This window comes from Oryctolagus cuniculus, chromosome 1 (assembly GCF_964237555.1).
Source record: "Oryctolagus cuniculus chromosome 1, mOryCun1.1, whole genome shotgun sequence".
Classification (NCBI taxonomy): domain Eukaryota; kingdom Metazoa; phylum Chordata; class Mammalia; order Lagomorpha; family Leporidae; genus Oryctolagus; species Oryctolagus cuniculus.
In genome coordinates, this window is record NC_091432.1 from 139092023 (window position 1) to 139163667 (window position 71645).

At 48.1% G+C, this 71645-nt stretch overlaps 1 protein-coding gene across 3 annotated transcripts; it reads right to left on the reverse strand.

The window, feature by feature from the left end:
• Positions 1–19991: 19991 nt before the first annotated feature.
• On the reverse strand, positions 19992–56787 carry DIRAS2 (DIRAS family GTPase 2). 3 transcript variants are annotated; one of them, XM_070065827.1, is made up of 2 exons: positions 56767–56787; positions 19992–23892 (listed from the first exon to the last, which is right to left on the reverse strand). In XM_070065827.1, the coding sequence occupies exon 2, from the start codon at positions 23854–23856 to the stop codon at positions 23257–23259; it is 600 nt and encodes a 199-aa protein (XP_069921928.1). In that variant the 5' UTR covers positions 23857–23892; positions 56767–56787; the 3' UTR covers positions 19992–23256. The 3 variants fall into 3 exon arrangements, with proteins under 3 accessions (XP_069921928.1, XP_008256227.1, XP_069921921.1); XM_008258005.4 differs by lacking the exon at positions 56767–56787 and adding an exon at positions 56316–56562; XM_070065820.1 differs by lacking the exon at positions 56767–56787 and adding an exon at positions 55916–56120.
• Positions 56788–71645: the final 14858 nt, after the last annotated feature.

Consider the following 71645-nt stretch of genomic DNA (forward strand, 5'->3'; position numbering starts at 1 on the left):
ACTACAGTGGAGAGGGGACAGTTACCATTGAAGGGTACAGTAATGGCGATTCCACCACACAGTCTTGCTTTGACTTGTGTACAATTTGCTTGGTTGAAACTATAAATTTGTTGATCATTCTCATATATATGACAACACAAATGTCTGAACCTGGAAGTCTTCTAATAATTACAGAGAATAATTCAAAATAGCCAGAGTTGATTGACAGCCAACTCTATGTCAAGAAAGTTGCAAGTATTACCTTAGATCCTCTGAATCCTGCTGCTCAAGATTTGATGTGCTAGCGAATTGCCTGGGGATCTTATTAAAGTACAGATTCTAATTAGGAGGTCTGGCATGGGGCCTGGGAAGGTTTTGAGGGGGTGGAACCGGTTTGTACCCTGGCTGTTGGGATTACAGGAGTGTTCGAATTCAGACAACTGTTACTCCCAAAATAAGTCACTACTAGATGCATTTTAAAAATAAGATTTTAGGGATGTGAATGTGTCACAGCAGTTAAGATGCTACCTGGGGCACGCACCTTCCGTATCAGAGTCTCTGGGTTTGAATCCTGGCTTCGTTTCCAGTTCAGCTTCCTGCTAATATGAACCCTGGGAGGCAGCAGGTGATGGATCAACTACTTGGGTCCCTGCCAGCCATGTGGGAGACCTCATTAGAGTTGTAGGCTCTTTGCTTCAGGCTGGCTCAGCCTTGGCTGTGGTGGGCATTTGAGGGTGAACTAGCAGATGGAAGGTCTCTCTCCATCTGTCTCTCTGTTTCTCTTTCTCTCTGCCTTTCAAATAAAATGAAAATCATTTTTAATAAAAAAAATTGAGTTAAAATTTAAATCACACAGTTGGCCCAGAAAAGTATCCAAATCTTCTGATGTCAGGCCCTGAAAAGTTCATGTGACTATGGACTAAGCCTTCAAAACATGATTGTCCCAAGGAAGCAATCCACTTATTCTCAACTCAGAGGTTCCATAAAGCAACTGCGGCATGGTCCATACCGTGAGAGGGGGGAGACCAAGAATTCTGAAACTGCTCAGATCTAAGGGACAAACTGCAGAGAACCAAGACTATGCCACGACGGATCGGGTTTTGCATTCAGGGGGTTAAGAACAGGTGACACTGTCCGCATCAGGGGAGAAATGTGGGCGTGATCTCTGTTAGGTAAAAGCGTGGCATCCGTATTCACTACCAGAGTGCCATCCACTTATGGCTAACACCAGAAAAACGATCTTTTCCTTGGGTTGATGCTGAAGCATTTAGGAGTGATGCCACAATGCCTGTAACTCATCTCAAGTGGTTCAGCAAAAGGCATGCAGGTACAGCGAGACTCAGACGTGGCAAACCCCACCGTGGTGAGGGGCATGGGGCTGCGTTTGGTGCTAATCTTGCAATCAGCAGAGACCTGGCACGCTTCAAAACAGAAGTTGGGGGATTATTTTCCTGTGACTACTACAGCAAATGACCACAAATGTGGTGACCTAACACACTGGTTATCTTACACTTCTGGAGGGCCAAGCCTGAAATGGTTTTCCTGGGCTCAAACTAAGGTGTGGGCAGAGCCGTACCCTTCCTGGAGGTTCCGGGGAAGAATCTGATTTCTGGCTTTTTCCTGCTTCCAGAGGCTGCCCACGTTCATTGGTTCCTGGTGCCTTCCTCATCACATCCCCCACCCCCGCCCCATTTGTAACCTCCTGTGTCCCTCTGCTAAGGACTCTGGGATTGCCCTGAGAGCCCCCACGGGTGATCCCAGAGCACCTCTCCTCTTCATTTCTGCAGCTTAATCACGTCTACACAGTCGTGTTTGTTTGTTTGTTTGTTTGACAAGCAGAGTTAGTGAGAGAGAGACAAAGAGAAAGTTCCTCCTTCCGTTGGTTCACCCCCTCAAATGGCCATTACAGCCGGTGCACGGCGCCAATCCAAAGCCAGGAGCCAGGTGCCTCCTCCTGGTCTCCCATGCAGGTGCAGGGTCCAAACACTTTGGCCATCCTCAACTGCACTCCCGGGCAAACAGCAGAGAGCTGGCCTGGAAGAGGAGAAACCAGGACAGAACCCAGCGCCCCGACCGGGACTAGAACCCGGGGTGCCGGTGCCACAGGCAGAGGATTAGCCTAGTGAGCCGTGGTGCCAGCCCACAGTCGTATCTACAGCGTCCTTCTGTTAACATATTCACAGGTTCTAGGAACTAGGGGCCCACTCCTCAGCCTACCAAAGTTGGCAAATGAGTTTTCTACTCCTTGTGAAACTACATACATGGAAAATTGAGAAAACATTTTGATAGAATTCATGTTAAAGATACAACATAACAAAATTTTGAGATGTGGTGAGAGCAGTGCTTAGAGGAAAATTCACACAACTAGTCCTTATTTTTGAAAAGAAGATATCAAATCAATAATAAGCTTTCACTTTAATGAAAAAGAAGAGCAAAATAAACTCACTGAAGCAGAAGGGGTAACAATAAAAATAAAAGCGGAAATCAATGAAATTGAAAACCAAAAAGAGGGAAAATTAATTAAACTAAAAGCTGGTCATTGCTAATGCAAAACTAGTATGATTTTTGAAATGTTGATGATATGGAAAGAAAGATGACACAAATCACCAATATAAGAATGAAACAGTTAAGGGTAACACTGTGGTGCAGCTGTAGTCTGGGAAAGCAGTAGAAGATGGCCCAAGTCCATGGGCCCCTGCACCTGGGTGGGAGACCCAGAAGAGGCTCTTGGCTCCTAGCTTCAGATTAGCAAAGCTGTAGCCATTGTAGCCAACTGGAGAGTGAACCAGTGGATGGAAGACATTTATCTCTCTCTCTCTCTCTCTCTCTCTCTCTCTCATTGCCTCTCCTCTCTCTGTGTAACCCTGCTTTTCAAATAAATAAATCTTTATAAAAATAAAAGAATGAAAGAGTGTCTATCAGTACAGACCCCACAGACATTAAAAGGATGATAAAGTAATAACAACATTATCTATTGCTACAACATACCTGTCGCAACAACACAACATATTGTACAAACATAGCTGTTGAATAATCAGCAACTCTAGAGTTATAAATTGAACTCAACAGAAATTAATTCCTAAAAAGTCATAACTACCAAAACTCACCCCAGATGAAATAGGAAGTTATATCTAATAGTGAGGTGCAGAGAATACTGATGGAAAATACTGGGGAAAAATATACTGCTAGTAAGAAAATAATGACTTGGCAGGAGGCTGAATTATAATGAGAAGAAAATGACAGTGAGGGAAGCAAGGTGCCAACACCAACCAACGTTTACGAACGTGACTTCAAGGCACGGTCCAGGCCGGCACTGCGGCTCACTAGGCTAATCCTCCGCCTTGCAGCGCTGGCACACCAGGTTCTAGTCCCAGTCGGGGTGCCGGATTCTGGCCCGGTTGCCCCTCTTCCAGGCCAGCTCTCTGCTGTGGCCCGGGAGTGCAGTGGAGGATGGCCCAAGTCCTTGGGCCCTGCAGCCCATGGGAGACCAGGAGAAGCACCTGGCTCCTGCCATTGGATCAGTGCGGTGCGCCAGCTGCGGCGGCCATTGGGGGGTGAACCAACGGCAAAGGAAGACCTTTCTCTCTGTCTCTCTCTCTCACTGTCCACTCTGCCTGTCAAAAAAAAAAAAAAAAAAAAGGCACGGTCCAAAGACAAAAAGGAGCAAATTTCTCTTCAAGAGGAAACTGATATTTTTATTCGTGTTCTGCTTTGTTTCAGGTTTGCATAGTGCCCACATTGTGCCAGAGGCAGAGTAGAAGTGAATGTTTGTGCCATCTAAAGGAATGATTCCTAATTTAATGAATTCTGCAGTCTGGAAAGTAGTGATTTTTCTGCTAAAATAGATTAAATATGTTGGGACCCAGAGTAAACAACAAATTTTAACTTCTTTCTAAATCAGGTCATATTGGTGAACTTTTGTCCTAATACATGCTGAAAGAATATCATTTTAATTAGTAAAACATACTTATCTCCAAGGATGTCAAATATACAAGAATATATAAAAATGAACTTGCCATTTGCCAAAGTCAAGTGTAATCTACTTTGGTTGACTCTCTTTTCTTTTCCTTGAGGTTTTCTTTTTCTTTCTTTTTTTTAGAATCTGGCAAAATGGCAGTTCTTGGGCAGTTTTGCTTCTATATTTACATTCTTTTTTTTTTTTTTTACAGGCAGAGTGGACAGTGAGAGAGAGAGACAGACAGACAGAAAGGTCTTCCTTTTGCCGTTGGTTCACCCTCCAATGGACGCCACGGCTGGCATGCTGCGGCCGGCGCACCATGCTGATCCGAAGCCAGGAGCCAGGTGCTTCTCCTGGTCTCCCATGGGGTGCATCCTCCGCTGCACTCCCGGGCCACAGCAGAGAGCTGGCCTAGAAGAGGGGCAACCGGGACAGAATCTGGAGCCCCGACTGGGACTAGAACCTGGTGTGCCGGCGCCGCTAGGCAGAGGATTAGCCTACTGAGCTGCGGCGCTGGCTTTATATTTACATTCTTAAAAAGTGCTGTATTCATTTTCTCAGTCTTTAGCCAGAATGTCCATGGAGGTGCACTCTCTTCCGGCACTGAAGGAGATGCCATCAGTAGCCTTGGCAGGGCCTGTGGATCGCGTCTCCTGCCCTCCCTCCATGCAGTCTGCAGGTGGGACCCGGTGTGCTGCCAACTCCACCACAGCGCCACAGCTGTGGTGCACATTGCAACATGTCACCTCATGTTCAAAACTACTGGTGACCATTTGCATGCAAGACATTCTTATTTGAATGTACACTGGGCACTGTCAGGATCTATTTCCATTCCATGCTGAACCTGTTGGAGAAGGGCCAGTGGGTCACCAACAGATTGACATTTAGACACCTGTTAACTTTCCCATTGTGATTGTGTTTTAAATGTTATTCACAGATAAAATCTACATTCAAACAGTGTTCCAAATAGTATTCCTTTTACACTTTAAAAGGACACTACTTTGAAGCGTTGCAGGCATCATTATGGAAAAAAATAGCACCAGGTAGGCAGCAGCACTTGAATTATTTAGCTATAGATGGCTTTTTCTTTAACTTTTTCATTTTAAAATAATTATTGAGTCACAGAAAGTTGCAAAGAAATGTACCAAGGTACCCTGAACATTCTTAACTCAGCCTCTCACATCTTTCACAACTTTAGACATGAATCAAAAGCTGGGGCTGGCGCCACAGCTCACTAGGCTAATCCTCCGCCTGTGGCGTCAGCATCCCATATGGGCACCAGGTTCTAGTCCCGGTGGCTCCTCTTCCAGTCCAGCTCTCTGCTGTGGCCCGGGAAGGCAGTGGAGGATGGCCCAGGTGCTTGGGCCCTGCACCCACATGGGAGACCAGGAGGAAGCACCTGGCTCCTGGTTTCAGATCGGCACAGCGCCGGCCGGCCGTGGCAGCCATTTGGGGAGTGAACCAATGGAAGGAAGACCTTTCTCTCTGTCTCTCTCTCTCACTATCCAACTCTGCCTGTCAAAAAAAAAAAAAAAAAAAAAAAAAGAATTCATTTAAAAAAAAAAAAAAGCTGGGAGGTTGGCGCTGTGCTTGGAGGCTACTCGGGTTTCACAAGTTACTCAGGCACGTGTGTGCACATGTTCAGCCCTATGAGATGTTGCCACGTGTAGGTTCACATCAACACCACATTCAAGATACTAACTGAGCTAACCGGTTTTCTCATCTACACTGAATACATGCGTGGATTATCACGTTGTGCCCATAAATATGCACAACTGAAATCATGCTAAGAAAATACATGAGAGACTCAGCTACGCCATCAGCACAAGACCTCTTCATGCTACCCTTTGTTAGACACAGCTGCCCTCCTCCTCATCCCTAACATCTGGAAACCACCTCGCTGTCTGTCCTCCCCACCCACAGTCATGTTGGAAGCTATATGGAAGCAGTCATCCAGTGCTGACCCTTTGAGGTTGTCTTATACCACTCAGGACAATTTCCTTGAGACCCACCCAAGCTTTCTGTGTGCCCATCATGTGTTTCTTTTTATTGAAGTGTAATATTTCATGGTATAAATTTACCACACTTGGGCCAGCGCCATGGATCAATAGGCTAATCCTCCGCCTGCGGCGCCAGCACACCAGGTTCTAGTCCTGGTCGGGGCGCCAGATTCTGTCCCGGTTGCCCCTCTTCCAGGCCAGCTCTCTGCTGTGGCCCGGAAGTACTGTGGAGGATGGCCCAAGTGCTTGGGCCCTGCACCCCATGGGAGACCAGGAGAAGCACCTGGCTCCTGGCTTCAGATCAGCGTGGTTTGCCGGCTGCAGCTCGCCCGCCACAGCAGCCATTGGAGGGTGAACCAACGGCAAAGGAAGACCTTTCTCTCTGTCTGTCTCTCTCTCTCACTGTCCACTCTGCCTGTCCAAAAAAAAATTACCACACTTCGTTGTGCCATTCACCCACTAAAGAACATCTGTGTAATTTTCAACTTGGGGCTATTACCAAGAAAGTTATTTGTATATCTACAGAGAAGGTTCTATATGAAAATAAGAATTCATTGCTCTGGGACAAATGGCCAAGAGTGCAGTTGCTGGGTTTTGGAGTAGATCCATGTCACGTTCTTTTATATGTAAAAAATAAAAAGTGTTCTTTACATACTGCTAGTAGCACAGATCCTCACAAAGACATGTCCGTATAAACATGCAAACTCAAAGAGTTTGAAGATGTCTTCATTTAGCATATGAGTCGGCACGTGAGCGTGAAGTGTGGGGTTTCATCTGTGCCATGGTCTCTCCTGCAAGTGTTCTCCCCATTCCTCTAAAGAAGTCTAGCGCTGCAGAGAGACAGGAAAGACTGCAAAGGGAGGAACAGCTTTCCTTCTTTGAGATTGTTGAGAATCTCAATCAGAACGGAGGCTGAGAACGCATCAGTCCACCAGAAGCCCTTCTCCTAGTTTGTGAGCCCAGGTAGGCTGTCCTGCTTCAGGTGGTCCAAGTCTACACAGGCTGCCATTGCTCAAGGGAACTGGCCCCAGGAACAGGTCCAATCTGATAGGGCTTCCTCTTGGAAAATGAAAGACAATCATATCATTTTCCTGGTTTTTTGTTTTTTGTTTTTTTTTTTTTTTGAGATGACTGGAAACAAAACCCAGATGACAACCCTCTTTTTAAGCTTGCCCATGTCAATGCTTGTGGGGGGAACGGTTGTTTACAGAGAAAGACTACATAGAAAGCTAACATCTGAATAGTGCACAGTTCCATTTCCCTGTGTTTTATATCTGACCAGTTCCCAACTCTCATTATGTTGGGGGAGGAAGAGGCAGAGTACAGATATTGTTAGGTTTTGCCAAGGTTTTCATAGCTGCCAGCCGCATTCATGTTCTTGTCTTGATGCTGCAGAATGAAGTAGGTATTGTGAACTTGTCTTCAAATGGCATCCAGTTACAGGTCCTTGTGGAATCACACAACGGAGAAGTGAAGTGTTTCTCTTTCCCTTCAGATACCCTCGAACTCCTCTTCCTGGGGATGGTCCCACCTTCCACCAACTAACTGCCATGGCAATGAGTTCCAATCTACAGAAGTCACTCTACCTTTGGCTGCTGCTCCAGCATTGGCTGCTGCCTGGGACTTCATTAAAACCACCCACAGCACCTTTTCCACCTTAGCTGGCACTTTTATTAATGGGAAATTAAAATGCCTGTTCTCTATCAATTTCCTAGAGTTATTACTGCCTCCAAAATCTTACTCAGCTGGACTTCCTAATGATACTTGACCTCTGGATCTTGTCTAAATCCAGTTGAGCAAATTGGTGAATGTAGACCAAAAAGGAAGGGGTGATGGGCTATGAAGACCCCTTCCACCCCGCATGGGATGGGGCTTCATTTTTGCTCTCAGTATAGGGTTTTTGCATCCTCCTTTGTACGTGCAAATTGCCAGTAAACATTGCATTCTGCACAGTTAGGATCTCCCAAGTTCAGAGGCTGTGGGTACAGGGGGCGACTTCCTGAAATAAGGAATTCTGGAAAGACAAGGACAAAGCCAGTCTAGTACACAAGGATGTTTTCCACGCTGTCATCTTCCTTAGTTGCAACAATCATTCAATAATGCCTGATAGGTCATTAAAATGCAGTGGTCCCTGGGCATCCAGGGGGGATCCAGGGTCTAGGACTCCCTTGGATATCAAATCTGTGGATGCTCAAATGCCTTCCATACAATGGTGCAGTAGCTGCACAGAATCCACACACATCCTCCCATAAACTTCAAATCATCTCTAGATTACTTATAATGTGTAATGCCATGTAAATGCAATGGAAATAGTTGTTCTACTGTATTGTGTAGGGAATAACAACAAGGAAAAAAGAAGCCCACACATGCTCAGAACACATACAATTTGTTCCCAATGTTTTCTATCCAAAGGTCCAAAGCCCGTAGACACAGAGGACCAACTGTACGCAGTTAGGTAGGGCGGCGATGTCAATAGCGGAGGGACAAGTAGCAGTGTTCCTGCTCCGTGCCTGCCAGCAAGACAATTTCATTGAGGATGGCGACGTGCCCAGCTCCAGCAGTGATGCCCTCTTTCCCTGTGAACAAGGCGTTCCTGCTAGATCCTGCTGGGCAGGAAAGCAGAGATGCAGGTAATGGGGTAGGGCTCCAGAGCCCCCTGAACAGGGCACTGGCCTGGCTGGCAGGTGCACGTCTCCCCTTTGCCTTTCCTCCTGCTGCTTAGAGTATGGCCCGGCTATCAGTGCTTCAGGGAGCAGGATGGAAAAGCCCTGAGAAGCCGCACGGACCCCTGGGGTGCTTCCTGCAGGCCCCCTCGTGCCCCAAGAAGGAAATCCTGCCCAAGCCCTTGACGTTGGTGGTTTCTGTTTTATGCAACTGAGTGCAGTCGTCAGCAGAGTGCTTCTGCCCGTCACAGCCCTCTGCTGCTGCTTCACAGAGAGGCCAGACCTTCAGCACGGTGGTCCCTGGTCCTGGCCAGCCTGGCAGCCGGAGCAGGAGGCTCTCCCGGCTCTGTGCTGGGAAGATGGAGGGGAAGACTGAAAGAGAGAAGGATCTTTAAAGGAAAGGACTAAAATGGCTCTTCCAAGTGGCCTATATTTAGCACTTCCTGAGAGCAGCTATTTTGAGTTGAGTGTGAACGAAAGTAACAGTGGATTTTCAAAGTGTGGAAAGAAGCAGTGAAAATGCGTCCCTAAAAAAGAAAATCTCATTCGAGCCACATATTTTAGTCTACTTCTTAGTGATTAATAGAAAGCATGGCCTTACAATGAGGAAAAAGAAAGAAAGACATTAGAGAAATAAAAATCAGATGTTAGATGCTAGATTCTTCCTCACTGGTCCTGGCTGGGACAGCCTCTCAGTGAACAGAACACCTACCAGGAAGTGATGGTGTTTCTGGTGCAACCACACCGTGCCAAGCCTTCAGCTACCAACGGTCACACTGAGTCCTGAAGAGGCTGCCATAATTCCCCAGGGACAGCTGGGGACACAGGAGGTCAACCTGCCCCAACCCGGCTCGACATGGCATTCCCATCGGTACTTGCTGCCTAAAAAAGCTACCCCGCCCACAGCAGAAGCAGACAGCCCTCTCCTAAAGATACTATGGTGCTTTTTTGTTTTAAATGTGATTGCAAAAATCTCAGCTAAGAGACAGCTTCAATTAACTGAGTGTTCCGGGTGATTTCATTTCCTGTCTTACTTGCGCACTAGGCAGTACGCTTCTCTGGGAAAACACATTGTTCCACAATAGAGACAGCGCACTTTCCTGAGTCTGTGAGCCCAACGGAAGTGTGTGTGGATCGTTAAATCCCTGACAATGCCCCAAGATGACTCTTCGCAAAACCGCTGCTCCCCATCCAATAGCACGCACTGCCAGCTTGATGCTATGGCAGGCTGTCAGGGTTCTTTCTAATTTACTAATTAAGGCTACAAAGTACTCAGTATAAATTCATTACCTTTTTTTTTGGGGGGGGGGGGTGGCGCTGTGGCATAGTGAGTAACACTGCTGCCTGCATTGCCGGCATCCCATACGGTCACCAGTTCGAGTCCGGGCTGCTCCACTTCCCATCCCGCTCTCTGCTATAACCTGGGAAAGCAGTGGAAGATGGCCCAAGTCCTTTGGTCCCTATATCCATGTAGGAGACCCAGAAGAAGCTCCTGGCTCCTGGCTTCAGACCGGTGTAGCTCTGGCCATTGTAGTCAGTGGGGAGTGAACCAGAGGATGGAAGACCCTTCTCTCTCTCTGTCTCTCCTTCTCTCTGTGTGTAACTCTGACTTTCAAACAAATAAATAAGTCTTTTAAAAAAGATTATTACTTTTTGAAAAAAATTGACTTATTTTATTTGAAAGGCAGAGTTACAGAGAGAGAAAATGATCTTCCATCTACTGAGTCACTCCCCAAATGGCCACAATGACCTGTACTGGGTCAGACCAAAGCCAGGAGCCAACAGCTTCATCTGAGTCTCCCAGGTGGGTGACAGAGAGGCTTAGGCACTGGGGCCACGTTCTGCTGCTTTCCCAGGCACATTAACTGGGAGCTGGATCAGAAGTGGAGCAGCTGGGACTCAAATGGTGCCCATATTGGGTGCTGGGATTGCAGGCAGCAGCTCAACCCACTACACCACAAAGCTGGCCCCAAGATTATTTTGATTACATATTAGCTTTAAATATGTCTAAAATATAATGTTGAGGGGCCAGTGCTGTGGCATAGCAGATAAAGCTGCCGCCTGCAGTGCCGGCATCCCATATGGGCACCAGTTCAAGACCTGGCTGCTCTACTTCTGATCCAGCTCTCTACTGTGGCCTGGGAAAGCAGTAGAAGATGGTCCAAGTCCTTGGGCCCCTGTTCCCACGTGGGAGACCCGGAGGAAGCTCCTGGCTCCTGGCTTCAGATCGGCGCAGCTCTGGCTGTTGCAGCCAACTGGGGAGTGAACCAGTGGATGGAAAAACCTCTCTTTCTCTCTCTGCCTTTCCTCTCTGTATAACTCTGACTTTTAAATAAATAAATAAATCTTTAAAAAAAATTGTTGGATGCACTAGCTTTTACACTGCTATATATAAATTTTGAAGATTTTTTTATTTATTTGAGGGGCAGAGAGCGAGAAAGAGAGAGAGAGAGAAACTCCCATCAGCTTGCACTTCCCAATGCCTCCAACAGCCAGGTCTGAGCCAGGTCAAAGCCAGGAACCAGGAACTGAACCCAGGTCTCTGTGACTTGCAGGAACCCCGTTACCTGAGCCATCACCACTGCATCCCAGGGTCTGCATTACCAAGAAACTGGATTTATGAGTGCAGCTGAGATGGGAATCCAAGCCCTGTGACAGGAGATGCGGGCATCTTCGCTGCTAGGACAAGCTTCCATCGCCTGTATATTTTTTAATGTTTTGAAAAATGCTGTGTGAGTTTTCACCACAACACTGCCAGAGCTCACAGTCGGAGCTTTTTAAAGCTCTTAGAGCACCGTTCCTGAGGAAGTACTTACCTGGGGCCAGTGCTGTGGTGCAGCGGGTTAACGCCCTGGCCTAAAGTGCCGGCATCCCATTTGGGCATCAGTTCGAGTCCCGGCTGCTCCACTTCTGATCCAGCTCTCTGCTATGGCCTGAGATAGCCGTAGAAAACGGCCCAAGTCCTTGGGCCCCTGCTCCCACATGGGAGACCCGGAAGAAGCTCCTGGCTCCTGGCTTCAGATCGGCACAGCTCTGGCCATTGCAGCCATCGGGAGTGAACCAGTGGATGGAAGACCTCTCCTCTCTCTCTCTCTCTCTATCTCTCTCTCTATCTCTGCCTCTCCTCTCTCTGTGTAACTCTTTGAAATAAATAAATAAATCTTTAAGAAAAAAAAAAAAAAGGAAGCACTTGCCAACAAACTGCCGATGGGTGAGCTGGGAGATAGTGAGGGAGGGTCTGTGGGGAGGACACGGAGGGTGGCCAGCAGCGAGTCAGGACGGGAGGACCACGGAGCGGGACAGAGTCCGGATCAGGACAGAGTGAAACACTTTCCTTGCCACTGGACACAGCAAGGTGCTAGCGAAGCCTAAGCAGTCAGTTCTCCAAAAAGAAAGGGAGCCCTTGATTGGCCGTGTCCCGGGGTGCAAATGTTCCCATCATGGTCCATTTCCACCTCCTGAACGCGGAGTCAGAAGAGCAAGGCTCCAGCAGCTCTTGGAACCCAGGAGGAGCTAGGCCTCTGCACGCCTCTGGTGCTAGGGACCAAGGGGACTCCCAGACAGGCAAGTGAGGGAGAGCAGCCTCCGTCGTGGACGCGCCCGCAGCACCCTCTACGCTTGCATCCAACAGCTCCTAGGCAGAACACCGGGGACGCCCTGTGCTGTTCTGAGAAAAACACCCCTGGATCATGGTACAATGGAGCAGACCTCACAGGGAAATTACCCATGTTGGGGCAGGGACCACCAGGTCCACCGATCTCAGAGTCCTCACATCTCCTGGCATAGTTTGTGCCTTTCCCGCTCAATTAGAAAAGCCTGACTCAAAGGGATTCCAATGCATTACAAGCAAGACCAAGCGGCAGAATTTTCTGAGCAGGGCAGGGACTCCCCAGGGGCCCCTGGCTTCAAGGCTCCTCTGATGCTGGCTAAGGAGCCCTCAGCCTGCACCCAAAGGCCGGAGGTGAAAACGTCAATGAAGAGAAGACAGCAGATGGAGTCCGCATCTGCTCACACACTGCCCTCGGTTCGAGGCTATGGACTTAAATGAGTCAGACCATGGCATGGCGTTATTTGTCTAGCACATCTAGAAAATCAGAAAATATTGGGGGGATATTGATCCCGGAGCCATTTTACCTGCACACAAGATCTTCATGTCCTCTTCATGCAGAGACCGCCAGCGTATTATGCATGCCGTTTTATTTTCCGCATGTCTAATGCTTCGCCATCCGGGGCTTTGCTGACACGGGAGGAACAGAGACTGGACGTCCCTCCTGTGAGCGCATCTTCATACGCGGAGCAGCAATGCGCCTCCGCCATGTGTCCCCACGCGCCAGACCAACATCCGCTTGCCTCTTCCCAGGGCCAGGTTCCGATCAGAGCCAGCGCGCACATCCCAGAGCCTGCTGCTTCCGTGCACTTAGCTGATCGGAAACCGGCACCCTGCCCCCAGGAAACATTCCTGCCCACTCCTCCCTCTCCTTCTCCCTCCTGCCTGGCCCTGGGGCTTCCCTCTGCGGCCCTGGGGCACTGTGTGCCCCTCTTCCTGGGAACTGCGGGTAGCAAGCTCACCCTGCACATCTCCTGATCTGCTGTGGACATGGGATGGCGCACATCTCCTACTCTGTCCGTTTCACCAAACCTCAATAGGATAAAACCTACATTTGAAAAAAGCCAGTGCCTCTCCAAGTCCATTTTTCCTCTCTAATAAGAAATCCCCAACTTCTAGATAGGCACATTTCTCCTCCCGGATTAAAAAAAAAAAAAAAAAAAAAAAAAAAAAAAAAAAAAGTCTGAGTCTCCCTGATTCCCAGCAGTGGCCGTGTGAGTAAGATCTGCTCATTGTCTTCAGTGCTCCCAGAAGTGCTGGGCGTACGCATGCTTTCTCTTGTGTACAACTTCTTGTCCTCAGCCTGCACAGAATGTGATGGCTGGAGTCCCAGCAGTCATCATGGGCCATTAGGATGTGGTCTACACCCACATGCTAGAATCATCTAGGATCAGAGAACTGAATCACCTAATTAATACAAATAGTTCATGATGTCATGAAGCCATGGATTCCTTCCATGTTACAACGAATGAAAACTTATTTGCTTTAACTATATTGAGATTCTTCTGTGGTATTCAGACAAGCTTATTATAGATAATGAATAATCCTTAATGTAAAAAAAATCATAATATATTGTGCTGAAGTGATGAGTTCGAGTCTGTGAAAGCATGCAATGTGCTCCAAAGCTGTCACTTGATCATGCTACGGACACGATCAGTGTCAAAAAAGAAAACAGTTCAACTCGTCTTTCCCTGCAACAGTACTGAAAAGCAGGGTGCTGAACCCCCTGCCACACCCCCTCTTCCCAAACATCACACGCTCACAAGATGCTGGTGGCCATGGCTTACCTACAGCCACACCTGTCACTTCTTCCTCGAACCATAAATCAATAGCAGGAGGTGTACTCCAACACCAGTAACACGACACCTTCTCCTAGAGGAAGGCTCCGGTGTTGCTCTCTCACGGGGAGCCACCAGTGTGGCGTGAACTGTTGCAAACACAACACAGATTGCTTCTCGGCCTCTTGGCTAAGATCCAGAGCAAATATGGCACAGAATGAGCCAGCACACTGAGGCGTTGCTCAGTGCCCTTCCACTTCACATGGTATTAGTCCCACGTGCCAGTCAACAAGATTCCAAGCAACTTTAACCAATTGCCATGTTAGTGGGCATTTGTGATGAACTTTGGGTCTCGTTTCACAGGCTTCTCTGTGGTAGTATGACTTGTGTATTCTGCTTGGCACTATGTGTGTGTGTATGTTTGTGCCTGGGTGTGTACAAGCATGTGTATAATTTTCAATTTTTCCTTTCCTTTAACAACTCATTAATTTCACACTTGAAAGCACTGTTTTGCATTTCTTTCACTAAAAATGAGATCTTGATTGGGTTTTACCAGTAACAAAGAAATTTGATGAACTGACTAATTTTAAAGAACAATGTACTGTGGTGAGGAATCCTAACCCAAAATATTAAATCATCTGAGATTCCTGCCTCGTTTCCTTCACATATTTGGGGGAGAAAGACATTCCGAGACGCGTCTCATATCCAAGGCTGAGCCCTGCGGCGTAGCAGGTGAGGCTGCTAGGGACGCCCAGGTCCTGAAAGACACAGCGCCTGGCATCCAGCCTTGCTCTGCTTCCAACACAGCTTCTTGCTAATGTACCCGGGAGGCAGCAGGTGGTGCTCATGTACTTGGGTCCCTGCCATCCACGTGGGAAACACAGATGGAGTTCCTGGCTCCTGGCTTCAGTTGGCTGTTTCGGTTATTTGGAGGATGAATCAGCAGATGGAAAAATCTCTCTCTCTCTCTCTCTCTCTCTCTCTCTCTCTCTCTCTCTTTCTCTCTCTCCTCTCTCTTTCACTTCTCTCACTTTACTCTCTCCTCTCTCTTTTTACTCTCTCTCCCTCTTTTTTCCTCTCTCCCCTCTCTCACTCTCTTTCTCTCTCCCTCTCTTTCCTCTCTTTTTCTTGCTCTGCCTTTCAAATACACAAAACTGTTTTTAAAGATTTATTTAACTATTTGAAAGTCAGAGTTACAGAGAGAGAGAGAGAGAGAGAGACATACACATACATACACAGAGAGAGATCTTCCATCTGATGCTTCACTCCCCAGATGGCCCCAGTGGCCAGAGCTGGGCCAAGCCAGGAGCTAGGAGCTTCTTCCATGTCTCCCATGTGGGTAGCAGAGGCCCAAGCACTTGGACCATCTTCACTGCTTTTCCCAGGACATTGACAGGAAGCTGGATCTGAAGTGGAGCAGCTGGGACACAAACTGGCATCCATGTGAGAGGCTGGCCTTGCAGGCAGCAGCTTTACCCGCTATGCCACAATACCAGTCCAAGATAAATAAAACTTCTAGAAAAGAAAATGATCACACACACAGACTGCGGATGGACTGTATCCACAGAAAGATTTGGTGACCTTATAAGGTTGCTATTTCCCTATCTACCTTTATGCTTCATTGGACAATGAATTAGACATATAAACGGGAGAAGTTCAACTGAACAAACTAAAGAAAGTACAAGCAATACAGCGGCCAAGATGAAATGCACATTGGTAATAGAATTTTGGCCCAGGTGGTGTGACAAAGTCTCTGCCTACGGAACCGCTGCTGAGACCACAACTACTAGCAACTGGGAAAGTCCATTTGTTTTATATTTCACATTTATAAAATTTACAAGGAAAAAGCTATTTCACTGCCTTTTCTTGAACACTACAACACAGCCTACCAACATCTTGAAGTATGGGATAAAGGAAGGAAATTCCAGAATGTCTAAATTCTTCCCATCCAACTGACTAATTTTCTTGCACAGTTTCTATGGTCTCTTTCATTTATTTATTTATTTATTTATTTGAGAGGAAGTTACACTGAGAGGGAGAGACAGAGAGAGAGAGAGGTCTTCCATCAGCTGGTTCACTCCCCAAAAGGCCGCAACGGTCAAAGTTGTGCTGATCCTAGCCAGGAGCCAGAAGCTTCTTCCGGGTATCCCATGTGGGTGCAGGGGCCCAAGTGCTTGGGCCATCTTCCACTGCTTTCCCAGGCCATTAGCAGGGAGCTGGATTGGAAGAGGAGCAGCCAGGACTTGAACTGGTGCCCATATGGGATGCCAATGCCGCAGTTGGAGAATTAACCTACTGTACCACAGGGCTGGCCCTGTCTCATTCATTTTTGTTTAATGTTAGTCAGCCTAAATTTGAGAATGACATTTTAAAATAATCCATCAAAGATAATTTAAAAAACACAAGTTTCTGGCATGTTCTTAAGAACTTCAACATTTATAGTACTTCATTCACTTGCTTTGTTTAGATTTTTGCTTATTTTTTAACTTTATTTATTTATTTGAAAGGGAGCTGTGGTGCTCCCATCTGTCACTTCACTCCCTAAATGTCTACAACAGCCAGGGCTGGGCTGGGCCCCACTCTGGGAACTGAGACTCCATCCAGGCCTCCCATGTGGATGGCAGGAGCCCGTTGCTTGACCCACCAGTGCTGCCTCCCAGGGCACACATTTGCAGGAAGCTGGAGCCAGGAACCGGAGCCAGGGATCAAGCCCAGATACTCCAATGTGGGATGCAGGCATCCAAAGTGGCATCATAAGTGTTCAGCTAAATGCCCACACCTAGATTTTATTTAATCCCTCGATATGCAAATCTTGGAAGGAAAAGATGGTGCCTGTGTTGTCATAGCAGGCAAAGTCGCCACCTGCAGTACTGGTATCCTCTATGGGCACCAGTTTCTGTCCCGGCTGCTCCACTTCCAATCCAGCTCTCTGCTGTGGCCTGGGAAAGCAGTAGAAGATGGCCCAAGTCCTTGGGCCCCTGCACTTGAGTGGGAGACCTGGAAGAAGCTCCTGGCTCCTGGCTATGGCCTGGCCCAGTCCTGGTTGTTGTGGCTATGTGGGGAATGAGTCAGCAGATGGATGATCTCTTGACTGCTTGCTCTCTCTCTCTCTTTCTCTCTCCCTCTTTCAAATAAATAAAGCTTGAAAAATAGAAAAGAGGGGCGGCGCTGTGGTGTAGTGCTTAAAGCTGCCGCCTGCAGTACCGGCATCCCATGTGGGTGCCGGTTCGAGTCCTGGCTGCTCCGCTTCTTTTCAGCTCTCTGCTATGGCCTGGGAAAGCAGTGGAAGATGACTCAAGTGCTTGGACCCCTGTAACCACATGGGAGACCTGGAAGAAGCTCCTGGCTTCTGGCTTCAGATTGGCCCAGCTCCAGTCATGGCAGCCACTTGGAGAATAAACCAGCATGTAGACGATCTCTCTCTCTCTCGATCTCTCTCTCTCTCTCTCCCCCCCCCCACTCTCTGTATCTCTGCCTTTCAAATAAACTTTTTAAAAAGAGCATAAAACTGGCCGGCGCCATGGCTCACTAGGCTAATCCTCCACCTGCGGCGCCGGCACCCTGGGTTCTAGTCCCGGTCAGGGCGCCGGATTCTGTCCCGGTTGCCTCTCTTCCAGTCCAGCTCTCTGCTGTGGCCCAGGAGTGCAGTGGAGAATGGCCCAGGTGCTTGGGCCCTGCACCCGCATGGGAGACCAGGAGAAGCACCTGGCTCCTGTCTTCGGATCGGCCCAGCACCGGCTGTAGCGGCCATTTGGGGGGGGTGAACCAGTGGAAGGAAGATCTTTCTCTCTGTCTCTCTCACTAATTCTGCCTGTCAAAAAAAAAAAAAAAAAAAAACAAATTGGGATGTATATGAACAATAATGTCTGCGTCATAAAACACGGCAGGAGCGTCTTCAAGGTCAGGAAAACAAGATCAAGGGGAATTCCGAGGAGGGAGACAGAGGTTTTGACTTAAGTGACCAGAGAAGGCTTCACCGAGGAGGTCACTTGAGGGCAGCCTTAATACAGGGAGAGCTTGCAAGGTGCACGGGTGGACAGGCGGACAGAGGGGATTTCCAACAGCACAACCACAGCTGCTCATTCCCCACTCGCCTTAGAACCACGGTACCTGCCCCGGGACTTGCTGACACTTCTCCGACTGTCATGGGGGCCCTGGGACTATCCATGGTGCCTAACTTGTTGGGGGGGGGGTGTTACCACCGTGGTTGAGGGTGTGCTGGGTGTGACCGGCATCTGGGGAGGCACTTCTTGAAAGCCACTGTTGGTTATTGTCAGACTGACTGCAAGATAAATACTGGCTTCCGGCGAGACTGAAGGGAACACGTGACATCCACCTGCTGTCCATCTGTTGGCCCTACCTTTCGTCTTCCTTTCACTGTGAATGCCTGTCTCCCTCCTGAGAGGAGTTCAAGGGGAATACACCAGTTTCTTTTATTTTCCTACACCTAAGCTAACCCCTTCTCTGTTGCTTGGGGCCAAAAGACTAAAACCACTAACACCACCAATGATAGCAGTGATCACTAAGGACCACAGGAGTCTGACTCCGGGCTCATCAATGGCTCGTGATAGACCAGCACAGGCAAAGGCCTCTGAGATGACAAAAGGTCAATGGAGAAGGGAGAATGAAGGCGTGAGGATGCAGCTCCAAATCCGAGGCAGGCCTCTGGGTAGGCAGAGCCAATGCTTTCCTTGGGTCTTGGGAAACACGTGAGCACAGTGAAGACCCGAGCCGCGAAGGGCTGGATGGCAGCAGATCAGCCCTCTGTCCCCGCGCCCATGGTGCCCTGCACGTCAGCAAGGCCAAGAGGGAAGGGGGGGGGGGGGGGGCATGAGTCTTCAATACCGACAGGCTGGAAAGAACAAGACAAGCTGTCAAGAGCAGAGTATGTGCTAGGCTGGAGCTGGGCGGGGCAAGGGGAGGTCACTCCAGGTGGCTGTGGGGGCTCCGACCAGGAGCAGTGAGCTCCCCTCACACCTAGCACTGGCAGAACGACCTCAGACTTTTTTAAAAGATCTTGAAGCCAAAGCCACACTCCAGCTGCCTGCTGGGGGAGGGTCTCCCCCAGGGGAGATTCCAGTGAGCAGCACGATCGGAGAACAAGTAGATGACAGGCCTGCTGCTGCTAGTGGGGCCCACGGACCGGAAACACAGAATCCTACGATGCACTACCCAGCCCTGAGGCCTCAGACGCCACCAAGTCCCAAGACCCTGGAATGCCCCGATTGCACATTAAAGTTTGATAAGTAGCACGATGCCTTTTAATGGGGCCTAATGGGGCCTGCTGATTGGAATTGTGTCCATAAATGAGAAACTCTGAATAATGGAGCAATAATGACTAACGCGGGGGAGCAGCTAGGAGGCGGCGGGAGTGGCCTGTGGGAAACTACCAGAGGCTTTGAGAAATGCAAACTTGCTGATGGCTTTGTGTGTGCACCGACTGATGCTCACAGGCTAGGATCTTCCAGACAGAGTCGTGCATAGTCAGCAGGTTTTTGCTTGTCCCCATCGAAGGCTCTATGTGCGACAAGACGGCTCCCAGGGCCTGTGCTTATCATTAAATTAATCCTCAGGGACACTCACTCTGCAGATGTGAATATTTCCATTCGGAAGACTCACAGAGCAGCCGTGCACTCACTCAGCCAGCCAGTCGCTGGGGGAGGCCTCTGCTTTCGGTTCCAGATCTGCTCGTCCTGTGTCACCCAAAGGCAGCCTGGAGAAACAGGAAGAGGGGGCAAGCAGCACTCCACTCCAGGGGCTTCCAAGGACCACCTCACTGAAGAGCCCAGGGTGCGGAAGGCAGAGGAGACACGTGGTCTTGGCTCCTCCCATTCTGAGCCGAGGATGCCTGTAGCACCTGCTTCATGTCCACCCAGTGACAAGGGCAGGGGGCAGGCTGCGGGGGCCCACCAGAGATCCTCCCAGACTCTGACAGCCTCGTCCGCCAGTGCCCGCAGCCCAGCCCCGCCCTGAAGGTCAAGACGCGACACTGCCTTCCGGCCAGGGTGTCATAACCGAAGCTTTATTGGAGTATGTCCCATCATTTTCAGAACATCACTGGCAACTAGAAACGTTACGCAAGGGTGATTTTATAACCGTGGAGTAAATAAAACAGAGTAGAGAATGGAACTGTAACAATAAATACACTTTGAATATAAATATACACATTGATATCCCACACGTATAAAAGTCATGCTCTGTAAATACTTTCTCTACATGTTGGCTTTATGGGTTCTGAGTTCCAGGACGTGTCTTCGAAGGTATTCAAGTGTCCCATGAGTTATGGATATTTCCAGGGAGAGCTTATGTAGGAGCAACACATTACAAATTTTGGAAGGAAAAAAACGAAGTATTACAGAGCAGTTTTTTTAAAATATTGAATACGTTTCTTGTTCTACAAAGAATGAGCATTTCGTAAATATTACAAACAGTGAAACAAATATACTTGCGTACAGCTATGTACAGTTTACTGCTTTAGACTTCAAAAATGCAGGAAAAGTATAGACTCTGTATATAGTTCTAGATATAATGAACAATTCAATATTGCTCTTGTTGTTCTTGATGCATGGTCTGCATGCCCATGGCTTGTCGCTGGATGGAGGGGACCAGCGGGGACACAGGGAACTCAGGGAGCCCCGTGCTTCTCCCCAGAGAGAGCGAGCCAGCCTCAAACTCCCATTTTGAGTTCTGTAACTTACTATGGCTGGGTCAGAACCTGCCGCACCCATAGGCAATGTCAGATGGGTTCTTAAGAACCGCCACTCCATAGGTGGGGTCGGGACCACACAAATGCTAACAAATAAAAAATAAATTAAAAGTAAAATCTGATGCAGTGGTACTGCCTTGCCAAGCCCTGAGTCCACGTAGAACTCCTAAAAGACAAATTTGAGAAAACCACCAATGTCTTCAGCTCATTGAAAATGATCTCAGAATGAAGATCCACACGGAGGCTCACATGCCATCTGAGCCAAACCTCACAGGCAAGACACAAAGGAACACAACGGATCCTGAACGAGAACAGATTTTTAGTCCCGCAAACCTCTCGTGGAGGAGCGCCCAGACGCTTATAAATACACACTGTCTGGAAAGGGCTAAAAGGCATGGGGACTTGTGATCTGTAGGGATGGAGCCGTCTGCAGGAAGCTCTCAGAAAAAAAGCCTTATTAGCATCATGGTCAGTGGCAAAGATCCCATTTTACTGTCAGCAGAAAAAACCAGGCAAAAACCTAGCCATCCCATGTTGGCCATGAAATTCCACTGCCTGTTAGACTTCACCCATAAACAAATGACAAACCGATAACCTCTCTGAGAACAGAAATGGGGGGAAAAATATAGATACAAGTTGAAAAACCAAGGATCCAGAAAATGCCCCGACCAGATCTCATTGCAAATGTTGTGGAGCCTGCATCAGGGACCTGAGGACTGGTCCCAGTGCCCTGAGCTCCCCACGAGCTCCCGGGCCACTCCTGTCCTGGCTTGTCCCCGCTCAGCGTGAACACTCCCTCTGCTCTGGTCGGATCAGTGAGGATTTGACCTAGGAGCCCAAGGTGGTCTAATTCTCTCCCACGTGAGATACGTCGGCAGGTCAAGTTTCTGGTGGAGCCGAGAGGATGAGACCAGACGGGGCTACAAAGGGAGCTAGTTGGCGCTCTGGAGGATGGTGGTGCCCACGTCAGCGGGGGCGGGGCGGGGGAAAACACAGCAAGTGTAGACACCGCCATGTGCAACATCTCCAACCGGGGAGCTCTGTCCAGGGCTAGCACTGCCGCCCAGCAGCCAGGAGGCCCCCTGTGCAAGCAAGCCCAAGTGCTACGGCAGCTCCCTCCGCCCGGCAGGTGACAAGGACTGAGAGGAGAGGATGACCCCACAGTCAGCCAGTCTGGGAATTCTTAGGATGCAGAGACCAAACAGATGCTACGTAGGGAGAGCAGAGGATGTGCCTGGACTCTTCCCAGGGCAGAGCAGCCTGCTGGTCTCCAGCCACTGTCCTCTCCCCCGCCTGGCACAGGAACCACAGTGGCTGTCATTTGGTTTAAAGAGGATTAAGGATGCACACACAGTCATTAGGAGGGGAAGATAATTGTTTCTAGAGTGAGTGCTGTCTCGCAGAGCTCTTACAAGACGTGTGTAACGGAACATGCAAGAGAATTTACTGGTACACAAGTGCATTTTCCAGGAACATACTTCTGATACAGACAGATCAGCAACGACACCGTGAACAACTCCTGCTTCAATGTCCTCTGTTAAGGTGCAAAGTGTGGCATCCACGTGTGCGTGTCACTTAGAAAAACAGATGAGCTTTTGGTCGTCAGATGGCCTTTGCTGGCTGTTGCCTGGCTGGGTACAGATCAAATTATTTAAGAGAATAAAGCCATCTTGGAGGGTTAACAAAATGCCTAAAAACAGCCGCTTTATTTGCTTTTATTTAAAACCTGAAGGCTGAAGGAGTCACAACCCTTGGGGACCAAAGGGAAGAAGCTTCACCTTCCTCAAACCGTCACAGGGAAACCCCAGGAGCAAGCAGTAGGTGACGCTTTAATGCTGTTTACAACCCTGTACTCCGGAACCGAAGCATTCCGAAAGGACAGCACGCAGTTAGGGAACTCACCATTGGATGTGAAAAAGAAACACTGGCAGAGGTGAGAGAGATGCTTGCTAGCTAGGTCTACACCAGGGGAATGCATCTTTGGGGGGGGGAGGGGGGAAGGGTAGTAACAAGGTCCCTGGCATCTGGGGCAGCGAGTGGAGACCCTCCTTTGAGGGAGGCTGTGTTGTTTTATGTTGAACCCAATTTAAAACAAATTGGTAAATAAAAGCATGAAAGGGACCCAGTGTGGTCCGCTTTGGATGGACTCATGCTCTCGCCTCCGCCCATACCCATGTCCCTCCCCCAAAGACGTTACCGGCTTCTGAGCAGAGATAAATGCCTGGCTCGGGGTTGCGGCTCCGGGCTCACGCACTCTCCCATGCACTGGGCGGTGTTCAGTCCTCTCCGCACACGCTGCCATCATGGGGACAGGTCCTCCCACCTCCCTCTGGGGAATGCACTGTCCCGAGTTCCCTGGGAGGCTGCAGGTGTTGGCTTTTAACTGCCTGGCGGGTTCTGGGACTCAGAGAGGGGTGGCTTTTTGTTGGCGGTGTGGCATGCCCTCTGAAGGATGCCAGGGCCTGGCTCGGTCCAATGCAATGTTTAACACGCGGGCGTCGTACATGCTACCCTGACAACGGTGGGTTTCACATGGGGGATGGGAGGGAGGCCGGGGAAGGGCCCTCACATGACCACGCACTTGCCCTTGAGCTTCTCTTTCCGCTTCTGCTGCTTGCTCTTCTTGCCATCTATCTGCAGGCTCACGGTCCTGCGCTTCTCCAGGTTCAGCAGCTCCTGGAAGAGCTCCTTCACGTTGTGGTTGAGCTTGGCCGAGGTCTCCATGAAGGCGCACTTCCACGTGCGGGCCAGGGCCTCGGCCTCACTGCTCTGCACCTCGCGGCTGGGGCTCTCGTCGCACTTGTTGCCCACCAGCATGATGGGGATGCTCTCCACGTCCCCCTTGATCTCGCAGATCTGTTCGTAGATGGGCTTGAGCTCCTCCAGGGACTGCCGGCTGGTGATGGAGTAGACCAGGATGAAGGCGTGCCCCTTGGAGATGGACAGCCGCTGCATGGCCGGGAACTGGTGGCTCCCGGTGGTGTCGGTGATCTGCAGCGTGCAGATGCTCTTGTCGCAGCTGATCACCTGCCGGTAGGTGTCTTCCACCGTGGGGATGTAGCTCTCCCGGAACGTTCCCTTCACAAACCTCAACACCAGCGAGCTCTTGCCAACACCACCTGCCCCGAACACGGCCACGCGGTAATCGTTGCTCTGCTCAGGCATGGTGCTTGCGGCTGCCGACGATCAACCAGCAGACACCTGACAAAGGAATCAGACGTTGGACAGCATTAACAACGTCGTTCTCAAAAAGGATGGCGTGACCACTCTTTATGATAGAAGAAACTGAAGTGGTGATGTGTGGGGAGCAACTCGGACTAGACTAAGTTACTGGAATTAAGACTTATTCTATGCATCTGCTCTCCCACAATATGGCGCTGGGAGAGGAGTAAACAACTTCTACACAGCTGCCTCCAGCTCGACCAATAACCTGCAGGAGCTGATCCTGCTCCTGATTGGAGGAGAGCAGCGTACTCGGCGTGTGGGTAGCAGAGTTGGGATTGGTGGAAGAGGACTATAAAGGAGGAGAGAGACAACATGCACCAGGAACATCTAAGGGGAACATCTATCTGAAGGAACATCTGAGCAGCCCCCGAGAGAGCCGGCCGGCGGTGTGCCGCTCCCCCCGCGGAAGTGGGGAAAGTGGCAGGGGGAGCCACCCTTCCACAGAGGTGGAAGGACTGGCAGCAAACCCGGGAAGGGCCGAGCAGACAAAAGAACAGCGCAGGGTCCTGCATCGTTCCTCCACGAAGAGGGGGAGCGACAGTGATGTTTGCATTCACTCTCCCAACACAAGAACGATGCAAAGTTTGTTTCAACACATCTACAATCCTAGACCAAATAAACTTGTAGATTCTCAGTTTCCAAAAGGGCAGCCAGTGAACGCTGGAGCTCTCTGGAACCTTTCTGTTTCTCCTTACTGAGTCATGACCTTGAACATCTTTGTCCACAGCTGACCCGATGCCCAGGAAAGAACGCAAAGGAAGCCCAAGACGAGCAGAGAGCCAATGGGGAGATGAGAGAAGGACCAGCCCCCAGCAGAAACCTGCACAAAAAGTCATTTTACTTGTAACTGCTTGAGCTATAATGTACCTCAGCCATGTTGCAGAAGACAAGGTCAATAAAATCACTTGGATTCCTACATAGAATAATGAAAAGTTGGAAAATGTACATTTAAAAAAGCAAACACACATAGCATATAAATATTAACTATTCAGGAATAAACAAACAGGTGCAATAGGCCTCTACTGAAAATCACAAACACTGCTGAGATAAATTCAAGACGACTTAAATAAATAAACAGACCTGTTAGGTTCACTAATGGGAAGGTTTAGTCATAAGGTGGCCATTCACCCTAAACTGCTTTATAGTTTCAATGCAACTCCTTTTAAGATTCCAACAAGTCCTTTAGTTAATTTGTGTATAATAATTATTTGAGCAGAGAAACAGAGAGAAAGAAAGCACGAGAGAGAGAGAGAGAGAGAGACAGACAGACAGACACACACACACACAGACAGAGAGAGAATCTCCCATCTGCTGGTTCACTTCCCAAAGGCCTGCAATGGCCAGGGCTGAAGCTTGGAGTCAGGAACGAATTTCAGATTTCTTAGGTGGATGGCAGGAACCTAACTATGTGAGCCATTGCTTGCTGCCTCCCAGGTTGTGTTTTAGCAACAAACTTGTACCAAATACCCAATAGATTGGTCATAATTACTGTGGGCTTTTTTAGTACAAATACCGGAAGGGGAAGAGCATGCTCTTAGTATTTACTTGGTGCTCATGCTAACTCATGGATCCTCTCCACCTTGTAGAAGTTGATGCCATTCTCTCTGTTGTGCAATGATGAAGCAAGAGACACAGAGAGAGCCAGGAAAGTAATGCTCCCAGCGCCACATAGCAGTGAGGGGTGAGGTGTGGCTACAAGCCAGTGTCACAGGCACCCATCTACCCTCAGGCTGCCTGAGGACAGAGCAGGGAGCAGACCACAGTGTTGTGTGTCTCCACTAAGCAGGAGGCGTTCACAGATAACTAAGAAGCTTGCAGTATCTTTATTCATCCACACTAAAGCAATTATACAAGAGTGCTTCCAAAAGTTCATGGAAAATGCAATTAAAAGTAGTTTACTTGCGTACAAAACGTTTTTGAAATCCACACACAGTTTTCTTCCATGATGTGCATTCTCCATGAGCTTCCTGGAAACCACTCGTCGGCGCTTTGTTTTAAAGAATCATAGGAGGCAAGTGTCACCAGGTTGCTAGCGTACTTGCCAACAACCATTAATGGAATGAACGGAGTTCTTGTTCATCACACATACCACACACTTCAAAGGGATTGGGAAATGTGCCTTCTTCAGCTCTCTCAAATATACTTCATTCTGCCCTTTCTTTTGTAAGGAAAGATCCAAACACACGAAGAGGTACAGAATTAAGCAACATCCATTTCTGGAAGTAGACAAGGAATACAGCAAAGGAAAAGGGGAACTCGTTCTCTCCTACAGGCAAGCGTGCTACGGACTGCTTGCTCTCCCATCCTTAAAGTAACTGGGGAACTACTGTGGAAAACATTGCTGAACAAAGTCATTTTCCAAGTCCAGTACAAATCATTAAACATAATCAACAGTGGAAGGAAGTGGGCTTGCACAACGCCTCCTGGCAGACAGAGGCTCGGGGCTGTTGCACTGCCATCTTCGGATTTCGCCATATGCACTCGCCTACAGTCTGCTCATTTATACTCTCAGACGTTCTTGTGTGTACTTTGTAATCCCAGACCTACCAAGACCCGGATGTCAGGACGTTCATTAATAACAAAGACTGCAGGAGAGCCTGCTGGGAAGGCTGATTAAGTCTATTAAATGCTCATGAGATAATTAGGATCAATTCAAGAGTGCAGTATTGTGATAAATTATTCCACCATTTATAGATATATCTTTCTTTTTTTTAATTCAACGGCATATGGATTCTGATTTGAGGCTTCTCTCTGCGTCCTCAGAATGATGCTCCCTTCTTGCTTGGCAGGCGGCAACCTCATTTAACTCCAGGCTACAGTGCAAGTATCTGGCAGCAAGGGAACAAGTCTTCAGTTCTGGACCCCAACAGCTCACAGAGTCCACATCCTTTACATGTTTGCTGGCTATGTTGTCAGCTCTGTGAGGCTGTCTCTATCACTTAAACTGGTAACCAAAATATAGAAAGCAAATACTAAGCATTAACAAGGTAGGTATGGCTACTATGACTATTCACTTGTTCAAAAAAATACTTACTGTACTTCAGCTAAATGCCAGGCCCTGGGAAGGGGCTACGGAACAAGGGTGCAGAGGACACACCTCAGGCAGGGCCTCCTTCCCAAGGATCTCAGACACACAGCACAAGGATGGCTTCACAAATATTTAATAAACTGCACTGCAGCAAGTGTTGCAAAGGAGATGCACGAAGCAACCTAAATCCCCTGGCAAGAGGCATGGAAGCAGGAACTTGAAAGATGGACGGCAGTCACACAGTGCAGGGGATCAAGTTCAACACACACTGATGAGACGGATCTGGGCAAACATCCACACCGACCCTCATCTCTCCAACAGGAAGCGATCTTCTTCCACCTCGCAACCACCTACTTCACAAGCATTTGCAAAACACTTTCTAGATACGATGCAAACCCACTGCTTACCAGCTGGAGCTCCCAGCAGTAGCGGCACACAAGCCTAGGGAAGAATACAAGATGCCCCAGGTGGTAGAGGCTACGACAAAAAAAAATTTTTTTTTGACAGGCAGAGTGGACAGTGAGAGAGAGAGACAGAGAGAAAGGTCTTCCTTTTGCCGTTGGTTCACCCTCCAATGGCCGCTGCGGCCAGTGCACCGCGCTGATCCAAAGCCAGGAGCCAGGTGCTTCTCCTGGTCTCCCATGGGGTGCAGGGCCCAAGCACTTAGGCCATCCTCCACTGCACTCCCGGGCCACAGCAGAGAGCTGGCCTGGAAGAGGGGCAACCGGGACAGAATCCGGTGCCCCAACCGGGACTAGAACCCGGTGTGCCGGTGCCGCATGTAGAGGATTAGCCTAGTGAGCCGCGGCGCCGGCTACAACAAATTTATAAACAAAGGCAAGAGAACCACTGGGACATCCAGTTCTTCCTGGAGCCCCCAGGAAACTTCGCACAGAGCACTGGGATTGGCCGGAGGGTGAAGTGACGATGATGTCAGTCAAAAGGAAGGACCTCAGGGGACATGCCATGGTGGGACGCGAGTGTCAACTGGCATCAGGGTGGAGGGCAACCCAAGGAAGCAGGCGGAAACATCCATCAAAATAAAAAGCAGAAGAGGGAATGCGGGTCTAAGAAGAGGTGACGGACAGTGAGGCAACAGACGCCTTGATCGGGTCAGCTTTCTGGGACATAGAGGGGGACATGCCTGACAGATGAGCGGGTTTTACTTTGTAGTTCAGAGTAGAAAGGTCTAGTCCAGTGATAAATACTTGGGTACCATCTATATATACATAAGTAGCACTAAAAAAAAAAATCCTAAAATCCCCCGAGAGAAATTATAAAGCATGAAAGAAGGCCAAAGACCACAGCTGATGGATGCTATTAAAAGAGCGGCAAGCCGTTGACGCCCTGTGCACTGGAGGTGCTCAGCTCTCACACGATTCTGCCTTCGCCCAGGTGGACTGTGGGGAGGGAGGGAGGGAGACAGCACAGCCGCGCACTCGGCCCGTTCCCAGCACTGAGCTCTCTGTTTACTTTCCGTTAGGACCAAGCAGGGAGGGGATCCTCCAGCAGGAACGTGGAGAGGGGGGAAACTGGCAGGAAGGCGAAAAACCTCAGAGGAGCAGAAAATGTCAACAAGATATTGGGGAGGAAGCTGGCGCGGCTAGAGCAGTGCTTGGAGAGAAACCAGAGCTGTAAACACCTCAATTAGTTGCCTGTGCCACCTTCAACCAAAAGCAAACTAAACCCAAGGGAAACATCAAGGAAAACTTAGTTTATAGTAGAAATTAAAAAGAATAGAGAAAAATCTATAAACTCAAAAGTTAGTTCTTTGGAAATATCAACAAAATTATAAAATTTTAGCTATGCTAATTAAGCAAAAGAAAGAATACTAAATGTACTAAAATCAAGAATGAGAGGAGAGTTATTACTACTACTTACAGAAATAAAAGCATCCTCTAACTATCATAAGCAACAGTTAAGATAACTTAGCTGGAACAGGCACAAATTACCCAAGCTGACTCAAGAAGTAAAAAAAAAAAAATCTGAATAGACCAATAACAGGAAAAGATTACACTATGAATCCAAAACTACCCACAAGAAACGCCCAGGCCCAGATGGCTTCACGGGTGAATTGCAGCCAAAAACAATTGTTTTATTTAAATATTAAAAAAAACAATTTGTTGTTTATTTGAAAGGCAGAGAGAGAGAGAGAGAGATTTTCCAAGTGCTTGTTTATTTCCCAAATGCTTGTAATACCTGGGGCTGGGCAAGGCTGAAGCCAGGGACCCAGGATGCAAACCAGATTTCCCATGTCAGTAGCAGGAACCCAAATACACAAGCCATCGTCTGCTGCCCCAGGGTGTCCGTTAGCAGGAAGCTGGAATCAGAAGTGGAGCCAAGTCTTGACTGAACCTGGATCCCTGATAACGGGGTACGAGCAGCCCAAGCAGCCTCATAACCATTGCATCTGCCTCTGCCCACACAGCAAACATTTAAAGGAAATTAACAGCAACTCTTCACAAACTCTTGCAGACATTAAAGAAGAAAAACATCTTTCACTCCTTCTATGAATCCAGTACTGCCCTAATACCAAAACAAGGCAACGAGAAAACAATACAATATCTACAGACCAATAGCTTCAACAAAATACTTGCAAATGAACGCATCAATATATAAAAAAGAACCATACTCCATAACCAACTGGGATTTATCCCAGGAATACAAAATGGGATTAACATATAAAAATCAATCAGTAATTCCAGCTTGTGTTGATGCCCCCCCTGGGAAGCAGCAAGTGATGACTCAAGTATGTGGGTCCCAGCCACCCCTACCAGAGACCCAGACTGAACCCTGGGTGCTTGGCTTCAGCCTGGCCCAGCCTGACTACTGCAGACATTCGAGGAGCGAACCAGCGGATGCGAGATCTCTGTCTGTCTTTCTCTTTCTGTGTGTCTTGGCCTTTCAAACAAACAAATAATGGTTATCCTTTAAAAATAAATTAACACAATATACTAGATCAACAAAATAAAGAACAAAATAACATGACAATTTCAGGATTTACAAAAAAAAAAAAAAAGAGAGAGAGAGAGAGGAGAGAAAGGAAAACCTTCGATGCTTATTCCATTCAGGATTTTAAAAAACGTAAAACCCATGACCCAGGAGTAATAGGGAACTTGCTCAGTAGATGAAAGGCTTCAGGAAAACGTATGTAGCTTGATGACATACTACAGTGAAAGACCGAATGCTTTCTCCCTTAGATCAGGAAAACGATGAGGGCGTCCACTCTGAGAGCTTCCATTCAACATTAGCAGGGGGAATTGACAACTGAGTGAAATAAAAGTCATTCACATTGGAGAGTAAGAAGAAAACTATTTGTCAATATAGATATATATATTCTATATTGTATATAGAAAAATCCTAAGGAGCCCACTAAACAATTTAAACTAATTAACTAGTTCATCAAGATTTCAGAAATGACATTTATATAACAATTATATTTCTATACACTTACACTGAACAATGTGAAATTAACAAACGAATTCCATTTACAACAGCATTGAAAAGAATAAAACACTTAAGAATAAATTTAACCAAAAAAGTATTAACCTTATCCTATGATAATTATAAAACATTGTTGAAAGAAATGAAAGATCTCAATATAGGGAAAGGCACCTCATGTTCATGGATCAGAAGACTTCATATGATTAAGATGGCAACATCCCCCAAGTCACCTACAGATTCAATGCAATCCCTGAAAATTCCACTGGCTACCTGCCAGAAATTGACAAGCAAACACCAAAATTTATATGAAAATTTAAGGGACCCAACATAGCCAAAATACTGTTTTTTAAAAAAAGAAATAAAGAAAAAAAGCTTGAGGACTCATACTTTCTGATTTTAAATTCATTTTATTTATTTATTTTTTTATTTTTGACAGGCAGAGTGGACAGTGAGAGAGAGAAACAGAGAGAAAGGTCTTCCTTTGCCGTTGGTTCACCCTCCAATGGCCGCCGCGGCCAGCGCACCACGCTGATCCGATGGCAGGAGCCAGGTACTTATCCTGGTCTCCCATGGGGTGCAAGGCCCAAGCACTTGGGCCATCCTCCACTGCACTCCAGGGCCACAGCAGAGAGTTGGCCTGGAAGAGGGGCAACCGGGACAGAATCCGGCACCCCGACCGGGACTAGAACCCGGTGTGCCGGCGCCGCAGGCGGAGGATTAGGCTAGTGAGCCGCGGCGCCGGCCTTTAAATTCATTTTATAAGGTTACAATAATCAAGGCAGTGTCCAGGTAGCACTGGATAGACAGACAGATGAACAGAACAGAATTTAGAGTCCAGAAATAAACCAGCACACTTACAGCTTACTAATTTTGACAAGGGTGCCAAGAAATTTAAACAGAGAAAAGAGTCTTCCAACAAATGATGCTGGATCAAATGGACATTCACAGGCAAAAGTAAGACATCCAACCAACCACACAAGAAATGAACTCAAAATTGTGGAGTTTTAAATGATGAGCCGAAACACAGATATCTTCATCTGAAGAGTGCTGTTTGACAGCTCCAGTTGGCACTTTTTATTATGTAGTTGGGGTTTAACTAGTAACGTAACAATTGGGAATATGCAGCCGAACTAATCATTGTAAAAGAATAAGAACCAGACACAAGCAAAGGAGGTAAGTATTACGTGATATATTTTTGATGGGAACCAAAGTTCAAGTTGCTCCTGCCTTACCTTCTATGTCCTGGAAGTGTGATAAGGAGTTTTCCTAAAAGCCATATCTAATAATAACGCAAACCGTCTGCTTACTGTAGCAGCATTCCACTTAGGAAGGTGTGCCTTCACAAGGCCTGCATGACCACGGCCATGTCCAATATTCAGGAGGCTATGGCCTCACCATGAGCAGCATCCACTACAAAAATGGATCAAACATCTCAGCGTAAGAGCTAAAGCTACAAAACTCTTAGAGAAAACATAAGCATAAATCATGATGACCTTGGAATAGTCCATGGTTTCTTAGGTGTGATGCCAGAGGTATGACCAACGAGGTTCAAAGCAGGTCAACCGGACTTTACCAAAATCAAAGGACACTACCAAGAAGGAAACAATCCACAGAATGGGAAGAAATTTTCATAAATCATTTATAAGGAATTAGTTACAGAATTTATAAAAGAACTGAACAATTCAACAACAACCCAATTTAAAAACAACGTGGCCCTACCTAGTCCCTCTGGGCTTCCAGTCTGGCACAGTGAACCCATTCTCACACATCCTCTCCTGCCATTGCATATACCATCATGTGACACAGCCAGGGACCCTCACCAGAGCTGAGCCAATGCCAGCATCAGGCCCTTGGACCTCCAGAACTGTGAGCTCAGTCAACTCTGTTCATTAAAAAGTCACCCAGCTTCAGGTGGTGGTAACTCAGGAAGCCAGGACTGAAGCTGCCCAGCCTCACCCAAACCACTCAGCTCACCAAGAACTCCCAGCTGACTAACTGCTGATAACCTTTTATAAAAGTAAACACTAAAACAAACAAAAAACAAGGTCTTGCACGCACTGGGTTAAAAAACTAAGGAGAGTCGGCCGGCGCCGCGGCTCACTAGGCTAATCCTCCGCCTTGTGGCGCCAGCACACCGGGTCCTAGTCCTGGTCGGGGCGCCGGATTCTGTCCCGGTTGCCCCTCTTCCAGGCCAGCTCTCTGCTGTGGCCAGGGAGTGCAGTGGAGGATGGCCCAAGTGCTTGGGTCCCTGCACCCCATGGGAGACCAGGAGAAGTACCTGGTTCCTGCCATCGGATCAGCGCGGTGCGCCGGCCATTGGAGGGTGAACCAATGGCAAAGGAAGACCTTTCTCTCTGTCTCTCTCTCTCACTGTCCACTCTGTCAAAAAAAAAAAAAAACAAAACAAAACAAAACAACAACAAAACAAAACAAAAAAAACTAAGGAGATTATTAAATGCGTTTTTGCCTGTACCCAGGCCCAATCCTTAGCAGCCCCAGTCTCTCTTCTCAAAAATAACCACTGTTAAAAAGAATGAACACGCGTCTTCACTTTCTGGTGCTCACCATTCGAATTTTAAATCATGCACTCACTGCTGAATAATAGCTCTTAATGTCTTGACTTGTTGACTTTGGACAATATCTATGAGATTTAACACAATTACATTCCCTCTCATGTCTTAGTGCACTTTCTGCTGCTGTAATGGAATACCGCAGACTGGGAAGTTCATCAAGAAAAGGGATTATTATTTAGACCTGGAGGTCTAAAGTCGAGAGACTGCACCTGGTGAAGGCTTCTTGCTGGTGTGGACTCTCTCAGGAGCCCTGAGGCAGTACAGGGCATCCCAACACGGCACAGAACTAGGTGACAGCTCAATCCCATTCCTCTTCTTATGAAGTCACTGATGCTGCATGGGGCTTCCATTCTTTTTTTTTTTTTTTTTTAGATTTATTTTATTTATTCGTAAGAGTTAGAGAGAGAGGCAGAGACAGAGAGAGAGAGGTCTTCCAACTGCTGGTTCACTCCCCAGATGGCCGCAACAGCCAGAGCTGCACCAATCTGATGCCAGGAGCCAGGAGCTTCTTCTGGGTCTCCCACGTGGGTGCAGGGACCCAACTTGAGCCATTTTCTACTGCTTTCCCAGGCCATAAGGTTTCCATTCTTATGATCTCATCCAACCTTGGTCACTTCCCAAAAGTCCCATTTCCAATACTACTAGAAAAGACTTTGGGGAAGAAATTTCCAATACATCAATTTTCCAAACCACAGCACTCTATTGCCTGTTCTTTGCTAGCTTCACCATATTTTAATGTCTAAACCATATTTAAATTTCAAGATATAATATTTATAATTTGTTCTAAAATTTAAAACCATGGTTCTGTGGTTTGTCTATAGGTTATTTCAAAACTGCATAGGTAAGTGGCATTACTGGAGTTTTGTAAAGATCTTTCACTGTAGAGTGGATAGCAATATTGAATCTCCTAAGAGGGAAAGATCATCTTCCTTCATCAAACTTTGCTAACCAAAGAATAATTCTATGACATCAACATCTGCATTTTTTCTTTTTTTTAAAGATTTATTTATTTATTTGAAAGTCTGAGTTACACACAGAGAGGAGAGGCAGAGAGAGAGAGAGGTCTTCCATCCACTGGTTCACTCCCCAGTTGGCTGCAACTGCTGGAGCTGCGCCAATCCGAAGCCAGGAGCCAGGAGCTTCTTCCAGGTCTCCCATGCAGGTGCAAGGACCCAAGGACCTGGGTCATCTTCCACTGCTTTCCCAGGCCACAGCAGAGAGCTGGATTGGAAGTGGAGCAGCCAGGACATGAACCGGCGACGATATGGGATGCCGGCACTGCAGGTGGCGGTTTTACCTGCTATGCCACAGAACCAGCCCCTGCATTTTTTTCTAGTTTTTGTTTTCTCTTAGTAATTCTGAGCTGACAATTTTTTCATTTTGATTATCCCCTTCTTTAATGTTTTGATATAAACACTGCCAATAAATTATTTTAGATATTAAAATTTGAGTCTGTGCAGTTGCTTGATAGAATTCTGAATACAAACTAAGTTCAAATTCTTTCTTCAGGTTTTCAGAACTATTTCATCTTTAACTATGGTACCTAGGGATGTTGGTGTGAAATCCAAAACCAGCATGATTCTCTTTCTAAGAAATTTGGATGTATCTTTATCTTTGAAAGGGTTAATTTTCTCTCTTTAGCCTTAGACTTTTGACATTTAACCAGGATGTATCTAAAATTGCTTCTTAATGTTTTTTTGTTTGTTTGTTTGATTTTGGGCAGGGGAGAGGCAGGGAAAGATAAAAACCTAATTCTTTCTGAAGCTCAGGTACATTTTTTCCTAATTTTTTTAAACTACACCATCCTAACCCCAATCATGTTTCTTCTCTCTCTTTCTGGAGCTTCTATCAGATGATGGATAAATTTCACCTGTTAGTGATTTCTCTAGAATCTCCCCCTGCATTTTTAAGATTTACTTATTTGAACGGCAGTGTGACAAACACAGAGAGAGAGAGAGGTATCTTCCATCCACTGGCTCACTCCCCAAATGGCTGCAATAGCCAGGGTTAAGCCAGGTGAACTCAGGAGCCTGGAAGCCCATTCTGGTCTTGTACAGGGGAGGTTGGCGCCCCAGTCCTTGGGCCATCGTCTGCTGTTTTCCCAGGTACATTAGCAGGGAGCTGGATCGTACGTGCATGTGCTGGGACTGGAACTGGCACTCTGATATGGAATGCCAGCATCCCAGCGGGTGGCTTAACCCACTGTGCCCCAATGCCAGCCCCTCCTGTGTATATCCAACAGGCATTCTCATGCTTTGATGCCTCCCGGTTCCCAGAAGAGTGCTTCTGTCCCGGGAACCATGACACCATGCTGCATGTCCAGGAGGCACTCCCCGGCTCCTGCTGCCAGTCCCCTCACTTCTCTGAGATGTCTGGCTCTGCTTCTTCATCTCAGTCCTCCTCTGTCACACTGTTGGTCTCCCCAAATGTCTGGGTTCCAGCTGGCCTTGTGAAGGAACAGCCCCTTTGGCTGGGGACATGCCTGGAGTTCTATCGAAGACACAGAGGCCAGGAGGCAGCCTGGGAGGCAGTAACATGCCCCTCTTCCATTGCTTTTCTTCAGCATGGTGGGACCCAGCTGCCTCTACTGTCCCGTCCACTTCTATAAGCTATGTGCAGACCAGACAGATGAAGGGAAAAGGAATACATCGTCCATCTACAAATGTCACAAAATACAAAAACATGTGCCAAGAAAGAGTTAAAAATGAGACCGTCCAAGTACAGAAAGACCACGTCAGGTACCATCGTGGGCAGACAGGGCATGGATTCTGCGGAAAATGGATTCTGATGTTCCCATTCTGGTATCCTTCGGCAGAAACTTAGTTCATGTGGTTGAATTGCAAGGAGCAACCCGGGTGAAATCAACCCATGGCCTTTATCTCTATTATACCCTGATCAGTCCTCCCGCAAAAACTCAGGGCCAGCCCCCTATAGTTAGAGTCTGCACCCACAGATTCAACCCACTGCAGATAGAGAATACTGGGGAAAATGTTGTGTCTGTACTGAACATGCACAGACTTTTTAAAAAAATTAGGGTTTTTTTAGTTTATTTTTCATTTTATTCGAAAGCCAGAGAGACTGACAGATACGAATACTCCTTCTACTGGTTGCATTCAAATGCCTGCTACAGCCAGGGCTGGGCTGAGGCCGAAGCCAGGAGCCCAGACCTCAGTCTGGCCCTCCCACATGTGTGGCACAGACTCACGTACTGTGTTCAGACTATGTATTCACAGGAAGCCAGACTGGAAGTTGAGGAACAGGGCATGAACCAGGTGCTCCAACACTGGACGTGGGTGTCCCATGCAGCGATTTTAACTGCTATGCCAAACATCTGCCCTATATACAGTTGTTCTTCCTGGTCTTTATTCCCTAAACAACACCTTGCAGGCCATTTGCATTATGCTGCCAGTAATGCACAGAGAATCTAAGGTCCACAAACACTATGGCTGTTTATACAAGCAACGTGGGCACCTGCAGATTTGGGCAGCTTTTGGGGGCCTTAGAACTGATCCCCCGTAGTTGAAACTGGAAAATATATTATAGAAGAGTTCAGTTCTTTCAGAGTGAACGTTTGGAAGAGGTTGCCAGTTTAGTGTACTAGTCTGTCAGAAACAAACTATCTTAGCCTAAGCCAAAGGTTCACACATCTCCTGAGGTTTATATGGATTGCTTCTGCTCCGTGATGGCCTTGTTCTCACACTGCCTCCTCCTGTAGCACTAAATGCTATTAACTTTAAATAAGCTGCATATTTAAGTTGGTACCTGAGCTCCCACTAAAACTACGAATTCTTTAATTGGAATGGGTCATTTAAGTAAAAATAAGGACTATTACTGATTCTTGAACATAAACATCTTAAAAGAAGTAACTTTCAACGAAGCACAAATTCTCTAGGTAAGAAAACTGCATTTTTAGAATCTCGATTTAAGTAAAGGTTCATTTCACGTACCTCCTGGGCCCAATGTGAAACAATGAACGATTCGTTACTGGGAAGTGTGTGATCATAAATGAGAGTTGAACACCACCTATGTCTCTCTGCAGAAAAGCAGAACCCTTCTTCGGGAGTCGTGTTTGGGGCAGGGCAGGTGTGGTTCTGGAGATTCTTCCAGGCGATGTTCACACAGGTGCACAGGCAGCACACACCCGAGAGGTTCTCATGTGCTTGTGTCAAGACCCCACAACACATAAGAATGAAATAAGCCAAGAGAAACAGGGTGTTTCTTGGAAGGAAAGGAATACAATCAATGAGGTTTCCGTTTCATTTCCAATGGGCAAGTAAGTCCACAGTGTAAGCACAGGAATAACACCTGCTGATGTTATGTTTGCAACCATTTCATTTGGGGGAACTAAAATAGCCAGCAATCCCAAAGAGTCTAATCCCAAAGTGTGCTCAGTGACACTTCCAGGATTGCTCGGTACCTGGCTAACATTGTGGTCATTTTCTGCCTTTTTTTTTTTTTTTCATCCCATCCAGGCAAGTGAAATGAGAAGGAAAAATCATGCTCTCTCCCTTTTCTCTGCCATCATGGGGCTACGCCTGACTCCTCCCATCACCATGTCCTCTCATAAGACTTCCAGGATCAAGTGACACCTGGACAAAACACAGGGGGGCAAACCTGCTCCATTCCCTGATGGATCTGGATGAAGACTGGTTTAAGAAAATATCAGGTACAACCCCAAGTGGAGGCACTGGAGAAGAACCAGGCTGGGTCTGCAATGAACTGTATGGAGACAGCATGAATATTTATGCTATCTCAAGGTCTCTATCGTCTTGCACAGCCAGCTGAAAATGTACCACTCTCTGGACAGCTGGACACGTTTTATCGGGGATATGATTTCCTCTCTCTTTCCATGCGTTGCACTAGTGGCTTGGTTCAGTAATAAATATGTGAAACACTTTGAAATGCAAAATGAAAAACAATGAAAATCACATGAATATTAAAAATAGCATTATCCTGGTCAAAGAACCAGTTACTAATGCCCAAGGCAGCAAAGCTGACTCCTACAGGGAAACAAGTTCCGAAGGATAAAGGCAAGTGGAGCAGAGATGTCTGCACACATGGAAAAGGAGGTGTACAATGCCAGCTATGACAGCTGAACGTGCCAGCATCAGCAGCCCAGGGAGCCTCACTCAGCATCAGCACACTGGAACACAGCACCACGTACGTGAACTTGGTTAGGTGCACCTGTATTGTTAACCAACTGAAGTTTACCAAATGGGCAAGTGGTTGAAAGAGTCCTTCAAACAATCATGAATTATTTTGCTGCTCATGCTTCTAATGTCATAACTAAAAATCCATTATCAAATCCAAAGTCATGAAAATTTACCTCTGTTTCCTCTAGAGTTTTATGGTTTTAGCTCTTACATTTAGGTCCAGGCTCCATGTGGAATTAATTTTGGTTTTTGGTGTGAGGAGGTGCCCAGCTTCATTTTTGGCACGTGGACAGCCCAGCACCATTTGTTAAAAAGAGGACTGACTCTTCCCCTCATCAAATGGTCTAGAACCCTTCTCCAAAATCAATCACCTGCAACCATGACAGTTTATTTCTGGATTCTAAATTCTATCTCATTGGTCTACGTGTCCACGCAAACACCAGTATCACCCCGTTTTGTTCACTGTTGCTTTGTAGGTTTAAAAATGAAGAAATGAATCCTCCGACTTTGTTCTTCCTTTTCAAGATCGTTCCTTATTCAAGGCCCCTTGCAATTCCATGTGAAGGGATAAATTGGACTCCATCAAAATCAAAAACTTGAGTAGGGCTAGCACAGTGGCACAGATGCTTAAGCTGCCACTAGAAGCTGGCATCCCATATCAGAGCACCAATTCAAGTCCCAGCTGCTCAAGTTCCCATCCACCTTCCTGCTGATGCACCCGGGAAGGCAGTGGATGGTGCTCCTTAGGCCCCTGCTACCCATGTGGGAGACTTGGATGGAGCTGCTGGCTCCTGGCTCCTGGCTTCTGCCTGGCCCAGCCCTAACTGCTGCAGCCATTTGGAGAGTGAATCAACGGATGGAACATCTTTCTCAGTCTCACTTTGCCTTTCAAATAAGTAAATCTTTTTAGACAACACTTGTACAAGAAAAGCACACCATGAAGAATATTAAAGGAAGTCTACACTGGGCCAGAGTCATGGCGTAGCAGGTAAAGCCACCACCGGCAACGCCAGCATCCCATATGCGGGCCTCTTCATGGTAGCTCCACTTCCGATCCAGCTCCCTGCTAATGACCTGGGAAAGCTGCCAATGATGCCCCAAGCACCTGGGCCCCTGCCACCCACATGGGAGACTCAAAAAAAGCTCCTGGCTCCTGGTTTCAGCCTGCCCCAGAGCAGATGTTCCAGCCATCTGGGGAGTAAACCAGTGAATGAAAGATCTCTTCTGTTTAAAAAAAAGAAGAGAGAGAATATACAGAATGAGAGAAAATACATCACGCATCTAAGCAGATCTAGTGTCCACAATATGTACAGAACTCTTGCAACTGAACAGCATAAAACCAGCCAGCCAAACATGGACAACGATCCTGAATTGACATTTCTCTAGAGGATGCACAAATGGTCACCAAGCACATGAAAAGGTGTTTGACATAATTAATCATTAGAAAAGTACAAATCAAAACCTCAGTGAAGCACTGCTTCACACTCACTAGAATGACAATTAAAGGGGAACAACAAACAAACCAGGAGCCAATGTCGTGACACAGCAGGTTTAGCTGGCGTTTTTGACACCAGCATGTTGACACTGGTGCTCCTTTGAGTCCGGGCTGCTCTTCATCTGATCCAGCTCCCTGCCAATGCTCCTGAGAAGGCAGAAACAGATGGCGCAAGGGCTTAGGGCCCCTACCACCCATGTAGGAGACCCAGATGGGGTTTCTAACCCCTGGTTTCAGTCTGGCCAAGCTCTAGCCATTGTGGCCATTTGGGGAGTAAATCAGAGGACGAAAGTCTCTCTGACTCTCCCTGTCTCTGTCATTCTGTCTTTCAAATAAATAACTCTCAAAAAAAAAACTAGGGGTGGGGGTCAACGCTGTGGCATAGCAGGTAAAGCCCCTATCTGCAGTGCTGGCATCCCATATGGGTGCCGGCTTGAGACCCAGCTGCTCTACTTCTGATCTAGCTCTTTGCTCTGGCCTGCAGTAGAAGATGGCCCAAGCCCTTGGGCCGCTGCACCTATGTGGGAGACCTGGAAGAAGCTCCTGGCTCCTGCCATTGCGGCCAATTGGGGAGTGAACCAGTAGATGGAAGACCTCTCTCTCTCTCTCTCTCTCTCTCTCTCTCTCTCTGCCTCTCCTCTCTCTGTGTAACTCTGACTTTCAAATAAATAAATAAATCTTTAAAAAAAATTAGAAAGCAAGAAACTAAGAAGTTCTGGCAAAGCTGTAGAGAAATTGGAACCATGCATGTTCCTGGTGGAAATCTAAAACGGTGCCGCCTATATAAAAAAGGCTCAAGATAGAGTTACCACATGATTCAACAATTCTACATCTGGATATATAAGAATACTTTGAAAAGTTCATGGAAGATGTGTATTATGAAAAAGCTACACATGGTCCCTATTTTATTTGCACTCAAATAAATTTCCCTTTTAATTTACTTTCTATGAATTGTTCAATGTATCCAGAAGCAAAGAAAGCAGGAACTGTACCACATGGTTGCATACCCATGTCCCTAGCAACATGATGAACAATGGCCAAAAGGTGGAAGCAACCCCAGGAGTCAGTGACAGATGAGTGGATAAAATACAATGTGCTATGTATGTCTGTGGGTATATATATACATCCTGCTCAGAACATGAAAACAAACCTCTCTACTTTTTATCCAGCAAAGTCTAATAACACATAATACTTAATCCAGTACGTTACAAAGTTTAACTGAAGTTGGCTCGAAAAAATTCTCAGAATCTTCTTGAGGTTCCTTAGTGGTAGTGAAAGGCAACAAGTCATAAACCATAGGTAGAGTATGTGTTTTCCTGTCATGATAAAATATATAATATATGGAGACAATCTAAAATTCATTCTTTCTCCAAGTCCTACAGAACGACACCTAGAAAAAAAAAATTCCGCAGGGTGTAACGAGACCAGTGTTCAAAGCAGCACCACAAGGGAGAGTTTTGATAAATAGGTGAGGAAAGTAGAAACATTTAAGATACGCCTCGAAGGCTGGTGCCGTGGCTCACTAGGCTAATACTCCGCCTTGCAGCGCCGGCACACCGGGTTCTAGTCCCAGTCGGGGCGCCGGATTCTGTCCCGGTTGCCCCTCTTCCAGGCCAGCTCTCTGCTGTGGCCCAGGAGTACAGTGGAGGATGGCCTAAGTGCTTGGGCCCTGCACCCCATGGGAGACCAGGAGAAGCACCTGGCTCCTGGCTTCGGATCAGCGTAGTGCACCGGCCGCGGTGGCCATTGGAGGGTGAACCAACAGCAAAAGGAAGACCTTTCTCTCTGTCTCTCTCTCTCTCACTGTCCACTCTGCCTGTCAAAAAAAAAAAAAAAAAAAAAAAAAAGATACACCTCAACCAGAACAGTGCTCTCAGTAGTAAGAGGCTTTGGAGACAGCCACAAGGGGATTTCAAAAAGTTCATGGAAAATGCAATTAAAAGGTGATGTGGATTTCCGTGCACTTCCAAATGAAAGCCCCCATACTCTCCACAGTTATTCATGCATCTGTGTCTTCTCCCTCCCTCCCTCCCTCCCCTCCACCACCAGCATTAGAACACCAGCACCAAGAAGGTAGGGCCTGTTTGGTTCATTTTGCAGCAAATCAATGTCTCCAACCCAACACCGGACATGCTCGGGTCATGCTGATTATTTGCTTTAGAAACGCATTTTCTGTGAACCAACAACGGACGGTCGTACCAGGGAAGATCAATGAGTGCTTTATAGAAACAAAGCAAAAATTCAAAGTGCTTTCCGAAGCTCTGTGTAAGAATAACCATCAGAGGCTAGCAATGTCAAGTGACGTCAAAAATGACACAAAGATATGATGGGAACAGGACCAGAGGGGAATTCATTGACTGCATTATTCACCGGCACATTGTTCCACCAAAGGAACCAAAGCCAAAGGAACCAGGAGCCACTGAACATCTGGCGTTTGGATATTTTATATTTCCTGTGTAAAAGTACAGCTGTTCGGATACAGTAGCATCTTTGTATGGAGATGAGGGGGCAACCATGAGGTATTTTCTCTTAGGGCCTTTGCACTTTTAATTCTTTCTTTAGCAGTGATTTTGCAGCAAAGAGTTGTGGGAGCGCCTAAGTTGTGCATTTTTCTCATATACAAAACGCGACTGTTGGAAATTCTTTTCTATTTGCTGTATGACAAGAGACGTTTAGTACTGTGCCATACGGCACCTCCTTACCCAAAAATAAGTGCAGTTCCTCCATCCCTGTGATGCAAAGGTGTCATGTCAAACTAGAGGGGCACAGTACCTGCTTTGGGAAATCAATCAGTGCATGCAGAGAACATGCTGAAAAGAGACACACATGGATACATAAGAAAGGATTCGCCATTACAATCAGCCCCTGTACTGTGGGAACAGCAGGCGTGGAGTTCACCAATCGTGGATTGACAGAATTAAGGAGAAAAAACTGTGGGTTTGTCCTGAACCCATGCAGTCTTTGTTTCTTGCCATTATTCCCAATGATGTAGTAGGACCACTGTTTACATAGCACTTAAATTCCGCTGGGTACTCTAACTGTTCTACAGATGATTTGGGTTCATAGAAATATGAGGCCCTCATATATAAATAAGTATATATTTATATACATAATATATAAATCTTATATATTATAAATATATATAAATATATAAAATCTTATATATAAATCTTATATATATATAAGAAATATGAGGCCCTTGTATATAAATGAGTGTATTAGGTATCCCTGTTGGGGACAGTCCTGGCACCAACTCCATTTGGACACAGAGGGACAGCAGGATGACTGCACCCAATTTTTCCCAAAGCCAAGCAAACTAGAGAGCCAAAGCTCTCCAGTCTGCACAATTCATACTTGGAAGCCAAATGGTTAAGCGTCTTCAGGATCTTTAACATTGAGGACTTCCACGGGTGTGGACTCACTGGATAAAATCACACAAATGTAGCACCTCTTGGTTGCATTTCTAGAACAGGTCATGGGCATGGGAGGTGATGAGTAGCCAGGGAAGGAGTCCCTCCCTGAAGAGCTGATATTTGAGGACAAATGGGAAAGAGGTGATGGTGTGAGCCCTTTGGAGACCTGTGATGCCGGGGCAGACAGAGATGCCCACGTGACAAGCGCGGTCACCTGACAGGCCCTGCAGAGCCTTGTGAGCACAGGCAAACCTCAGCTTTCACTCTGGGGGCAACAAGTGCATTAGAAAAAGGTGAGGCCCCTGCACGTGCAGGGGCAGCGGTAGCTGCAGGAGCCCAGCCAAGAGGCCCCAGAAGGTATCCCAACACTGAGAGGGTGGACTGCACCAGGGAGACCCTCTCCAACCCCAACATGGATGCCTGGCTGCCATGGAGACAACCAAAATAAAACACACACAAACCTGAATTCCCCCCATCACCCCTAAGCTGCTCCCCAGCCGACTTCTGCATCTCAGCCACTGCCCAGACCGAGCACCTCGGAGTTCCCGCTCCGGCACCTGTTCTCTCACACCTCACGTCCACGCTACCAGCACCAGCCAGCGGCGCTGTCATCAAGACCTGCCCATCCCGCACCACGAGCCCTCTACTCTCCACCCACCATCACTGCTTCCCTGAGCCACTGCTGCGGCTGCCTGGGTGGTCCATTCGCTTCAGCCCTGAGCTGCTCCAATCAGCTCTCCTCCCAGCCTCCAAAATTCATCAGCCCTGTGCTCAAACACCCCCATCTCTGCTTTGCCTCCCCATCAGTGACAGCTTAAGGGCTCTGCCCCTCCCCGCCTCACTTCCCACCCCCCTCCCCTAGCTCACTGCACTCTAGCCGTATCTGTCTCCTCCTGGCTGCTAGACGCACCTGCCAGGTTCCTGCCTTAGGACCTCTGCACTAGCCAACCTGCTCCTGGGACCATTCATCCCCCAAGAGAGCTCCAGGGCTTACTCCCACCTCCCAATATGTTCAAACACCACCTCCCGTGAGAACATCCCACCAACCCCACACCAACGGACAACCTCACCCTCTACCCTGGCAGTCCGAGACTTCTTCCTACTGTATTTCTCCAGAACTCAGATCCCTTTCTGACATACTACATAATTTTCCTCCTTTATTTTTTTCCAAATTTGTGCTAACTTCCACTGTATTAAAAGATCCATGGGTGAATGTCTGGCCTAGGAGCTAGACTGCCAGTTAGGGCATCTATATCCCAAGTCAGACTGCCTGGGTTCAACCTTGGCTCTGCTCCTTTTAACCTGAACCTTGGGGGCAACAGTGACAGCTCAAGTATTTGGGTTCCTGCCACCCACATGGGACAACTGAATCAAGTTCAGCCTGATCCAGTTCCAGCCCTTGTGGGCATTTTGGGGAGTGAACCAGCAAACAGCTCACTCGCTCTCTCTCTCTCCACAACAGCCTTTTATCTGTTCCATTCACTGTGGTCTTCTCAATCTGCCTGGCCCCCAGGAACTGTGCAAGATTTCTTTGACGCATGAATGAATCTGAAGTTCATGTTTAGGGAGGGGAAGCACCTCGCCCCCAGGCGACAGCAGCTTCAGCAGAGATCTCCACTTCATCTCTTCCATGCCAGGCCGCTGTCCATGCACCTGTGCTAGCGACACGGCTCTGGTGGGCCCCATAGGATCTCAGGTTGGGGGCTTCTGGGTTGCAACCAGAGAGCACAAGTTCGCTGCCCTGTGTCAAGGGCAGGACAGCGTTGCTGCTCTGATGTCTCATCCATGGCTCTCTGTATTAACAAAGCAAGACCACAACTCTGGGCCTTATAGCATGGAGTGTCCCAGGGACTAGAGGGAAGGTGCTAGGGCCACAGTGTTCAGCTCAGGAGAGCCAGCAGGAGATGAGGCTCGGGGGAAGCACAGGAAACATCACACGGGCGCTCGGAGAGCAGCCAGCAGTCCCTGGGTGCCCTGGTGTCTCTGCAAACTGTGGACAAACCAGGTCAAAACCAAAGGCAGCTCAGACCAAAGTGACAGCAGGGAGGAAAAAAAGCAGTTAATGTGACCTTGACTGATGGGTGGGGGTGGTGGAAGGGAGAAAGAGCATCAAGGAAAACACAGCAAGTGGCAGCTACAGAACTGGACAGATGGCATGAGATCCGTTTAGGGAGAGGATGTGGGACAAGGGCTGGCTTGCAGGGGAAGGCCATAGGTGGGACCTTGCTTGCAGATTTCCAAGTGCCCTCAAACAGTCAGGAAATCACAGTGGGTTGACACGGGGATGACGTGTCCAGGGCTGGGGGTGGCATCTGGGCGCAGCACTGCCCTGGGGTAGCAATCAAAGCCAAGTGCATGGATGCAGCAGCTGTGAGAGAGGGAGGGCTTGAACCCAGTCTCAGAAGACTCCCAACCCCGACGCTTGGTAAATGAGGTCGATTTGCATGAACTAGAGTGAAGAGGGGTAGAAGCAACTCCACGGCAGGGCGTGTCCTAGAAGCAAGGACCTTCAAAGAGAAGAGAGGCGTGGCACCGAGGAGGAGTGAGTTTGCACGGGACCTGCAGGCGCCCGTCGGTGGCCAAGTACCGGCAGCAGCTATGGATCTAGCAAGAGGAGCTGCGGCAGCACCATGGGGTGCAGGAGCGGGCGTCAAAGGCAGACACAGACATGGTAGCTTGGAATGATCCTTACTGTGCTGCGTGGCACGGTTTGAAGCTGTACAGAAGAGGTTTTCCAAATAAAAAAAAAAACACGTATACATGCTCATGGGGAGTTAAGCACTCAGCACACTAACAAGATGACACGCAAGCTCCCAGGAAGGAGTGGAGAGAAGCTGAGCGCGCACAGCTCAGAGAGAAGAGGCTGAGGTCAGCGTGTAGAGGGTGAGGCCCTGGGCCCTCTGCAAAGGAGCGGTGGGGGCAGTTTCTGGCCCTGACAAGATCCCACTGTGCGTGTGTGGCCATGGGGCCCCAGGAGAACGCAGGGCAAGTGCTGAAGCTGAGTGAACACAGATTAGGATAGTGGTCTGGGAAGAGGCCAGCAACACCCTGGCTTAACGAAAAAGAAAATCCAGGAGCTGAGAAGCCAATGCAATGAGAGAAGACGGGGGCTGACAGTCGGGTCCTGGAGGCCACTGGCCACTGAACACGGGACCTGTGTCTGCTCCATGGACCCCAGGCAGGTATGCGTGAGCGAAGAAAGGTCACCAAAGAAAGAATATGGATTTAACCAGGCGCAAAGCACTCTGCATGTGGGCCCAGCCAAAGAGCAAATGAAAAGAAGGACATTGATTATTTAAGGTTACGTGGAGAGTGTGAGGAGCAGGTAAATGAGAAAGGACAGAAGAGGCCAGAACTGAAGGCAGGGTGATGCACAACTCGAAGAACCGTGGGCTTTGCGCCAGAATGAAAAGGAGAATGAATCTGGGACACAGAGGAGGAGGAACCACTAAAATGCTGATCAGACAGCGGCCAGAAAAAGCGCTCTCCCTGCAATAATCAGAGGTGGTAGGCAAGCTTATCTTCAAAGCGCCTCTGACCTTGTATCAGTAGCCTCCTGTAGCTGGGACTGTAAACGGATCAAGGGACAGCAAATTGTGGAGCAGCTAGCAAGTTCCACCGAGTACAAACACGCACAGCAGAGGAAGAAAAGAAATTCTTCCAGAAACAGGGGCTAGGCTCCACTGAAACCAGGAAGCCACAGGAGAACATGGCACAGGCTGCAGGACCCCGCAGCTCAATCGTCAATGGCACTTGATGACACCTACGCACAGTGATAACCGCAAATCCAGCACGGCGCTCAGACCAATCCAAACTCCTAACAATCGCACAAGGAGTTCTGAAGTCCGAAATGCTAAGGAAGGCTACTGTGCACATTAACCTATGACGCAGCCAAGCCGCTTTCACGCCTGGGTCGTATCTGTTTGAAAAACACAATTCTGATGTTAGCCAAAAACGGGGAACTACCTATGTTTCCTAACTCAACAAAAATGACACAGCTGTCTCATCAAAGTTCCATGCCAAAAGCTGAATTCTGCCTACCTACCCGCAGTGGTCAGACCGACATGTGTTTGGCGGAAAATGTAGGTTATGCTTACATCACAGAATGGGGTTTTTAACCTTTTAAGTTTTTATTTATTTTATTTGAGAGGCAGAGAGATGGAAACAGATAGAAAGACCTCCTATCAACTAGTTCATTCCCCAAATGCCTGCAACACCTGCGACTGAGCTGGGGTGGGTTGGGCTAAGACAAAGCCAGCAGTGGGAAACTCAGTCCCGATCTCCCACATGCAGGGCAGGAACCCAACTCCTGGAGCCGCTGCCTGCTGCCTCCTAGGGCGTGCATTAGGAGCAGACCTGGGACTGAAACTCGGGCACTCTGACAAGGGGTGTAGGCAGCCCAACCAGCAGCTTACCCACTGAGCCAAATGCCTGGTCCCATTATTTTAATAGAGCCCTAACACCAGTGGCAAAGTGTTCAAAAAATCTGTCCAGCAAAAGTTCAGTCTACAAAGGACTGGAACCCTGATGTTGCTGGCCTCTGCAGGACTTACAAGAAGGAATGAGATGAAATGACAGTGTTCAGTATATCTTCAGACGCTAAAAGACAAGACTTGCTGTTCCTAATTAGTAAAAGACCTACAATTAAGAGGTTCGAGTCCCCTTGGCTGTCTCCGAGTACCACAGAAAGATCCCTCTGCCCCAAACACAGCTTGTGTTTCCATGATGGAAGTGAACTGGAATCCGGAGTTGTCCTAAGGGATACGGAGGAATAATCTCCCGGAAGAAGATTCTCAGGACGTCACTGTAAGAGTGAACGCAGCACAGACTACCAATGTAAAAATCAGGACCATTTCCTGTGTGGAAATGCGTTAGTTGGGTGGGCATGTGGCCCAGGGATAAAGACACCCAGAATCCACAGCAGGAGAGCTCGCTTCAAAGCCCAACACCAGGACCTGACTCCAGCCTCCTGTCCAAGCAGCTCCCGGGAGGCAGCAGTGATGGTTCAAACAACCAGGTTCCTGCCCCTTACAGGGGGGATCTCACTGAGTTCTGGCTCCTCTCTTCTGCCTTGGCCACCAATAAAGGCACAGAAGGAAAAACTAAGTGGGGGAGTACGCTCGCTCACTCTCTAACAACAATGTTTTTTAAGTGCAAAAGAAGTAGAAAAGTGAAGCCCTTCTCTAACATGTTAACTGATTACATTTCACATGAATGCACATGGCAGCTCACTCAACATGGCTTTCCTCTCAATTGCCAGGAATAGTATCTCGCTAACCAGGGAGGGTGGGCAGTGAAATGTTTAGATGTGAATGATGAGCTGAATGGTCATTGGCAAGCAGTCAGCACTGTCCCTGGTTGTTAACAACCTGTACAGACTCAAAGAGAGAGGGAGATTTGGTCAGAGAAATGGGAAGACAAAAGAACATGCTGTTCGTGGTGTTTAGTGTATTTTGGTCCATATTAGTGTCTATGGGGCCACACTGCGCCTTTTTTTTTTTTTTTTTTTTTTTTTTTGACAGGCAGAGTTAGACAGAGAGAAAGGTCTTCCTTCCGTTGGTTCATCCCCAAATGGCCGCTACGGCCGGTGCACCGTGCTGATCCGAAGCTAGGAGCCAGGTGCTTCCTCCTGGTCTCCCATGGGGTGCAGGGCCCAAGGACTTGGGCCATCCTCCACTGCCTTCCCAGGCCACAGCAGAGAGCTGGACTGGAAGTGGAGCAACCAGGACAGAACCGGCGCCCCAACCGAGACTAGAACCCGGGGTGCCGGCATCGCAGGTGGAGGATTAGCCTAGTGAGCCGCGGCGCCGGCCCCACACTGTGCTTTTTGTAACAGCTACCTGGACTCCCTGAGTGACAGTCCATCTCTTTAAGCTCTTCCCCAATGACTTCTTTCAGTCCTTTCTTGATGAACAGCCTTACACATAAGTGTCTCATTAGGTTTTTGAGCCTGTCTGTGGAAAACACTTCTATGCGTGAAGGACTGGCTCAAAGAGTCTATGCATGTCTAATCTGCTAGAAGTCACCAGCTGCTCTCCAAAATCACCACCGACTTCCCCACCTCCTGACCCCCAGCGAGTGAAGAGCACAGTTTGAAACTCTGATCCTTTCTAGTGTAACACGGCGTGTGTCGTTACTGACCGAAGTGCCTTTATGTCATCTTGGTGACACTGAGCGTCTTTTCATGTTTAAGTAACTGGTAACTGTATCTTTGAAAACTGTGTGTTCTTGTCCTTGTTTTCTATTGATTGTCAAGGATGGAACAGACTGGGACCAGTGCCATGGCGTAACGGGTAAAGCCACATCCTGCAGTGCTGGCATCCCATATGAGTGCCAATTCAAGTCCTGGCTGCTCCATTTCTTTTTTTTTTTTTTTTTTTTGACAGGCAGAGTGGACAGTGAGAGAGAGAGACAGATAGGAAGGTCTTCCTTTGCCATTGGTTCACCCTCCAATGGCCGCCGCAGCCGGCGCACCACGCTGATCCGATGGCAGGAGCCAGGTACTTCTCCTGGTCTCCCATGGGGTGCAGGGCCCAAGCACTTGGGCCATCCTCCACTGCACTCCCTGGCCACAGCAGAGAGCTGGCCTGGAAGAGGGGCAACTGGGACAGAATCCGGCGCCCCGACCGGGACTAGAACCCGGTATGCCGGCGCCGCAAGGCGGAGGATTAGCCTAGTGAGCCGCGGCGCCGGCCTAGGCTGCTCCATTTCTTATCCAGCTCTCTGCTATGGCCTGGGAAAGCAGTGGAAGATGGCCCAAGTCCTTGGGTCCCTGCACCTGCGTGGGAGACCTGGAGAAAGCTCCTGGCTCCTGGCTTCAGATCGGCACAGCTCTAGCTGTTGTGGCCAACTGGGGAGTGAACCAGCAGATGAAAGACCTTTCTCTCTCTCCCTCTCTGCTTCTTCCTCTCTATAACTCTGCCTTTCAAATAAATAAATAAATCTTTTTTAAAAAGGATGGAATAGACCAAATATGAAGGGCGTGCTTCTCGGGGCGCTCAGCGACCCGACACCCTTACCCACACCTGGACCTTCTAAGAACGGTCATGTGCTCCTGCAATCAGACCTGCTGAGTCAGGGGTTTGCACCAAGCAATGACAGCTTAGCAAGCCCGTCAGCTCTTTCTGATGGGCTTACAATATTTGAGAATCACTGTCAGGAATGGGGAAGCTCTGGCCCCAGGCCAGGTATGACCTGCGAAATCATTTGGTCTGGCCCTGCCAAGGCAACCACAGAAGGACCTGAAATTCAATTAATCTACAGCAGGCTAATTTTTAAGTTGATAATTTTGTATGGCCCACAAATCATGTTATAAAATATCCAAATGGCCCTCAGCAGAAAAAAGGTTCCCCAGCCCTGCAAGATTAAGAAACTTGAACCTCACCTAAAATACATTGTAAATATCCATCCTTTGATGTTATTATTTTCTGAACAGAAATTTAAGATTTCTGGGTATCCAATTTAATAAAGTCTACCATTTAGTATCTCAGTTTGGGTTTGTCCTTAGGAAGATTCTCCTCTACTCTGAGATGAAACTTTCTCCCATATCTACACGTTCATTCTTTGTGTTTCTATTTGCTCCAACAACCCCCCCCTTATCTCTGCATTTGAAGCAGTTATATATATATATGGCAGGATTTAAAATAACACCTGAGAGAGTAGAAGAACAAAGCTGAGATGCACAGAGCGTCACCCGTGAATACCTCCTGGGAGGTAAAGCACAGATGCTTGGCTATGGAGGAATGCTGGGAGCTTCAGCCTGCTGGCAAAATCGAGGTTACCCAGCCCTCCCCATCCTCCAACAGCTCCGAGCTCCTCTTTGCTTGCAAACATTTACATGGGCTTTATGAAGAGGATAACGCGGGAGTTTTATATGTTCTGACCTCCTCCCGCTCATTCTGTATCCAGAAGCCGGTGAAGTCCAACAGGGCCCCCAGAGAGAAGCACAAGGGAAAGAGAAGGAAGGGAGATGCTGGGCCAATCCTGCTTTCAGAGTCAGGAGTTTGTTCTCATGCAGTTCACAGGCCGGGAGACAATGAAAATACAACCCATGGACTTCATGGGCGTGAGCCACCGCGGTGGGGGCACAGCTGAGTGGGAAGGAGGGGAGTCAAGCCAAGTTCAAGCAAAGAGGAAAATCGCATCGAGCTGGGTTTTTGTAGATGAGGTGGGTTTTTACTGCGATACAGGGCTGAGGGAACTCCGCCCGGCTCTGCCCTGGATGCAGGGGCCTGGATTCTGATGTTTTCCTCTCCTTTAGTGTCATCTGCAGACAAAACCTAAAACTCAGAAGTCACAACAATGCTCCAGTAAAACAATCAGAATGTGGGACTGCATGGTGGCACAGTGGGTTAAGCAGCCACCTGCAACACCGGCAACCCATATCGGAGTGATAGTTCAATTCCTGGCTGCTCCGCTTCACACCCAGCTCCCTGTTAATACACCGGGGAAGCAGCAGAGGAGGGCCCAAGGGTGCATGACACTTCTGTGGGAGACCTGGGTGGAGTTCCTGGCTCCTGGCTTCAGCCTGGCCCAGACCTGGGCTTTTGCAGTCATTTGAGGAAGGAACCATCAGATGGGAAAATGTGTGTTTGTGTCTGTCTCTCTGTCTCTGTCACTCTTGCAAATAAAAAACCAAACCTTACAAATCAGTTGGGATGTGTGGAAGACGGAAGGAAAGTTTCTCTTCCAAGGACTCTGATGAGGATCTGGAGAAGTTAGAGGAAAAGGTATTTGTGCGTGGGTTGTGCGTGTTGGTGCATGTGTGTGTATGTGTGCATGTGTGTGTGTGTGTGTGTGGAGCGCGAACATTGTGTGTGGCATGTGTCTGTGGGTACTACATGTGCATTTCTGTGGATTTGTGTGTGTGTGTGTGTGTGTGTTTAATGTGGGAAGTCCTATGGAAAGTCCCTGTATTCTCTTTTATTTCCTCCAAAAAATAATCCTTTCCAGATATTAACTAGCTTGAGAAAAATACTGCCCACCACCACAACCTTTCTTTTTTTTTTTTAAGATTTATTTTATTTATTTGAAAGAGTTAGAGAGAGAGGCAGAGACAGAGAGAGAGGTCTTCCATCCACTGGTTCACTCCCCAAGTGGCCACAAATGCCAGAGCCGAGCTGATCCGAAGCCAGGAGCCAGGAGCCAGGAGCTTCTTTTGAATCTCCCACGTGGGTGCAGGGGCCCAAGGACTTGGGCCATCTCCCACTGCTTTCCCAGGCCACAGCAGAGAGTTGGATCAGAAGAGGAGCAGCTGGTATTAGAACCAGTGCCCATATGGGATGCCGGCACTTCAGACCAGGGCTTTAACCCGCCGCGCCACAGCACCGGCCCCAAACCCCAGCACAACCTTTCATACACAATGCTGCTCTCCTTAGGAGCCTATGACGACTCCTAAGACAGATGGGTGTTGGAAAAGGGCCCTGCCCCTCTGGCAGTCACTGACAGCCGAGGTCACCTAGGGACTGGGGAAGACGCTGCTGTAGTTCCGTTAACATCCTTGATTTCTGTTTCAGGGTTTCAGTATCCCAGAGTCCACTGTAAAGCAGCACCTTTCACCCCAACTTAGTGGAGTCGGAGGATAATGCCAAAAAGCTGTGTGAAGACTATCCAATGACACACTAAGGAACAGCCTGCTAGGTGGCCATTTGTTTTCCGACCGGCTTGCTGCTACTTGCCTGGTAAAGGAATTATAATATGAAAACTGAATGACCCCTAAGGGGACTGGAGCCTGAGTTGCAGACTGCAGTTACCAAGGATTGGCCAGAAGCCATCCTTGAGAAAGGACTTCTTCTTCAGCCAGAGTCAGTGCAGGTGCAAGAGGACAGAGCAGCCCGGCAGGCCACCCTGCTGCCTGGGATTCCACTGCCGAACTGCAGGCTGCATGGGCACTGGACCCAAGCTGGTATTCTCAGAGCATCTATGGAAGTGCTTAACTCAGTCCTCCTGGTTTACTGATTAAGGATCAACAGGCTCGAGGTTGCACAGCCAGTTACCAGCAGGGAAGAACACACCCCTTATATCAATCTCAGGCAATCTGCATATTTATTTTTTTACCACGTTTGATTGGCAATGGTTCCCTACACTGCTTTGTCAATTAGTTAGCAATCTACAGTTGTGCTGGCCAACTCAGGAGCCACCAGCCACATAAACTATTGAGTTTTTGAAGCCTGCATAATCTGAAGTGAGATATCCTGGGGGTGTGAAACTTAGCATCAAAACAAATCACAGCATCTCATGGTGTTTTGCATTGGTTACATCTTTATGTGGCCACTTTGTATATACTGGGTTAAGGAAAGCATTATTAAATTAATTTCATCTCTTTCTTTTCACTTTCCCATTGTGACTAACAGCATATTTCAAATCACCCATTTGGCCACACATTTCATTTCTACTGCACAGTACTGTGCTGGTTTTCAGGCAGACACTTCACTCTCCTAAGCAGGGCGCTACAATGAATCTCTTTTCTGGATTTGTCAGTGGGGAGAGCAGAGGAGGAGAACCAGAGCCTGTGCTTGTTGCAATCCCCTGAAACAATTCTTCCCCAGCCAGGGAGGAGGGACTTTCCAGCTGCATGATAAAATAAATGCTAAGGCATTATTTGAAATCAATTAACTATTTTTCCAAGTTCCTGCTTAATAAATATGCGTGTTTTAGTAACTTTGTCTTTTAAAAGAACAGCAGCAGTTCTGACAACATGACCATTGTCCTCGCCCCTTCCGACTGCGGCAGCTGTGTCCCTGGAAAAATCACAACCCCAAATCAGTTAACGTCCCAGAAACTGGTGCTGCCCTTAAGGAGACATCTGTCCACTGTGGCTATTCATACCTCATAGATGGAGAGGGGGGTGACAGCCGACATACTGAGATGATACAGTCAGCAGATAATAAATAGGTGATACATGATAGACAGATGACAGATGGAGAGATGATAGAGGTATAGGTGAGAGGCAGACGATAGACGATAGCTGGATGACAGATCCAATCCACCTTGTGGGTGAGAACGGGGGACAGCAGTTATGTGAAGTGAAAGTTCTAGGTCATCATTGACCACCTTTTTTTTTTTTTTTCTTAGAACAGCTGGCACACACCCCCAGGCAACTAAATGCTCCTGTTTATTAAAAAAAAAAAATTCTCTGGTATAAAAACGCACTGCATTCATCTTGCAGAACGGATGGTTTTGCCTAAATCAATAAGTTAATTTCCCATATATCAACTACAGTTCCAACATTACAAGAAGTAAAAATGAGCAATACATTTTTATGATCCCAGGTATGCTCTCTTTTCACAAAAGAAGCCCTGTCGTTTTTCAAAAGGTTTAATTTTCCTAAGGGATACACAGCCTCTATGGCTGAAGTGACAGCTCTCTGATGGGGCAGAGGTCACACGTGGTATAGAGCACCCTGTAAAACTCACAGCCAGGTCTCCTCGGCTCCCGTGCCGGTGAAATGACTTTGCTGAGAGGGCTGGGTTGCCAGAGCTGGAAAGTTCCTTCCAGAACTTGGCATTAAATCTGGCTGTTTGCTGAGTCTTAGGAACAACTCTACTGAAGCTGGGAGGAGAAAGGGTTCTGGAGGTTGCTACCATAACCGTGCATACAACAATTGCCATCTGCAGGAGAACCCAGCAGCAGCAAGCCGCCACTCTGGAACTTGGGCACACAACAATCGCCTTGTCCCCTTCTTTCTCGGCGTTCCCTGGGGACCATGGTCCCCATTACAAAGTTAAACAGCCCCTGGAACATAAATGCAAAAATTTCCTTGTCGTTGTATCTTCTACGTCTATAAAATAAATATGGGTCTTCCCCAGACCTTAGGGACTCCTGCATTTCCAGAAACAGAGTCAGGGACAATACGAATTTTAAGCATCGACCACGTACACATGGCGTGATTCCCCCCCAAATTTGTTACACCTCCTCTGCTTCCCTCCCTCCCGCCCACTCCACTCCTTCAAATTCAAATGCACTGATCTAGAATGTAAAGTGATCCAGCCTTTTCCTGCTCCCCAGAACACCTGCTGACTTAAAAATGATGAGGATGGTTTGGATTTTTCTTTTAAGCAAGCATTCGGTTCCAATCCGGCATCGGCAAAGTTCCGCTATGCTGCAGGAGCCTCCCACAGCCCGGCGGGTTCTGCTACCCGCGATCCCGGGCCAGGTAGTGGGCTACGTGCCCGGGGAAGGCAAGCACGCCAGGCTGCTGCCGAGCTCCCGCACAGCGGCCACCATGCAGCCCGCGTCACGCAAGCATCTCCCGGCTGCCCCTTTCAACTCCTCCGAGGACGAACTGGAGTTCTGCCGGGGAGCCGCGGACGCGCGCAGGTGCCCACGCCCGCCGGCCCTGGCCCGCAGCAGCGACTGTCGCCCGCGGGCAACCACATCCCACAGCCGGAGGCTGGCTGCTGGCGACGAGCAGAGGGCGAGGAACCCACGCGGGCGGCGGCGACAGGGAACGGCAGGGTTCCGCCGCAGCTCGGCGGCTCAGTCCACCCTGGGAGGACCCAGCAGCAGCCCGGAGCGCGCTCGCATTTTACACCCCCGACTTGGGACCACAGCTTTGGATGACTTTTCCTAAACCTATTAAAATCAACAGAAACACCTGCACCATTACACTCCACCCCCCCCCCCAAAAAAAAAACGGTAGGCAATTCCTGTTTTGGAAAGCATCTCCTAAATAATGAGGAACACACAATTTTTTTAAAAAAAGCATGTTTTAGGCAGGGGTGGCTGGACGCTCGGCCGCCCTGAGCGGGATGCGGAGATGCAGTTGGCTTCCCCCCAATCCTGGCCAACTCTGGGATTTCCGGGCTAACGCCCTCGCACCGCGCGGTCATCCCCTGCCCGGGGCTCGCACACCCGCGCCCCGAAGTCGCCGCCCGCGCGGGGAGATCGGTTACCTGGGGACGAGCACAACTCCGCCGCGAGCGCCTCCGGAGCTCCGCGAGCGCAGGACAGGGCGGCGCAGGCTGTGCGCACGCGGCTCCTCCCGGGGGCTGGGCTGCGCGCTGCCCCCGCCGCCGCCGTGACGCCGCCGTCAGCGCCCCGCACCTGCGCCCGCCGCAGCCCCGGGGCCTGGCGCCGTCCCCGCCCCGCGCGCTGCCCCGGCTCGGGCGTCCGAGCGAGCTGCGGCCGCAATGGCGCCTGCTGGCCCGAGAAGAGCTTTTGCGGTGCCACCTACCGCGCGCTCCGGGGGGGGGGGGAGGCTCTGACAATGCAGCGAATTAGAAGAATTTTCGCAGGAAAGGCACCGGCTCCTTTTGTTTCCGAATCGCATCAGCAACTGCAGTCACTACTCACCGCCCTTCGTAGAGAGAGTTCCCAGACACTAAATTAAAAACCTGCTCACGTAGAGGGCCAGCGAAGCCCCCCGCCGACCAATGAATACACAGATCAATACGCTCTGATTTAATAGGGCCCGAGGCTGCGAACCGCCTCCTCCCCGAGTGGTTCTCCGTTGGTGTTTCAAGGAGACCGCCACGTTGATTTTCCGGACGCTGATCAACCATTGTGGGCACAGGAGCGTGGATCAGAAACAGGTGCATCAGCAGGAAGTAAGATTCACGCCGAGCCTGAGCCAACATTTCAGAAACGTCTGCCGCGCGGATCCGCGTGGTTTCGTGGGTAGCATTTGCTCTAGCTGTTGGGGTCGCATTTATCTATTCTAATACCAGCTCTGCTGCTCCTTGGCAGCCATAGGAAATAGGTGCTTTTGAAATCTGACTTAAGAATTACGCTTTTCATAACTTACAATCAAGGATATTTATTTTCTCGGCCAGTTCATCCTGAGGTTGGCGTTGGAATATAAAAATAATGTGAGTGCACGTTGGATCCAGCAGGGGAGCTGTAAGCAATTTGAAAACCAGGTCTGGGTTCCCATGCAGTCCACACCATAAAAATAAGGGTAACACCATTTTCACCGAAGTCGTCCAGGCTACTGCCAACAGACTCACGGCTATTGTAGAGTCCTCAAAGCCAGACGCTCCCTTGCCTGCCGCTTCTACTTCCTTACAAAGGAATGTGTGGCTTAGAGAGACCCAGCGCGGGGTCCAGGCACACGGAGGGTGCCTCCTGGTCACTGCCCACCCCGTCTCTGGAATCTGAAGAGACATCTCCAGCCTCACAAGTCAGGATGTCGTTTTCCATGACCACCAAAATGTAGGTTATGTAGTTAAATAAGACTGGGTAGAGAAGGGGCAAGAGATGACAGAGAGGAATGCTGAAGGCCAAAAGCTGGTTCTGGCTTGGAAGCAGGAAGCAGAACTGTGGAGCCCACGAAGGGGCCGGTGCCACTCTGCGGAGCCCGGCACACCCGCCGCCTGGTGCCGCCCAGCATCTTCATTTGTTCTGAGGAGGCAAAGCAGGGTCCCCAGAGACCTTGCTTAACTAAGGAGCAGCTCACTCCAAAGGACGTCCCTGGCCTTTCTGTTACTCCCCAGGAGCCTTCACATTTCATTAGCCAGAAAGAACAGGACGCCCCCACACCTCCCCCATCATTTATGTCCCGCACAGAGCCAGCCGCAATCGCTTCTAGAAGAGGGGCTCCCAGCTCAGGGTTGCACAAGAGACCCAGCAGGGCAGCTGCACGTTCATTTTAAAACCAGGGCCCATTTCCAGCCCGGTGCACACCATAATTGGCTCCGTACCGCTGTGGGTCCGATGCGAGCATCCACGCTTTAACATGATCGTAAATTAAGTCGCTATGATCTGATTGATGGTGGCCCCTGAAATTCTCACACTGAAAATCCAATGGCCACTTTGAAGGTGTGAGCAATGGGGGCCTTTAGGAAACAACGGAGTAGTGTCCCTTCCAAAAGAGCACAGGGGCAGAGTCTCTGAACCCGAGGAGGAGCCCCCACCAGACACCGAGCCTGCTGGCACCCTGATCGCAAACTTTCCAGCATTTCGAGCTGTGAGCTATAAATGTCTGTCATTTGCAGACCACCCAATCTATAGTATTTTGTTCAAGCAGCCTGGAGTATGACAAGAACACTGCTGTCATGGAAACGCTTGTTATTCAACACTAATCCACAGGTCAGCAACATCCCCGTTACCTGGAGACTCATTCAGCATACAAACCTCGAGCCCCACCCCTAAATGTCGCTCTCAGAAGTGGACGTTAAATAAGCTCCCCATGAGAGTCACAGGCCTGTAAGGGGCGGGGAAGCTCCCAATCAGAGTCTCTAACGCTAGTGTATCAGGACCACCTGGGGTAGGAGGCTTACTCAAACACAGCCAGCTGGGCCTCCCCAGATTCCTTGCTTCAGTAGATGGGGGCAGGCTGCTCAGAGCAGGGATCCTGGTGAGTTATGCCATCCAGGTGAGACAGAGCCGGTAACAAATGGTGATGGGATCCTCAGTGGTCAGGTGGAAGAAACTATTAAAACTGGCTCAGCCTATCAATCCAGGGCCACTCACTCCAGTTGAGAAAGCCCCGTCTTTGTCCTGGCCTTGGAATGGCTTTAACAAGAGCCTCTTTAGCCAGGTTCCCACTCCGTTCTTGCAACTTAGGGCAACATTGTACAAATTAGAAGGCAGCTCCTCTCTGGGTGTGTACAATCTCTCCCCCACACCCATACAGTGAGAGGGTGAGAGGCAGAGGACCCTTTGTGCAAAGAAGCCTCCTCAGCAGGTGTAGCCCTCTCTATGCACCCAGCTGCACGACCCACGTGCCAGCTGAGCTCAGCCCCACTCTCGCCCTCTGCTGGCCGCCTTTGTACCTTATACAAACTGCGCAACCCACAACCGAACATATCAGCCCTGCTGCTCATCAAAGAAGGCAGGGGACTCACTGGTTGGCTAATTAGCAGGCAAACATGGGTGACTGAAAAGATGAGCCTTTGCATTATGTCCCTGTCCCTCCTAAGGTGCTGCCACATAAGCGTGGGGTACCAGGCTCTGCTCCCCACAGCACACCCATTTCCTGGCCCTCCCACCAGCCCAGCTGTCAGGACTCCTCCTTCTAGTCCAGGGCAATGAGAGCTCATCTTGAGTGATTGGCACCGTCCTGCAACACAGCAGCACCATGGCAGTCAAGTGTGACTGGGGGAGGATAGCATCCACGTGTTACAAATGAAGAACCTCGGAGGTGGGTCTCTGTAGAGAAGAGTTTCTTTGTAATTCCATTGGTTTTAATCTTGACTCTCTGTTTCTCACCATCCCTTCAGGCCCTGACCAACTTCGCTGGATACTCCTCAGTCTAATGAGATTTTTTTTCCCTGCCCTTCATTGTCTCCTTTGATATCACATGTACCCCATTAAGGAAGAGATGCCGCTCTTTGTCTGTGCTCTTAATCTTTTTGGCTTACCCAAGCTACACAGATGCTGAAGCTGACATCTGTTCTCTTAATCTCAGGGAGTTTCTCATCTCTGCTTTATACAAGGTTGACCCAGTTCTCTCGGTCTACTCAAATATTAGTGAACAGCTCTGTGCATTCACATTGCCCTCCATTCTTGGGTCCAGTCCATCGCAGCCCTGCCCCACCTCCTCCCCAGACCTACCGCAGTATCCTGTGGAATGCTTGCACCTAGTTCTCCCATAGCATCTCCAGCAGAGGTCTACTTCATCCTAATGCACGATCTTTTCTGAGCCACAGCTTCCCCTCCTGACTACAAAAAGTCCTGTGCCGGTCTCCCAGAGCTTTTAGAATCAAACTCAAATTTTTATCTGATGTATGAGGTGTTGCTGTGAATTCCCAATCTAGCCACTTGACATGTGTCCAGTTTCATCTCCTTCCTCCCTCTGCTTCTGGGTGTGAATTGATCTGATACTTTTTTTTTTTGACAGGCAGAGTGGACAGTGAGAGAGAGACAGAGAGACAGAGAGAAAGGTCTTCCTTTTGCCGTTGGTTCACCCTCCAATGGCTGCCACGGCTGGCGCACTGCGGCCGGCGCACCACACTGATCCGATGGCAGGAGCCAGGAGCCAGGTGCTTCTCCTGGTCTCCCATGGGGTGCAGGGCCCAAGCACTTGGGCCATCCTCCACTGCACTCCTGGGCCACAGCAGAGAGCTGGCCTGGAAGAGGGGAAACCAGGACAGAATCCGGCGCCCCGACTGGGACTAGAACCTGGTGTGCCGGTGCCGCTAGGTGGAGGATTAGCCTAGTGAGCTGCGGCGCCGGCCGATCTGATACTTTTTCAATTGCCCAAATTCATCCAGGCCTTCCTCCTGCAAGGGCTAGTGGGTGCAGTGCTCCTTGGCTCTGTGTGCCATCCCATTGTTCTACTTTAATCTGCCCTCAGAAGTATTATCCGCAGTCAAACCTTCCTTGACTGCCCTCTGTGAAGTTGCATCACTTCTTGCTTTTGGTGGAATTGTGTCCCCCATGAGGAGGTTAAGTGAAATGCAAACCCCCAGCTCTGATGACAAGATGGGGTATGGGCAGCCCAAGCAGTAGCTTGACCGCTATGCCGAATGCCCACCCCTACTGACGTCTTAAAGGCATCTCCTCCAACGGTAGGGGGCATCTTGATCTCGCTGGCTCTGATTGCGCTCTGGGCCTGCTGGAGAGCCCTGCAGCGAATTAGATGAGGTAGATATCAGTCCGCTGAAATCCCAGAAGGGAGAGCGGAAGGCTGAGTGCAGGCAGTGACAGGAACACAGGAGAAATCAGGGGGAATTCATACTGAAGGGGACAGATCGCCAAGGCCTGTGGAACACAGTCCCTGAGTCCTGGCTTTCTGCACGATCGTGCCCCACTACAATGGAAAACAATGTAAGAAACATAGGAGAGCTGTATGCCTACTGCCTCCTGTGTTATTTTTTAACATTAAGGAAGTTTTCAAAACCCTAATGAAGCAGCCACGGACATGGTGATGCAGCAGGCTAAGCTGCTACTTGGGAAGCCAGCATTCCACATCGGAGTCCCAGTTCCAGTCCTGACGATACCACCTCTCATTCAACTCCCTGCAGCAGATAAAAGCTCAAGTACTTGAGTTCCTGCCACCTCTGTGGGAGACCCAGATGTAGTTCCCGGCTTCTGGCTTCAGCCTTGCCCAACCCCAGCTGTTATGGTCATTTAGGGAATGAACCAGTAGGTAGAAGATCTCTCTCCATCTGTGTTTTTTGATGTCACCTCTGTCTTTCAAATAAATAAATATATATTTTTTCAAAAAAGTTAATTAAGCAGACATCGTCAATTAAATGTAGCATGAGCTTTAAAAATCATTATGATTGTGGTAAAACATGCATAATATAAAATGTATTATTTCAATCATCTTAAGCATACAACTAAGGAGAAGTAAGCACATTCACCCACCATGACTATCTGTCTCCAAGGATTTTGCATTGTTTCCAAATTGAAAGGCTGTACTCTGAACAATAACTCCCTAGGGCTTCCTATCCCAGGGGGCCACTCTTCTATTTTCCATCCCTGTGAATGTGTGTTTTAAGAAACTCATGCAACTGGAATCATACAGTATGTTCTTCTATCCAGCTTATTTCACTTTGGGTCTATCCCAGGCTCATCCTTTTTGTAATAGCAGGCAACAGAATTTTATTACTTTAAAATCTGAGTAATATTCCATCACAGTAAGTGCTATATTTGTTTATCCAGTCACCTTTCAGTGGACATTTGAGTTGCTTCTATCTTTAGCTGTTGTGAATTCTGCTGCTACACACATTAGTGCACACAAATAATCTATTCACGTCCCTGCTTTCGATCCTTTTGGATTTAGACCCAGAATAAATTCTAGTTAGTTCTATTCTATTACTCTTTGAATCACTATACTGCTTTTCACTTTATCATATTCCTATCAACAGGCCTTGCTCTGTTTTTTGTACTCGGCTTCCTAATGGGTGTCAAGGGATGTCCTACTGCAGACTAGCTGTGTGTTTCCCTAATGATTAGTGATGGTGAACACTTTTCATGTGCTTGTTGGTCATTCTATGTCTTTTTTGCCAAAGTGGTTATTGGCCAAAATGATTATTTTGTAAAATGGTTATTGAAGGAAAATTTGTTATTATTGTTGAATGGTAGTTCTCCCTTGATTCTGGATAATCACCCTTTATTAGATGTGTGATTTGCAAATGTTTACTCCAGTTCTGGGTGTTGTTCTTTTCACTCTGTTGTTTGATACCCATGATAAAAATCTTTCATTTTTATGAAGTCCAGTTTGTCTAACTTTTTATGCTTGTGTTTCTGGTGGTGTATCTAAGAGATCATTGTCTAATGCAAAATTAGAAAGGCTTATTCTTGTGCTCTCTATATGTTGTATAATTTTAGCTGTTACATTTATCTATATCTGGTATAATTCTCTATACTCCATTTTGAGTTAATTTTTGCATATGGCATAAAGTAAGGGTCCAACATCATCATTTTGCTTATGGATACCCAATTCCTCAGCATCACTTGTTGAAAATACTGCCCGTTCTCCATTGAATGGCTTCAAAATCTTTGTCAAAAATCATTGACCCATACACACAAGGATTCACATCTAAGTTCTCCCCTCTGTTTCATTTGCCTATTTGTTGGTATTTATGCCAATACTGCCTTGTCAGGAAGTTGGGAAGTGAGATTCCTTCAACACTGCCCCTCTGTCTCAAGACTGTTTTGACTGTTCCAGGTTCCTTGAGATACCATACAAATTTTCATTGAGATTTGGACTATTTTTGCCAGAAATCAAGTTGAATCTCTAGATCACTTTGGGTAGTCATGGCATTTTAGTAAATTTTTTTTGTCTTACAAACTAGGAATACCTTATATATTTTCACTTATTTATGCATTCTTAAATTTTTCAGTGCTATTTTATACTTTTCTTTCATCTCTTTGATTACATCTATTGCTAAGGATTTTATTCTTTTGGCATTATTGAAGTGGAATTGTTTTCTTAATTTCCTTTTTGGGTTGTTCATTGGAAATGTGCAGCAATGTACCTAATGTTTGTGCACTGACTTTGTATCCTGCAACTTTGCTAAATTTGGGTATTGATTCCAGCAGTTTCTTCCAGAATCTTTAGGGTTTTCCACATGAAAAATCATGACATTCGTAAGCAGATTGTTTATCTTCTCATCTCCAATTTGGATGCTTTTTCAAAATTTCTTGCCAAATTTTTCTGGCAAGAACTTCTAGTACTATGTTGAAAGCTAGGGACAAAAGTAGATATCATTGTCTTGTTTCTGATTTTGGGGGAGAAATTTCAGTTTGTCATCATTAACTATGAGGTCAGCTGTGTTATCTTCATATATGCCTATGTCAAGGATGTTTTCTTCTAAGACTTTTTGGGTGTTGTTATCATGGATCAACACTGTTTCATCAAATGCTGTTGTATGTAAGAATCGAGATGATCACTTTCCCTTCATTATGCTAATGTGGTTATATTGGTTGAACATGTGATCAGTTTCCATATGTTGATCCATCCTTGCATTCTGGGAATAAACTCCACTAGGTCATGTTGTACAGTTCTTGTAAATGGTGTTGAGTTCTGTGTGGTTGCCATTACTGCTGTTTATTTCTGTGTCGGTATTCTTAAGGGATATTTGCCAATATTTTCTTCTCATGTCTTTATCTTGCTTTGGTAACAGCAAATAAAGAATAAGTTGTGAAGCGTTCCCCTCTCTCCAATGTTTTGGAAGCATTAGTGTTCATCTTTCTTTAGACATGTGGTAGAATTCACTGCTTCAGCCATCTGACTCAGAGCTGTTCTTTGCTGGGAGACTTTTGATTGCTGATTTAATCTCCTTAATATGGTGCATGTATTCACAGTTTCTTTCTTCATGATACAGTCTTGGTAGGTTATGTATTTCTATGTATTTTTCCATTTCATCTAGGTTTTGCATTATTTGGTGTGCATTTGTTCATATAATTCTCAAAATGCTTTTTTTTTAAAGATTTATTTATTTATTCAAAAGTCAGAGTTACACAGGGAGAGGCAGAGAGAGAGAGAGAGGTCTTCCATCTGATGGTTCACTCCCCAATTGGCTGCAATGGCCAGAGCTGTGCCGATCTGAAGCCAGGAGCCAGGAGCTTCTTGCAGGTCTCCCATGTGGGTGCAGGGGCCCAAGGACTTGGGCCATCCTCTGCTGCTTTCTCAGGCCATAGCAGAGAGTTGGATCGGAAGTGGAGCAGCCAGGACTCGTCGAACCGGCGCCCATATGGGATGCCAGCGCTTCAGGCCAGGGCATTAACCCGCTGCGTCACAGCACTAGCCCCTCAAAAATGCTTTTAATTTCTGTAAAATCAGTAGTATTGGCCGGCTCTGTGGCTCACTAGGCTAATCCTCCACCTGCGGCGCCGGCACCCCTGGTTCTAGTCCCGGTTGGGGCACCAGATTCTGTCCCGGTTGCTCCTCTTCCAGGCCAGCTCTCTGCTGTGGCCTGGGAGTGCAGTGGAGGATGGCCCAAGTGCTTGGGCCCTGCACCCACATGGGAGACCAGGAGGAAGCACCCGGCTCCTGGCTTTAGATCAGCGCAGCACACCGGCTGCAACACACAGGTAGTAGCGGCCACTTGGGGGGTGAACCAACACAAAAAGGAAGACCTTTTTCTTTTTCTCTCTCTCACTGTCTAACTCTGCCTGTCAAAAAATAAACTAAAAAAAATTGTTCAAGCAAACCCACCAAGTGCTATCTACAACCCAAAGCTAAGCGCTCCAAGTAAGCTGAAACTTGCAAGTCGAGACGAGAGAACAGATGTGTAGGGAGGATGCCAGGCAACGTAGTGAACAAGATAGCAGCGTAAGAAAGACAGAAGAGGGGGTGCATCTCCCAAGGAATCTTTGTGCACCAAACATGGAGCATCTAATTGCTGCTGCACACACAAATGGCAAAGTCACTATTGATGCAGAGGCTTTAACCTGAGCAGCCAGGACTTGAACCAGCACCCACATGGGATGCTGGCACTGCAGGGGGAGGCTTTACCCACTAAGCCACTGTGCTGGCCCCAATAAACAATATTAAAATAATGTGCCAAATAGTTCCAAATAGCTGGAGGAGAGGACGCTGAATGCCTTACTATGAAGAAGCAATAAACGTTCGAGGTGACAGGTATGGTACGCACCCTAACTCGAGCATTGTAGAATGCATACACAAAACAGCGCACGGTACCCCGTGAACTTGCACAACTGTTATGTGTCCCACAAGATGAAATAAAACTCTTAGACCACGCCGTTTCCGGAATAGACTCACTGCAGGATCCATTATCCGACTCTAGCCTCCAGTCATACTGACTTCTCCTGATTAAAAAACCTCAGTACGGGATCATTTAGATTTTACGCACACCGATGTCCGTCGGAGGTGGGATACTGTGGCTCAGCGGAAATGTGCTGAAGCTGTGATTCCGATAAAGAACTCCTTTATGATGGCAGGCGGGCTCCGAGTCTGCAGCTCTCCCCGGTGATCCTGAGGCTGAGTCCAGCTGTCACATGGCCGAGTGGGCAGACAGGACTGCCTGCAAGGCGCAGGCTCCCGGTTCACAGCAGGTTTTTTTTTTCTTTTGCTTTGCAAATGAGAAGACTGGGGCCAGGGGGAGAAAAAGGTTTTGCTCAAGGCCAGAAGAACATAATGCCAGAGCAGGACCCCGCGCTGCCTTTGCAAGGATCCGCAGCAGCAGCAATCTCCAGTATAGAACAATTCCAGGACACACACGCGCTGCAAGGGCGTGCAAATGATGATGTGCAAATGCGCACAAGACAAGGCTTGTGCCTCGTCTATTGCTAACGGTCCCTGACACCCATACTTGTTTCCTGCATTGTTTCTTTACAGAGAATACCTACCGCCAACCGGGTGATTTTAGGAACCAAGACTGCCCCAGGGGAAGTGTTACAGCAATGTCCATGAACAGCTCAGATAACTGTAAGTAACTTCTCGTGTGTCCAGAGAAAAGTCATCTCCATGGCTCAGCTGCCACTGCCGCTGCTGCCACATCAAACACCCGAAGCCTGGAATGCCAGCTAGAAAGCAAGCAGGGACCAGCTCCCAGCCCTGGGCGCGGCGGCCGGGTTTGGCTGGCTCCATGTGGCTCTGCTATTTGAGCCTTGGTCTCTGTTTTGCTTGCTTGGATTACCCTTCCTGGCAGCCGGCCTGGCATCGCTGTGTTGAACACGGTTTCCTGTTACCGCCCCCCTCCCCCAAACAAGCCTCTGTTTTAGTGTTCTTTCACATGTTTGTCTGTGGCTTTGCATAATACGGGCTTTAAGCATTGCTCCCTCACCATCCTAATAATATCCCAGATATAACACTTTTCTTTCCAATTCTGCTTCAAAAAAAAAAAAAAAAAACGGGGATTTTTAAAAAGCTGATTAGTATTCAAAATCTGCATCAATGAGAAAGCTTTGAATTACAGGCTCTGGTGGGCATCAGCATGCTTTCAGGAACTGGGAAGCGCCGATGGTCTGCTGGGCTGTTAGCAGAACACGTGTCGCTGGCCAGCAGCCCCAGTGAGCCGTCCTAGGGAATGGAAAGGCGGCCAAAGCAGAGCTCTTTGCATGCCTCTGTTTTTATGTGGTGGGGTGCACTTACGCATACAAGCATTTCGCATTTCCCTGTAGCTGACTTCGTATTCTGAAGCATTTTATACCCTAGTATGCCTTGTTTATTAGAGGCGGCTTTGAGAGCCTTGGCTGACATGAGTGAGTACAAAGATCCTGGTGCTGGACTGGTGCCTCGGGCTGGGGCTCAGTGGGCAGAGACAGGAACTTGGAGAGGGGCTGCCACGATTCTGCTGGGCACTTCCCCAGCTTCTGTCTACCTTGCTTTTGAGCTTTGTACAGTTTTGGGTCTCAGCACCTGCCACTGTGGACAGCAGATGAGGAGGCCAGAGGGAGGGTGCGTTGACAGTTGCTATTGCTTAGGAAAGTCCTTGGTGAGAGCAGCATGGAATGCAAAGAGAAATAAGCCTGCTAGCTGCTCCTGGGCCAGGCTTGGTTCTAAGCATTTGCATTATCTTGTTTAAATTCCACCACAGCTCTGCAAGGAAGCTCCCCTTAGTGTCTCTCATCTCACAAACGGCAACTAGGAACAAAGAGGTTAACTAACTTGCCCCAAGCCCCCAGACCCCTCAGCTCCCAAGATGTAGCATGTAACCGTTGCCAATTTCTCTAATCCCCTCTGCCACCCAATGAGCACTGTTCTGAGGCAGTGCTGCAACACGGGAGCTTTGTCCTTCTGAGAAGTCTTAGAATGGAAGTAAAAGTTGAGGTCCCTATGACCTTCCTGTGTTACTGTCCCTCCCAGCACAGGGAGAGGCTTTCTGCACCTTGACCAGGCGTGCCTCCCATCCAGACCCCAAGGGAGAAGAAACAATGACCTCCCTCCAGTCGCTTCTCTGAGCTTTCATTAAACTCAACATCACAGGAGGGAGAGGCACAGAGGGACCTGTGACATCCGTGGAAAGTGTGTATCATGAGAAAAGCACCCAAAGATTTGACTTGTTTAATTATTTATTTATTACATGTGGAAGACAGAGAGAGAGAGAGAGAGAGAGGGAGGGAGAGGGAGAGGGAGAGGGAGAGGGAGAGGGAGAGGGAGAGGGAGAGGGAGAGAGAGAGAGAGAGAGAGAGAGAGAGATTGAATCTCCTATCTTCTGGTTCACACCCCAAATGCCCAAAGCAGCCAGGGCAGCGTCAGGTTGAAGCCAGGAGCTGGAAACATCATCTGGGTCACCTCCACAGGTGGCAGGAACCCAGTGACTTGTGCCACTATCTGCTGCCTTCCAGGGCGCACTTGAGCAGGAAGCTGCAATCAGGAGTGGAGCCAGGACTCGAGCCCGAGCACTCCAATACGGAACGCAGATGGCCCAAGCAGTATGTTAACTGCTGCACGTGTTGCCTGAGCCCATGCATGAATTTTTTAGTGTTTTTTTTTTTTTTTGCCACCATAAATATATCTTTTAATTCTGTTCTCCCATGGACCTTTTGAAGCACCCGCATATAAATTTCTGAATAATGTTGAGCTAGTGAATAACCATTCGTCTGTGAATTTTTTCCCTTTTGCACATCAACAGATGTGCTGGCCTATTCTCCCCTATAATCTTTGTCAGTGTATTCAGAGAACCTGGACTTGTCCCTTCTCTCTTCTCCCCTCCGGCTTCAAGGCAAGCAAGCAGACCTGGGGAGCATGCGTATCTGAAAGCACCCAGAGCCACAATCAAGGACGTTATGGAGGCTTAATAAGATTAGTAGGAGGCCGTTGCCGCGGCTCACTAGGCTAATCCTCTGCCCACGGCACCGGCACCCCGGGTTCTAGTCCCAGTTGGGGTGCTGGTTCTGTCCCGGTTGCCCCTCTTCCAGGCCAGCTCTCTGCTGTGGCCCAGGAGGGCAGTGGAGGGTGGCCCAGGAGGGCAGTGGAGGATGGCCCAAGTGCTTGGGCCCTGCACCCCATGGGAAACCAGGAGGAAGCACCTGGCTCCTGGCTTCAGATCGGCACAGCACCAGCGTAGCGGCCATTTGGGGGGTGAAATAATGGAAGGAAGACCTTCCTCTCTGTCTCTCTCTCTCACTGTCTAACTCTGCCTGTCAAAAAAAAAAAAAAAAAAAAAGATTAATAAGAAACTCTAAAAGTAGCTGGAAGACTCTAGAAATATAGAATCTGCTTCTCCATTGTTGTGACTTTGTTAATCTGAGTATTTCCCCCCAGGCAGGAGTTTAGAAAGAAAACTCGCCACAGCAGAGGACATCCACCTGTGGGAAGTGTAAGATATTTTTGTTCACTAATTGGTCTCATTCTTTTGTCTTTCAAAGAAAAAGTTCCCTAGACAAACCACAAATAATGTAAAATATTCCTAACACTGAAAAGCTCAGGCCTTGGTTACACTACTTCTGTTTCCCTGGTGTGGCAAAGCAAATGGAGCAGCTAGGAAACGGAAAACTGTTACTTGACGTGAAAAGCCACATGGTTCATTTATTTCACTGGAAAGGCAGAGAGAGGGAAAGAGAGAGTGCTCCCTTCCGGCTCGGGAACCAGAACTCGCCAACAGGTGCCAGAACCCGACCACCTGAGCCATCACACTGCATCCCGAGGGCTGCATTAGCAGGAAGCTGGAGTAGAAGCCAGGACTGGGCATCGCTCTCAGGGACTCCAGTGTGAGACGCGGGCGTCTTAACCACCAGGCTAAACCCCCAACTCCTTAACAGATCAAACACAGACTCCAACGTGCTTAATCCTGAGACAGAGACAGCAACTTCTTGTCTGTGGCTGTTCCTGCATTTCTGCACAGCCAGCTGGATGCAGGATTGTGAGAGAAACAGTCATTTATCCTAACTGCAACTGCAGCGCGGGTATCTCCTGGATTTTCCAATTTTCCTTGCAACTGAGAAAATGCAATTTAAAAATGATCAGAATGCGTTATACAAAGGGTCTTCAAAACGTTCATGGGAAAGCATGTTATGAAAAACCTATGCGTCGGCCGGCGCCGCGGCTCACTAGGCTAATCCTCCGCCTAGCGGCGCCGGCACACCAGGTTCTAGTCCCGGTCGGGGCGCCGGATTCTGTCCCGGTTGCCCCTCTTCCAGGCCAGCCCTCTGCTGTGGCCAGGGAGTGCAGTGGAGGATGGCCCAGGTGCTTGGGCCCTGCACCCCATGGGAGACCAGGAAAAGCACCTGGCTCCTGGCTCCTGCCATCGGATCAGCGCGGTGCGCCGGCCGCAGCGCGCCGGCCGCGGCGGCCATTGGAGGGTGAACCAACGGCAAAGGAAGACCTTTCTCTCTGTCTCTCTCTCTCTCACTGTCCACTCTGCCTGTCCAAAAAAAAAAAAAAAAAAAAAAAAAAGAAAAACCTATGCGTCTTTTAATTCCATTTTTCTGCAAAGTTTTGAAGCACTGTTCAATATGAAGTTTATAGAGAACTCTCAAAATTCCATAATAAGGGGAGGAATTTAAAAATATTCCATCAAAGAAATGGCAAATATGATGCTCAGCACCGTTAGTCATCAAGGAAGTAAAAATTAAAGCCACAAGGAGCTATCCTTAGCCTATTAGAATGAATGGTTGGAATTAAAAAGATTGAACAACAAAGTGCTGGAGAGATGAAGATTCACTGGAAGTCCCAGTGCTTATGGTGAGAGCATAAATGGTAGAACCACTGCAGACACAGTTTGGAAGTTTTCATAAAAAATAATAAGCATACCGTATGAGCAGTTGTTAAACTAGGAATCCATCCAAGAGAATGAAAGCATGTCAACCTGTTCAGAGGATGGGTCACCCATGTCCCACTGTGTTTGCTTCCTGGCTCTGCTTCGTGGCTCGAGCTTCCTGCCATTGCACACGCTGGGACTGGCAGCAATAGCTGGGTTCCTGCCACTCCTGTGGGAGACCTAGATTGAGTTCCTACTTCCTGGCTTAGCCGTAGCCCAGCCCTGGTTGTTGCAAGTAAACTGGGATATAGGAGCCAGTTCTCTCTCTCTCTTTTCTCTTTCACTCTCTCTCAAATAAATAAATGAATAAATAATTTTGAAAAGAACTGTGGGCCATGGCTCTGTGGCCTAGCTGGTTAAGCTGCTGCCTACAGCACGTGCATCCCATGTGGGCACAAGTTCGAGTCCCAGCTGCTCCACTTCCTATCTAGCTCCTCCCTGCTAGTGCACTTGGGAAAGCAGCAGAAGATGGCCCAAGTCCTTGGGCCCCTGCACTCACATAGGAAACCCAGAAGAAGCTCCTGGCTCCTGGCTCCTGGCTTCAGATTGGTGCAGCTCTGTCCATTGCAGCAATTTGGGGAGTGAACCAAAGGATGGAAGACCTCCCTCCCTCCCTCCCTCTCCCTCTCTCTCTCTCTCTCTCTCTCTCTCTCTGCCTCTCTCTCTCTGTGGCTCTGACTTTCAAATAAAATGAATAAATCTTTTAAAAAAAAAGTTTTGCACGGGGCCGGCACTGTGGCATAGCGGGTAAAGCCAGGGCTTTAACCCACTGCACCACAGTGCCGGCCCCTCAAATATTTTTGAACCAGAATAAACATTACATTTAATTCCACTTCCCTGTACATTAGTGAAAAATTATAAAAGCTTGAGGAAACTAGGGAACCAAAGGTGAGGAAAAATAGCACAAAAGAAGTTGCATCTCACAGTCCCAGACTCCTCACTCCTGGGGTTCCAAAGGTTGTAGGGTACCAGCTGTCCATCACCTATGGCATTTGGGGGTGCTGGCTTCCCCTTCCTGGCCTGACTAGGTTGTCAGAATTGGGATGCTACAGAACCATCCTTCTGTGCCCCCATTTCATGTTCACATGCCAAACACAAGCACAAGGCAATCCCAAGGAGGCTCATAGTTTGGGGGATGCAACAGGTGAATATGGACAGCTGTAACATTTCAGTGATGCAAGAGAAAGAATGTGCTAGACACCTGCTGTACATCATTGTGCATGTAGACAACAACATTGCATTGCACAAGGGTACTTCAAAGAGTTCATGGAAAATGGAATCAAAAAACAAGTTTATTTCAGTGCAAGAAAAATGTTGAAATCTGTGCATAGGTTTTTCACAGTATACATTTTCTGTCAACATTTTGAAGACCCCTTGTATGCATGAATTTCAAAATTTTTTAAAAGATTTATTTATTATTTGAAATGCAGAGTTACAGAAAGGCAGGGAGAGGGAGAGAGAAAGAGAGAGAGAGAGAGAGAGGTCTTCCATCTGCTTGTTCACTCCCCAGATGGCTGCAATGGCCAGAGCTGCGCCGCCCATCCAAAGCCAGGAGCCAGGGGGT

Coding starts and splice junctions, on each gene's coding strand:
- DIRAS2 (XM_070065827.1), bottom strand. CDS start 23,856: ATGCCTGAGCAGAGCAACGATTACCGCGTGGCCGTGTTCGGGGCAGGT.